Here is a 67,634-nt window from a genome sequence, read left to right as displayed (position 1 = left end):
GAAGGCCCTTGGGCTAAGGACATGCCAATCTACCAGCAGCTCCATGCACGCAAACCAATAAACAACTCAGAAGTGTTTTTCTCTTTTGGCAAGGAGGAGAAGCAACGTGAAACTGCTCAAAGCTTCTGTGCATGGAACGAGGAACCCACAGGGAGTAACTGCTCTCTGCTACTAATTCCAACTGTGGGTCGCTCCCCGAAGACCTGGCACAGCATAAAGAGCATCCCAGGCATTTCACAAAGACAGAGGCTCTTACGGGCACAAAGCTGCACAGATATTTTTTTTCCAAGTCCAGTTTGCTGGGTTAGGGATTCTGGAAATCTGTCCCTATGTTCTGTGAAAAAGCATTTGGCCTATAATGCCAACCTCAGAGATATGAGGGTTATAGCTGCAGAAACAGGTTGCTTTAAGGCACCTGAACCCTTGCCTGAGATTTGCAGTTTTGACTCAGGCTCCCTAATGATTAGACAGGCCAGGGCACAGCCAAGTTCTCCATCGCAGGGTCCTCTCCAGCTTGCACGCTGGGTGCGATGGATTCCTGAGCTCCATCCATGAGCAGTGGAGGTTGTACGCTGAAATGTCAGTCTCCTTGGGACTGAGATGTTGTCAGGTGGATACTTGCATCTCTGAAATGTCTCATGATGAGAAAATGAGATAGATGATAGAAAACAAATACCCAGAGTGTGGTTTACTTTCCTTACCAGCCCACCACAACCAAAGGAGCATCTCTGAGGATCTGGGAAACTTGAGTTTAGTTTGACATATAATTTAGAGACTCAGATTCACATCTTAGAGGCAGGCAAGGGATGTTTCCTGGTGGAAATACATGCAGTTAAGCAGGAGTTTCCAAGAAAACTTTCTTGGCTGTCTTAATTCTACTTAAGTCTTTTTGTAGGGATGGGTCTCTGAGTTCATCAAGCCGTGGACCAAATGGGTATTGTCATGACCATTTTGCTCAGATAAATGTGAGCCACATTTCCAAAGAAACCTAATGACCTTCAAGAAAAATTACATTCTTGTGGAAGTTTATTTGCCCAAAAGAAGTAGATCAAGGGCTGGGACTTTAACTGCTCAACGCGGTGATACAGTTCCAAGGCTATGTTAGATAGGTAGCACTAGGTTGCATCAGAAGCAATAATTCTCCATTAATAGACCCTGATGCAGTATGTTGTTTCTGAGTAATGGTCTTGGAACCCTGAAAAAAGGGCGTTTTTGCAAATAATGACTTCCCATGCAGATAGCTGAGAGGTGTGTGCCCGTGTTTTATGGGGAATTGCAGAGGTGCGATGCTCTGGGACTGTTAGCTCAGCAGCTTTAGCTCACTCTAAGTGCGCACACACACACACACACACACACATACATTAAAAGGAAGCCGCACTGTTGGTTTTGGGGCATTCCGGGTGAGGTGTTGTTCTTTTGAAGTCCTTGGGGTTTCTCCTAGGCTGGGTCCCTCTGCGCTTCTCACACTCGTGGAATGTGGCCTCAGATTGGTGTGACCAGTTAGGCCAGTAAACAGACCTTCCTACAAAATGAGTTTTTACTGAAATCTCCAAAGACCTGTTGCAAGCAGATTGACTCACATGGTTTCTCAGCTCTTAGTCATGAGCTTCTTCTCTGGACAGTTAATTAGTTTGTTCTTGTAGAGTGCTTTGAAGATGCAAAGCAGGCTGGGAGAGTGCAGCGTTATTAGCTCATTATCTGTAATCTTTTTTCTTTTTGACGGAGCAATAAAGTCTAGGTTCAGCCTAAGATGCTTAACAGCACTCAAAAAAATGAATTGTCCACACACCCAGTTCTGTCCTTATTTCAGTAGAGCTCTTGGCCAATGCAATTGTGTTGTGCTCAATACCACTTAATGCTAACACTCCTTAATACCAGCCAGGCAGAATAAAGTGGCTTAACATAAATACATATGTAACTGGCAGTCATTCTATGATTTACTCTTACCCTGACAGAACACCTGGAAAGTATATCAGTATAAACTGGAATTTGGACCATTGATTTCAGTTGGCTTCCTACTAGTTTGCACTTGGATGGGAAAGGGAAGAATGAGGGCAGAGCATTTTTTTTTGATTGCCACCATAATGTGGCTGTATTGAGAATCAAGTTCAGCATCTGAGAATCTGAAAGCTTTCTAAATGGATGTGGAATTTAATGTGGAAAGGTTATGTGTGAGATGAATTAGCATCCGTTTGTGCAAAGCAGGTCATGTGTGTCTGGTTGTGTTCAAAGAGAATAAGTAATATTAAAAATATTATTTTTGTGTCTGCACAAGAAATGCAGGCCAGACAGCAATCATGCCCCGTGGAGAACAGTGCATATAACAGCTTCATCTACATAGCTAGTCAGTAGTTGGGTATCTGCCAATTCGCCAGAGATATCTTGCCAGAGGCATCTTAAAAGGTGGTATGTGCAGAGATGTGGCCTGCTGCAAGGAATTTCACCTTCATAATTGGGTGCCTGAGGTCTCTTGGCCCTGTGGCCCCATTTCAATGGCCCTACATGCACACTCGGCAGCTTACTGAATGCGAGAGACCACTATTAAGTGTACCTATCGATGTGCTTTTGAGGGAATGGTGGCATCCAGGTTGACCTGCTTGTTCTGTAGACCTCCGGCCCAAGTCTCCAGCTTGAACTGAATGTGCTTCAGCTACATTACGGACTCTTAGACTCCGTGGAAGAAGTCCAGATCGAGCAATGACCCTCCCCGCTCTGCACATGTATGCACATGCGTGCATGTATGGGAGAAATCTTCCATTGAACAAAGGGCAAGAAAATACCCTGCTTTGATATCCCTGCTTTAGGAATAAGGAGCTTCATCTGTACCACCTCTGTGGGCTTCCCAGTCACCTGAGGAAGGAGCAATAGCCCATGTCTATAAGGGAACGTACGCAAAGAGTCTCGGTGTGCCTGAGGCTTGCCCTTGCTGCACATTTCCAAAGAAAACCTGAAAATGCCACCTATTTTAGCCTGGTTCAGCCACCTTGGCTTCAGGGTCTGCCATGCTGGCACTCCTGCGGTGACATAAGAGACGTGTCCTTCATGCAGCAGCAGTATGGCTTCATCCCGTCGTGTAGAGATGTTGCTTTTGAACACCTTGAACATTTTGACCACTTGCTGGCACTCCCAGGAAGGCTGTGCTCCCCTTTGGGAGGTTTATAGAAAATACCTGCAGCTTTGCTGGTGCTGGATCATGCTCACAAGCCCTCTCCTTAGTATGACCAAGGGGAACGCATCACATTGTCCATGCCCTTCCTCCTGTTCCTCCTAATAGGATGAAGATGAAAGTGATCCATCCCTTTGCCAAGTGCCAGCTGATGGGGAGACCAGAGCCCCACATGTCATTTCTGTGGGGTTGCACAGCTGAAAACAGAGGCACTTTGTGCTGGGACTTCGTCCTGCAACGCTGTGGTCTGTGGCAGGAGAAGAGTGGCAAGTGGTCACTTTAGATCAGAGTCATTGGGAAGGTGTAACCCCACACAACGGACTTGTCTCTCCACACCAAGCTCTATTTGACCCTTCCTAGGACAAAGACGAGCAGTTAGCTACTTGTCCATGAGTAATAGCGACTGCTCATCCCATTCCCTTCCTGCCTGCTGGAAACGTGCCAATCAATGTCAGTCTTCAGCACGCTCCGAGTGCTGGAGGAAAAAAACTCCATCAGAGCTCATTATTTCACTCATTTCCACACTGGCTAATTCAGCGCACGGCTTAATCTTCAGCTGCATCCTCCTCGGTCGCAGCTCCTGGGCGTGTAAATCAGCTCCCGAGGGATGCGAAGGGCTTAGGAAGGGCCATTCCGCGGGTGCCTCCGCGGCGGCCGGGCCTCCCGCTGCTCCGAGCGAGGTGGGGCTGTGACTCACCCTGCGCGCGGTGCCCGTGCGCAGGAGCTGCCGCTTTCCCACGGTGCCCGGGCCCTGTTGCTGCCGCGTCCCGGAGCGGGCGGCGAGCAGGTTCCCGGCGCTGGGCGTGGGGTTTGCTCCCTACGGAGGAGTCATTGCTCGGAGAGCATAAACACTCGCCTGTGCCATCGCCTCCCTCGCCCCTTCCCCCAAGCTCTTTAACCCTCTGCTTCCCCGTATTCCTGGAGAAAATCACTTCTATGCTGCTGCTGGGAGGAAAAAAAAAGGGAAAAATAAATCCCAAACCCTTCTGCATATTTGCATTTCCCATATTGCAGAGAGAAATGATATGATAACATCCATTTAGGAGGTAGACTGCCACATGGGCAATCCAGCGTCTCGCTGTGATCCTTCCCATGGGCCCTCCGTGCTATCAAAGCATCACATTGACCTCCCTGTGTCTCTGCTTCCCCTCCAGTGAAAGGAAGCATCAGTCCTTTTTTCTCATGGGTAGAATTTGCTATAGCAAAACCCAGGTCTCTGATTTTTTCCCTTTACATTTTTTGAGTGCGTTTTTTTCAGCCCTGCTGACATGAGACTGATTTTCCTGTTCTGCCAGGACAGATCTTTGTTGATTGAAGCAGGAGTTACTTGTACTGTGAGATTAAGAGGTTTCTTGGGGAAAGAAGAGAAAACATAAGAAAGAAAACAATAAGATGTGCAAACCATCTCTCCACTGCACCATTCCCAATCTGGGTCATCTATGTGACTGAAACTTTGCCTCAGGATTCAAAAGCAGTTAATACCTGAGCTGCAGTCTGTTAGGTGAGAACTTGCAGCACATTTGGAAGGCCTTTCATGAAGACAAGTAGCAGAGATAGGAGGGAGGAACTCCATGTTTCTGGGAAAGAATTTGGACTTTATATTGCCAGGAACTTCCAATAGTGTTATCACTTTCTGAAATTTCTACTTATTTTTTTTTTTCCTGTTGTCTTGTGCAGTCAGACATGCCTGTGCAACATCATGTGTATTGGTGCTGCTCCAGCTAGGAGTATTTTAACTTGCTTTCCTCCCCATTTTCAGAAACTCAGATGATTCCACAAGGCAGAAGGGCAAGGGAGAAACAGGCTCGTGTAGGTCTCCTGCAAGCTCCATGTGTTGGATGACAGCATTGCACTCTGGAGCCATTGCAGAACAAGACTTGCTCAGATCTGGCCATCTCTCATTTTTAGGATGCCTGAGATCTCATCCAAGACCTGCAACACTGGCCAATGTGTTAATCAGAATAGATCTGCTACTTAAAAATTATGGTCAGCAATTCTCCATTCTCAGTGCAACCCTGATGGACCCTGCAAAGCTCCTGCAATGCTTTTCCTCATGCTGGTTCCCCTCCTTGGCCCTGCCAGGGCTCGGATGCTCCTTGTGGCTGCTGGGCTGGGAGGCTGGAAGCATGAAGGGTTTTTTCCTCCCACAAAGCATGGAGAGCATGCGGATGAGCGGGAATGAGACAGTCATTATTCACTTGTCAAAACCCCTCTCGCCTGCTGTCCACACGAGACAACCAAATTCCAGAGAGCTGGTAAAGGCAGCTGGAAATGAAGTCATGCTGGGCTCGGTTAGATGGTTGGAGGCTGCCAAGTTTGGGCATCTGACAGTGTGGCCAAGCCCTGACAAACTGCACGTGGTGTCTCCTGAACCAGAGAGATGTTACTGGCAAGAGACTTCCAGGTGTCCTTGCTCCAGCCACCCTGATGGAGACAAAAAGGCTGTAAAGATTGTAGGGTGGTGATATTCTTCCTGTGGCTCCATAATAGAAAAGAGACCTCCTGGTGTTATCTGAGAGAAAGGCATTCCTGTGTTTGGGATGCTTCATGGGGTTCCTTCAAAAGGCTTTCATGTGACACATCAGAAGAAACAAAGGCATGCTTGGAAAACAGGAGGACAATGTTGGATAGGTAACAATTTCCCTGTTAGGAGAGATTAAATCTACTAGGACACAACTGTGGGATGAGAGTTATACAACAGAGGAGCATAAAGTCATGCACATTATGGGAAAAGGTAAATAGGGAATGAGTCACTGTGCCTTACACAAGCTTCATGCTGTCTTCCAAGCCAAGCCCCCGGCTCCAGTGGTGGAGATGCCCTGGGGTGTGGGTGCACAAGTGCTGTGGGGGGCATGGGATAAGCGCCTTGCGCATGCTCAAGCTCTTCTGTAGATGCTTGGGTTTGTGGGGCACAGATTCGGGGCATGGGCAGCCACGTGTCCTCCAGGAGTGTCATGTGGGGCTCTGGGACTCCTGAGGTGCTGGGTTGTGGGACTGGGACTCCACGGTGCTGCTGCTGCTCGGAGCCATCTCGGCAAGGAGCGGGAAACCAAGATAAAGGAAACGCATCTCGTGTCCCGGGATGGGCTGGTTGTGCTGCCGGGGTGCCCGCCTGGGGCTCAGCGTGTTTCAGGGATCCCTCGTGCACTGCAATGTGGTCTCTGTGCAGGGAAATAAGGTCAAACTGGAAGCTGTTCTTGGCTGTGGGGTCTGTCCCTCTCCTACATCTGGAGATGTCTGGGATCTATCCCTTGGGCCTGGACATAGACAGCAGGTCTGTGCTGAGGGCATCATAGGAAATAATAAAAGACTCAAGAGACACTGCAGAAGAGAGGGATGTGGTACTAGGGGCTGCTCCCCTGCTCTATTTTTTGTTCATTACAATTAAAGCTGGCTGCTAGGGTACAAAATTCATGGCAGGGTGAGGAAGCAGGTAGCATGACTGAACAAGCCTCAGGTCTTAGGAAAAAGAATCTGCCCAGGTGAGCAGAGCTAATGAGCACGTTTTAACTAGATGAACTGGGTGGTTCATAAGCAAAAATGTGACTTGCAGTGGGGAATCTTATCTCAGTAGACGGTTTCCTCAGGGGGTTCTGCACTACAGTGATCAGTGCATGACCTTGTGCTGTTCAGCAGTGTCATTAATGTCTTAAAAGGACAGATATAATCACTGCTGATAGTGCTTATGGGTTATGCATGCCTGTAGATGACAGGCAGTGGTATGGCCAAGGCAATGCAATAGAAATGTGTCGCTTGGTAAGGTAGTCCCTTTGGAATACTGTGAAATACAGAAATGACACCTAGGATCAAAGATTGCTGGTCAGATGTACAGGGCGTGAAGGAGGGACCTGGAAGGATTTCCTGATCCAGGGAAATCCCAATTCACTGGGATGTACAGGGTAGCAAAATTCATTCAGGATCTAGATCTAGACCTGTTTAACATTTCAAATATCAACTATAGGAATGACTAAGCAGATCTGGAGGTGGAGCCCGAAGGGTGAGGTTCTGCAGGTCCCACATGATGCCTTCTGGACCTTCCGGAGGGCAGGGCTCCCTCCCTGTGCAGCCCTAGCAGCACCTCCATGCCTGCTGCACAACAGCCTCGAACCAGACTAAGGCATGACCACCATCGCCCAAACAACTCCGGTTTTGAAGTGTTGCTGTATAAAGTCTATCCAAAACGCAGAAGTTTGGGTTTCCATGCTTTGCATTTGTGCTTAATCCTTTGATGTTTGCCCAGCCTTCAGAAATCTCAGCAGAAAGCAGAGGAGCTCCTGAAGAGGAGTTCTGAGTGATGTGGCATGGGGTGGTGCCTTCCCCTTTTCCTATACATGGATTTATAGGAGGTGCCAAGCTTGCCTGAAAGGCTGTGAATTTTCTTTTCATGAGATGGTTGTCAGTTGAAAGGCTCCTTTGTCAGCCTTGCATTGTGCATGAACACACCTCTCTGTCAAGCTCTACTCCCCTTGGCCAGGTTCTTCTTTGAAGAGGCGCCTTCTGAAGGAGATCAAGGGAATGCTCCTTCCTTACTCCTTTTGTAATTTCGCTGCCGCTGTTTTGTGTGTGCTATAGAGCTCCCACACTTTGGAAGTAAAAGTCTTCTCGGCATCCTGCACTTCATTTATCACCAAAAAACCACCGAGTTAGAGTTACTCTGGGTTGTGATGCAGAGACTAAATTTCTCGATGCTGTCAGCAGCAGTTTATTGGAGGAGCCTAGGAAGTCACCAGAGCAGATGATCTCCTAGATTTAGTCCTGATTAATGTGAAGGGTCTGTCCTCCAAACCTTAGATTTGTAGAGCTGCTGTCAACAACTGGATCAAAAAAAGCCTAAGTAGCTGCCACTGTGTCCTCACCTTCCGAAAGAGGAACTTAAAGGACATTTGTTAAGGCAGGGAAGTAAAAAGAGACAATTAAACTTTATAGGCAATGTGGACTGTGTTTAACATCCTACTGCAAGCATAACCCCAGCACATCCCATCAATTAAGAAATTCTTGAGGACCGAAAGGCAGAAAGGCTAAACAGCAGGAGAGGGAGGTTATTAGAAGGCATATTTCAAATAGCTGAAGACAAAAATAGGAAAGACTTCATCAAGTCTACCAGGTTATATGTAAGCCATACTAAATATGACAAAAAGGAGTTGGAACAACCAGCAAAAGTTATATGGATAAGCCATAAATAATAAAGTGTCTTCAAACATATCAGGGCTTGCCAGAGACTGGACTAATAAATATCAGAGTAGAAAGGTGCCCTCCGAAAGGACAAGACTGCTTTTGTGTTTGTGAAACATAAGGAGAAATGGAGAAGATTCCTACACCATTCCTGGGGAAACCTATACCACCACTTACCTAAGGACTGATGGCGATGTCTGTATGCAAACATTTGAGGGAATAAAGACCAGTAAAACAGATACTCATGCTAGACAAATTAAAAGAAACTCTGATAAATAATAATGAAGAATATTGCTAGTAGCTATTTGGATGAATATGATCTAGTCTGGAATCAGCAACACGTCTTCTGCAAAGAGAAGTCCTGTCCTGCAAACTGGGATTCATTACTGGCCTCACTGAGGATTGATAAAGTATACTCAGATTGCTAAAAAGCTGTTCACAAAGGAAGGCTACAGAGTCTGGTCAGGACTTCTGCTGAGGGTGAAGGCTGGAAGAAATGAATTGCAGCAGAAAGGGAAGGCAAATGGATGATAAACTGAAGACCATCAGCACAGAGAAATGATAAGTGATAAAAGTGATAAAAATACCATCTTTAGGTGTAACTGATGGGCTCGGAGACTATGACAACCACTTGTAGGGAAGTGTATGGTACACAATGCAAAGCCAATGACATCTCAATATATATTAATACATAGCAGTGGTGAGGAAAAAAGAGAAAAAAGGAAGGTGAAAGTTAGGAATTGTTAGAGAAGAAGAATGTAAAAGTGGACATTACATCCCTGTATGAACCCATGGCTTGCTTAGACTTTGCACTCTGTGTGCAGCATATGTATCCTTGTTCCAGAAAGGAAAAAGTATAGTTGAAAAAGGTTCAGAGAAGGTCAACGCACCTACAAACTAAGGGTCTAGTCTGTAAACCAGGACTTTTCAGCCCATTCTCAATATAAGACCTAGGGAGCTTCCAACACGACTCATATGGGCCAGGTTCAGAAAAAAGGTGGTGACTTTCCACCACCCACAACGAGCTGGAGATCCTAGAGCAGAGAAAAGAATGAAGCTCTTGACACTTAAAAGTTTCATAGTTTCAAGGGATGGCTGCAAAAGCTCAGGGGGAAGAAACCCATTGAGGATTGCCACTGAGGTGCATTGGTGAAGGAAACTGGATTTACGGCCTTGTTCCTCAGACTGGCATAAGATAGAGCAGTCCAGGGCTCAGAGTCGGTGCTGCATCGTAAGAGGATTTTACAAACCTTTCCAATAGATGTGACCTTCCGGCATGACAACAAAAATAAAACCATACCAAATGGGAAGCTTGAAGAAATTTCAGCAGTTTTTATTGATTTCAGCTTTTCCAATGAAGCAAATACATACAGTACAGCCAAAACAAAACTCTGATACATTATTCTCACATACCTATATCTTACAGAATACACTGTATAGCTATGGACTGGTAGGCAAAGTTGATCTCAAACTGGTGTGTGGTCAGAGAGGAATAAAACTGCCTCCTGCCTTCTACTCGTCCATGAGGCTTCTGAAATGCTGGGGTGGGTTGGATTTTACATAAACAAAACAAACAAAGCACTTATGAGAAAATAGACCAAAACACTCTGCTATGCCCAGGACAAACAAGTATGGTATTTATTTACATGATGCATGTCCTGTGCACAAATCATGCCCTAACTGCTATTAATTCCACTGCGGGCAGAGCTCACGGTGCTCCTAGCTATGGTGCTTCCCTCCTCGGTAGTTCTCCATCGCCGTGACTCAGAGCGTGTGCTATGTGCTGCAGTCTGCCCTCACCGCTCCACTGGGGCTATGCCCTATCCTGGCTCCCAAACAAGCAAGAGAGGGGAAGAGAGCGCATGGAAGAGGGTGCTACAGTTATAGACATGCCTTTAAGGAGCAATGTCTCCCTGGAAAGAGTAATGGAGGTGGGAATGGCATCCATTCACTGCAGCGCTGAACTCTGCCCCTGGTAAGAGTGGTGCTTGGAAAAGGAGATTCTGAAACTGCTTGTTACAAATAGCATTATGGACTCCCATATGGCTAATTTTCCTTCCTCTAACAATTTGACATCAGTGTCATGTCACTGAATTGGACAGAGTGGTTTAGATTTTAAAAAGGGAGGAAAACAGATTTAAGTGATCAGAAAATTTCCTGGGGAAAGAAGAGCTGCAAAATAGCCCTGGGATGACTGAGTGGTTACTATTTGTACAGCACACTGCTCTCTCTTCATTGAGGTATGAGAGCAGTACCATACAGCATCGTAAAAAACACAGGATGGAATCCTAATTTTAGGATGGAATCTGGTTCAACCTCCTGCTCCAACAAAGGAGTCAGATCAGGTTGCTCTGGGCTTTGTCTAGTCTAGTTCTGAAGATCTCCGAGGATGGAGGCAGATTTTATTTTTATTATTTTATTAGCTTTGGCAAAAGCAGTTTGCTGAACTTGATAGAATTTATGTGAATGATGCATCTGTTTCTTCATGTTTAATAACTACTAATGAAATCTCCAGTGCTTGTAAAAGATATAATTGTCATACCATTATCATATAGTTACAGCTCTTTGTGCCTTATATAGTGATACTAAACTAAATTACCAGTGAAAGCAGAACTGTTTTAAAATAAAGTAGCAGCCAATTAGAATGAATTTCCTCATTCCATTAGTTTATTTTGTTCAAATTTGAATTGCTTTCCAGATTAATTTTAAAGAAAAGAAAAAAAACTAGCTCCCAGGACTTCTGCTGAAAACGTGTAATTACAGGAACAAATCTGAATGCAAAATTGCATACAACACACTTTTACACCAAAACTGTGACCTCTTGCCTGTGGATATTGCAGCCATTTCGGATGTCCATAGTCTTGGGTCCTGCTGAAAAATAGTTTGAACTGTGTACCTAAGATGTACCCAAATCCTCAACAACTTACAGGTATGGCAAGGGCAAGCCCACGGGCCCAGGCTCCTTTGCTGCACTTAAATACTGCTGAAACTGTCCTACCGGCTTCGTCTGGTTCTAGCTCTCCACTTCAAAGGTGCTTTTTTCTCTTTCATTTGGCTGAGAGCTCTGCACAGAAAGCTCTCGACCGACTGTGGGTGAATGCAAGCAAATAGCTGCTGCTCATTAAAGTGCACAAAGACGAAGCCACTCTTTGTAGTCCAAGAGAAAAAACATCCAGCAAGTCATTTCCATCTGGTCCGCTCTGCGGACACATGCTGAAGAGGAGGCGAAATGCCATCACATTTCTTATGTCTAGAGCAAACCTGAGCTTTACAGACAGGTCCTCAGCTGGTACAACCACAGCACTTATAGGATGTGAATGGGGCTGTGCTGATTTCCAGCAACTCAGAAGCCTGACACCAACTTTTACCCCCTTTCCTCACAAAGAAACCCAAGATGCTTTTCCCTACCTAGACTCCATTCCGTAGTTTGTCCTTCCCAAGCACCTCCTGGATATTTCAGATTTGCCCAGCGGTGTCATGTTGCCTCTCATCGTTCAAAGGAGTCTTGCACACAGGACAGCGCATTTGGAAACGTAGCTGATCCCATCCCCGTGGCTCTATGTCCCCTCTTGGTCGGGGGCCTTTCATGGCACAGGGGAAGGTGAGTTGCCCTAACAGGAGCTCAGCAGCCCCTCTCACAGCTTTAGCAGGACAGAGTGATTCAGGTCATTGAAGATATTGAGAAATAAAACTTTATCAAATCTGACTTCACACGACTGTTTACATTCCTTTGCATTTTAATGCTAATTCTTTACATTGATTAGTAAAAACAAAACACAATTAAACATGCCACATCCCTCGCATTCAAGCCCTGTGTGGCGGTCAGTGATCCAGGGGAAAATTATAGCATTTGATGTCTCCAGCTCAGCTTCTCAAATGCTGCATTTATCTAGGTACAGTGTTATAAAGGAAAGAATTGGACATATTTCACAAGATTGAGTTGTTCTGGTGTTCAGAATGATTGTTCTGGTGCTCAGAAGGATTTGGGAGCCCAGTATATTCATGCTCTGCAGATGTGTTATAGTTGCCCCTAGCATATAGCTTCAGAGAATGGTTACTGAGATCCCGGAGAGAGTTTGTAGACATGAATTTGCTTCTTAAGAAAAAGAATTCATGTGACACAAAAGAAAACACTAATAACTATAAGAGCTCATTTGAGAACAATTCAAAAGCAGAAAAGAAGCCCATGTTCATAAATGTCAGGAATAATAAGCTTTTTTTTGAAGAAGAAGAGCACTGTGGTGTGTATCTGTTTATAAGAGCCATATGCAATGGGGTGAAGACTTAACATATCATTGGCAATTTTATATCTGTGGGTAAAACTAGGTTGTGACAAGTATTTAGTGTGGCAGTATTTGGCGCACGGATACGGTGGAATTAGTCAAAACTCTGCAAGGGGGTTAATTGCACATTTCACACTGACTTTCAGTGGAAGACAGGGGACTATGCTAGTAGGAAGATCCTACTCATCATGTGTGCACATGTATGTTGTGGGCATGCACACATACACAGCTACACATACATAGTTACACAGACACACTTTTTGCAAAAAAAATAATTATTGACATCAAGAAAGTATAACCTTAATAAAAGTCCCTTCTCCCCCCCTAAAAAGAAGAAAATGATTAAAAATATCAGTATCATCCAGATGATATCCGCATGTTTAGTTTGCTTTACAGTTGAGTTTAACTCAGAAACACTCTACGTCTTTAACATCCTAAATAATTCTGCAAGGGTTGTCATCCCGGAGATGAACCAAATCCAAATTCTGAATGGAGAAAAACAAGGAAAAAAGAAAAACCCAGATAATTTAGCATTCAATAAATCTTTTCTTTACACTCAAAACCAACTTTTAATCTTTTTCTCTGGTCTGTCCCCAATTTCTGTGCTACCCTGACCTTTCTTTCCCCTCTAGACTTCCACATCACAGATCAGGCTGATTCGAAGTGAAAACAGCCCAGCAAAGCAAGAAGTGAAATCCATTCCTGGGCATAGGAAAATTTGGCTTTTGCATCTATTTTTCTTGCATCAAGACCATATTTAGCTTCATCACAAAGAGCATGTTCAGGAGGGAACAAATAATTTATTTTGCATGATTTTGGTCCCCACCATACAGAAACCTGATATTTGAGAAATGCAAAACTACTTAAATTTTTTTGTCTTCACTGAGAATTATGAACCACAAGCACCTTATATGTTCAGGCCTCATCTCATACTGAATAATAATTCATAGTGGTGCCTTGAAAATTCTTCTCTTGATCTCTCTAACCTGGTTTCTCCATTGAGATTATTCAGATGGTAGCATATTGTTCCAAATTTTGACCTGAGGCTTTCCAAAATTTTTTAAATGATCATAAAATGCCTAAGGGTGATGGCAAGTGCCATAGTATGTGCTGGAATTAGTTGCATGTTACTACTCATACTTCTGGTTAACACCGCTCAAAATTCAAGAATGAAAATACTCTCAAAGACATTCCTTTGAAAAGCCCCATCTGAGAGGACTTGGCAAACCATGATTATTCTCTTTTTAGCTAGCAAAGAAAGCAAAAGCAGCACTAAAAGCAAGAAAAGTAATTCTGACTTTTCAAGAAACCAAATGCTTTGCAGTTTGGGCTAATAGGATTTTGATGAAAATGTCACAAACCCACATTAGGGCGTCTGTAAGCAAAGGGCTCATGTGGCTCCTGCACTGTTCTTTTGCCCAAGGACCTCCCTTTCCATGACAAGGGTCCCACTCTCACCTGCAGTGGGAACACATGTGCAAAGGCTCCTAGAATCTGGAAGAGAGGGTCCTGAAGGTCGTTCCAGCTAGAGATCCCATCATGTTCTTATCAAATCCTTGCTGAAAAAACAGATGCATATGAAATTCTGTGAATGCCTGGTGGTTTCAAAACCAATAGTCTAGTGTTATAAGGAAGAGCCTCCTGTTTCATGTGAAAAAAGTGTGTTTTCTTCTCTGTACAAAGAACCTGCTTAATCCTACCTTGGTGTGTCCTTGGCATGTGCATAGTCATCCTTATTGATGGACTTTATCTTCCTTGAATCGCTTTCCATTTGCTAAAACCTGGACTTCTCTAACTTTACTGGAGAAAGCCTTTACTGAATGTTATTTAATCTTATTCCCTGTGCCAGAAAAAATGGCAAAAGATACATGCATGATGCACATACCCTTGCAGACTTTCATATGCATTTTCTAATGTATACCCATGCATTGAACATCTCTGTAATATACAGGAGTGACTCAGGCACATCCAAATGAGTTGGCAGGTCTCCTAAGCAGAGTCTGACGCAAAGCTGCCCAAGTTCCTAGGGAGAAAGTCCCTAACCGTTAATATAGAAATATTTGGGTACTCTCTACCTTCCCATCCCCAGGGTATTCACTTTGTGGATGTTACTCCACTTTAATTTGGCTGTTTACTCTGTGCAGGTGCTGTTGATGTTGAGTTGGAAAAACCCAGCTTGTTCAAAGGAAGCCACCGAGAGCTGGAATCCTGGCTCAGTGCCCCATCTGGCTCTGCACCTCTTTCTGGTGCATGGAGGAAAACAAAACATAAATATTCCTCTTATTGCTTTAAAAGACTACCCTGACTATGAGGATGATGTGACCACAGAGTAGGATTATGAATACAGAAGAAAATGTGGGGAAAGAGAGGAGGAACATTGCCAGAGATCTGTTGGGACATGCATACCTACCCTACACAATGGACTGGGTGCAGGGATCTCCCAAGCTGGCATGAAAGAACCTGGTCTAGTCCCAGCACAGAGCTGTGCTTGCACACACCACAGCTCTAATCCCTGGAGCAAGGTGGCTGCATCACAGCAGAGCCCACCTGAGCTAGCACTAGCTCCAGGGGACCTCTCTGCATTGCACTGCCCAACCCAAACATGCCCTCATTTGCTTCGTCTCTAAAGACAGTCTGGGGACCTGCTGTTGTAACTCACTTTCTCTTCCTCTCATCCTACCCCTGTGCTGAGAGCACTGCTGGGTGTCCCAGTGCTCTGGGCTTCTCCTGGCCATATTTAGCTCTGAACTGTGACCGTTGCAAACTCACCATCTTGGGTGAGTCAAGATGAGGTTTGTGCCGCCAGCTGACAAGCAGAAGTATTTCCCTTACCTGTTTGAGCACGCTCTGCAGCTCCCTGTTTGACCAAAGATCCGTCAGGAGGAGGCGAGCAGCTTCAGCTGCTTTTGGACAGGAGCTGGGAAATGAGAGTAATCCCAGTGAATCACGGCAGGGCATGGAGCAGCAACCCACACATATCTGTATGTATTAGCAACAGCCCTTCAACGAGCCTGTCTTCTGCTGAGGGGCTAGATAGTCCTGATCGAGGTTTGTCAATAAAATCTTCATTGCTCACCCAATAGCATTATGTGACAATGACCACTGGGACCAAACTGGGACTAATAAAAAAGGATAGGAAGGTTTGAATGAAATAAGGAGATTAAGCTGAGCTGAAGGTCTGTTTCTGAAGTGCAAAATTTGGGAAACAGTGAAAGAGAAGGGAAAGGTGCCAATCCCTCTCTGAACTCTGTGTGGGTGAATCCTCAGAAGAGCAATACAGGCAAGGGCTCTGGTTAGGCTGGAAGAGATGGGAGCATTAGTAATAACAACAACAGTAATCATAACTCCTTACTCAGCACAAGTTAATAGATACTTGCTCACGTAACAGCTCCGAAACCATGATTCATATACAGTATCTTCTATAATTTTGGAACATTTCATACACCTAGATATAATACTCAGTGTTGGTTCTTATCACTGCTCCTGATCTGCTGGACCATGGCCTAACTGTGAGAGACTGGGATTTAGTGTGACAGCCCCAGTCTGTAAAATGTAAAAATTTTCTGTAAAATGGCAGACACACAGCTCCACTGAAAGAATTTTGAGACATTTCACTGACATACACAAAATTTGGTACAAAAGGCCTTCTAGCATAACAGAAATTACCAAATTTAACCTGGTCATAATCACCCAAAGGATTCTGCAGATAATACCGAAACATCACACATGAAGATCGCAATTCTATAATGGAATTGCAAATTAAATTATGTAACAGAAAAGAGATAACTTAAAGATCAAAGAAAATTACAATGAAACAAATCAGTGACAATGGGATTGTGAGAAGAACTGCAAATCCAACATTCTAAATTTATAGAAAAAGACTTGGTGAAAAACTTTCAGTGCAGCCAGGAATGTTATTGAGAAAAAAGTGATTTTTTTTTCAGAAAAATAATGTTGCTTGAAGATGACTAAAGGAATGTTTTTCAAATAGCTGGAAGAGGAAAGGTGAAAGAACATCACAATAAATTAGTAATAATAGTTTGATTTTCAGGTAATCAATACCTGAAAGGTATACCAAAGGAAGGTAATCAATATATTTGGCAATTTGGATTAAAAAGTTAATAAAGAGTGGACAAACATCACTATGGAGTCCATGTCATGAATGAGGATATAGGCAGGAGACTGAGAATGTTTTTTAATTGGGGTGCTCCAGGAAGGAGAAGAAACCACAGTCAGAAAAACAGCTTAACAGTTTATGCCTTTAACTCAGAATATGGCCACAGGAGGCAGCAATAAAAAAAGATAACCCCAACGATGAGAAATGCATGAGGAATTGCCAATTAAAAAGCTTATGGAAAAGGAAAAGATTCATAATCTACTTGTCTATAACCTGGAAGTTCATACTAAAATATGAATACAAAATTAATCAAGTGTTGGATGTAAACAAACTAATGATTTATAAATTCAAATGCAAAGAGGCCCCAATTAAAGACTGCAGGCAAAGAACTTTTTGATGGATTGCATAAAAATGCAGAAGCAGCATTTACTGGGGAGGTGTTACACAGACACATCAACCAACTGTAAGGCAATGCTTGAAGCAAAGGAAGAGGGTTCACGGTGGAACTGAGGCCAAGTGACAGGGAGAAGTGTGCAATGCACTGACAAGCTACAACACAGACTGGGATTCACCATGGTGATTTGGTTGCCATTGATTGCCCCTCTCTTCTTTATTTCTGCAGCTTTTTATACTGGGAAGAAGCAGGTTCATAGCATGGGATTCATCACACCAAGTGTCTGTACAGAAGACATGAGATCAAAGCTAGCCTAGACAACAGCCACTGGTAGAGATAGTCAGTTTAGGCTAAGCTCTTTCTAAATTGGAAGTTTGAACAAATTCCACCCTATAATGTCCTCTTCATAGTCTACACAGACAAGTGGACAAAGTTATCTGATTTGTGAATTAGCAGATCCAAACTGCTAGAGGAGAGATCGTCTTCACATTTGCCTTGTGGGGATAGTCTGAAATGATGATTGGAATAAGTACAGAGTAATCTTGGGTGTAAATCACTGGCATTTTTTTTTCATCAGAAAGGAGCAGGAAAAAAGTCCTAGGAGATGGAAACGGATCATGAAGTAATGGGAACAACTCAAGTTTTCGATGCAATAAGAACTGGGGAGTTTCTCAGAAAGAATTTGGACTAAGCTAGGAGGAACACACTGGAGACATTTTAGGAGTTTAGTAATTCCTCACACAGTTCAGTGAGTCATTAAAAACAAAGCTCATGACACAAAACAGCCAAGACAATTGAAGTGTGTACTATCCAAGTTGTGCAATACTTTGCTGAGGTAGCAAATTAGCTGATGTTTGGTCTGGGGGAACTGAAACAGGACCTTATGCAGAAGTTAACAACAGGCTTTGAATGAACACAGGCTTAGAAGAGGGCTTGTTAATTGGGCTTGTAGTAGAGTGGAAGCCTATAAAACTAACAAATTAACCAACAGTTATTGGTTGAGGTCCAAACTAAGGAAAGAGGAAACTTCTAAAGACTGAGAGTCTCTGTGTCACAATGGAACATGTGGCAAATTTAAGTGTTCATCAAAGGATGATAGAGAGGAGAGGTGAATGTCTATTCTGTTATTATTAGTATGTCTGGTCTTTACACAAGATACTTTATAGTGAACACAGTAGGAGAGATGAAAATCTAGGAAAGGGAACACATGGCCAAAGACTATAAGCTTCATTATAAGTCAAATACCAATTTGGCCAGAAACAAATGTATCACATGGCAAGAGTTGACAGTCTTTTGCATTGTCATGATTGGAGCATGGACAACTAGCAGGACAGAATTATTACCACCAAAAATCAAATCAAGTAATAGAGAAATACTGCATAAAACATTTTGGGACTACTCAGTTGTTGCTGTTCCTGGAGTATATATGTAGATATGCTTCACCACAGCTTTGTCTTTACCATGTTTTCGCCATGCTCCAATCAAAAGATGAACAAATCTGAACATTAAAACTATAAGCACAATCCCAATTACTTATGATGCATTAGGTTCTCATGATTGGAGCATATCAGCAGTGCTTGAATCTCACAGCTGACCTTCATGATAAGGACTGTGGGAAGCTATGGATCAGAAACCCAGGTGCTACAGTGTCAGGTCGCATACTTGACATCCCTTGTATTGAGAGCTATCATTTTTTAACACAGTATAAGAATGTTAGTCCCTCAGTTCCTTTCAGAATTTCATTGAACTCGATCAGAGAATTTCCTGTTTCCTTTACAAATCCCATCCTGGCTGGCTCGTGTCTGTTACCAAGGAATTAGTGCTGAGAATTTCTGTCTACTAGCAATATAGAAAATTTTCAACTCAGTTACAAGGATAAGGAAAGAAGAAAGTTTTACTCAGTCCCTAAAGCTCTCATTTGGTGCTCTGGAGGCTCTTGAATTAATTTGGTTTTGCACAGACTTCCTGGGCTCCAAAATGTCTGCATATGAATCTTTGTATGACTTCTGCTCCAAACTCACCCATTTCGGCACAGGCTTACTACATTATTTAGCATGTTGCTTGTCAAGTAAGACTTTCCCAGGTGGGGGTTGGACATGATGAGGTTCCTCAGAGTGTAACAGGCTGATGTCATGATCTCTCCATAGCTGTTGGTATTTGCAGACTGGAATGATAGGAGACGTGATACATCTGGAAGCACCTGGTGAGCTAAAAAGGTAGAATGTTCCAATCAACGTTTAAATAAAACCTAAAACCTAATGAACAATACTACTTGAGTAAGCATGATTTGATACAAGAATGCTCATTACCCTCTGAGAGAGACACTAATCATGTTGGACAGTAACAGTACAGTGGCCATGACTGATATGAAGGGCTATGTGTGGATCAGGGGTAATCGAATCCAACTCAGACTCCAAAACAGTCGCCCAGGTGGCAGCTGGGTGACTCCACAGATTTGTCATTTCATATGCATAAGTATACCATGTCCTTATGTGGACTTTGCAGTAGCATGCATTTTGTTAAGAAAGCGGATATCATCTGTAATGTCTGTATGGCCAGAACAAATAACATCCTTTTGTCCCATTTGGGTGCTCGACTGAATCCTGTCTTGGGGGTTTACAAGATGGGGTGGCAGATAATGGAAGACTAGAAACTAGACACTGTTTTGGAATACTCTATGTTGGAAATTACTTACACATGGTTTTGTGGAGAATAGGATGTCGGGACATGTTGCTCAGCAAAGAGGCCCCAGACCGGACAACTTCGGAGCTGTTGGACTGAAGGAGCCGTGCAATGCGAGGCAAACCTTTCTCTTTCATACCAATCAATTGGCTCATGGCATTTGACATCTAGGAGACAGAACAGAGATGTCTGATGACTTCTAAAACTGGAAGAACACAACGGGAACAATGTACAGAGTGAAATATGTCTACACTATAAAACAAGCATCCATATACTACCTTTTTCTGCTATCATAATCCCATCTACTTTGTCATTTACTCCTCCATAAGCTAAGCACATTGCAAACTCATTCTCTGTGATATGACTTGTACTTCTGTCCTCTTTCTGGAGGCCTGAAAGGGGGACAGTTTCTCACCCAACTGATTATTTCCATTAGCTGAAGAATTTTCACCTTCATGTCTATAATGTCCTTACTTAGATCCCTGCCATGCCATAAAAAAATAGACTGCTACAGAGCAGTAACAGCTAATGACACATTTAAGAAACAAGCTGAAGGCCAACAGTGCATATCTTGGATCACAGTTTCATGCTTGATAATGTAAATCTAGAGGATCCTTCGAATGTGCTGATGTAGCCAAATGCTTGTGAATTTTGAAGCACACTAAGTTGCCCACTTGTTGGTAGAGTTTACACTGATTTTCTCAGCTACTCCACCAGACAGGCTACTAGAGACAATCGAACCACCAGAGAGTGACAAACTTTCACCACCACCACCAAGAGGATGGAGGGAAAGAGCCAGGAGGAAACCCCCTTCCACTGGGCTGAGATCCAGTTTCCCTCCCACGCTCCAAGAGGCACATGTGCTGTGTTAAGGATTCACAACAGCAAGTTGAGATGTGTGAAGCTGAGGCTGTGAAGAGATTCAGACACCTCCTCAACAAGCTACAGGGTTAATAACATCCCTTGGCAAGCTTCTCACCAGTCTCTTGTTTCCTTAAGTGATAACAAACCATTGCAACTCCAGATCTGAGCTGGAATAAGAGCTTTGGAAGAAAAAGCCATTTCTACACATTCTGGCAAATTCCACTTATTCTCTTCAGAAGGCTAAAATTAGTTATTTTGACTCAGTCAATAATTTGTGTTTGTTTGCTTTCTTTCCAACTTAAAATGACATTTTTCTGCATTGATTGCTGAAATCCTTTTCATTCCTATGTAGTACACAGCTCTAGCTCCATTTCTCCAATCAGCTCTGCCTCACAGCATGACAGTCTCCCTCCCTCCTGTTGTCAGTGGCACCATTTACTTAAGTTGGAAAAAAAAAAAAGTATTTTTGCATGGAAAGACTTATAATAACAGCTCCCAGCAGGAGATTGGCACTGGCAGTTTAATGTCATCCTGGCAGCAAAGGCTCCTTCAGTGAGTCAGTCTATGTTTCTGGGTGGAACACGTTGCACACGTGACACACCTCTCCTATATACGAAATAATTATCTGTTTATCTACCTAGCCATCTTATTTAAATTAGAATTGATGAAGTTCGACACAAACAGGCAAGCTGAGGTTTGTCCACACGAGCACAGCCTGTGAGGACATGCCATAGTGATATTGGGCACTGCAAACAGAGATGCTGTTGAGACGTGGCACTTACAGTGCCCTAGCCCCGGCAATACCCACAGCCCGTGTCACCTCCATGCTGTCATACCAAGAGGATTGGAGCATCTGTGATGCTTATTTTATAAGTACCTCCCATGTAAGCACGATCTACAATCCACAGTACAATCCACCCCGTTATTAGAGCCACCTCCCACTATAAAAACATGGACAGGCAGCTGACTTATGTCCTTTCTCTCTTGTGGAAAATTTAAGGAGAATTGTCCACTTGTGTATTTCTGTGCATACATGCTGGAACCATAGGAGGACCAATATCAGCAGATGCTTGTGTTGTGACCAGCAGACCAGGAAATATGGAGGTTCTCCTGGAAAGGTATATAAATATGGGACAAATCCCTTGGCTCACTGATCCTATCTCCTCATGAGATGATATCTTAGGATTTTATATGTAAAGATCTAAGTTGGAGTATCTGATGTGGAAAGAATTGTGATAAGCACCCTAAAGCTCTATAAGAGCATTTTTGTTCTGACTGCCATAAGGTGCTGATATGTTTGGACATATGTGGCAGAGAAGAGAAAGGAGAGCTTACCAGCCCTCGGCTTGCAGTGAGGTTCTGCAGGGCCCCAGCACAAGCTTCCAAAGTGGCATCCTTCTTGCTGTGCTCCATCAGGGACAGATAGGTGCGGATGGCATCCGAGTGGTAGAGCCAGCTGGGTCCTTTAGGTTTAAAATCCTCCTCAGGAAGCGGGATGCCATACTCATCATTCTAGAGACAGATGAGAGACTGCATGTCAGATCCTGCTACTTGCTGGCAGCCTATGCCTGGGGCTGAATATCACATTTCCAAGCCCTCTGCAGCATCTCTTACCTCCATTTTGCCACTCCTGCTGTTGAAGCAGCCTGTGAGAGTTTTGTCCATATAAACACTCCGGGCCATGTGGTTGAGCTGAGTGTATTTGTTGGGAACTTCAGCATCCAGGCGATAGGAGAGATTGTGCAGGATGCAGATGCAATTCTCCACAGACTGAAGTCACCCCCAGAAGAAAGATGCAAGCATTGCATTAGACAGAAAGATGGGAGAATACCTGCTACAGCTGCAGAGAGGATACAGACCATGGCATAGTTATCTTTTTTTTGGTGTTCTACTGTATAAAGTCTTGACTCTGCTTAACGAAGCAGTGAATGTTCCATTAAAAGGTAATAGAGTAGTCATGAATTAGGGTCATAGAGTGTTGTGGCTGAACAATTAGCAAATGTGATATTGCTAGATATATGCTACATACCTGTAGCCAACACCAAAACATGCAGACATCCATTTACTTCCAGTGCCATTTACACACAGTGACCAGAGTCACGGTTTGGGGAGCGGGAAATGGTGCCAGCTTCTGGCTTCTTACTAAGTGTGATGCCAATTTGGCTTTTATAATCTTAAGTCCTGCTGGAGGAATGCATGTGTTATAGGGAAACCAAGAGATGTAGGTCAAGACGCCAGAAAGATCATGGGATGGGAGGGTAAGGTAGGGAAGCATAAAGAGGGCTCAGGAACCAAAATATTTTTCTATGGCTCTGTGTTTGGTGAAGGGAAATTGCAAAACCCACATCTATTTCAGGTCAACAACACAGAGTCTTTGCAGTCCTACAATAGATCACAATGGGATTTGGTAGGACAAGAGGAGCTCAGAGCCCTTTGCCTCTTGCATTTGACTCTCAAAGGGATTTTGAGATACTCTTGAGGTTGTAATTATTAACTGTGAGTCTGCCAGAACTGAACTCTAGCAGACAGTCTGGAAGAAGCATGTGGTACCTTATCATCGGGTCGGTTAGAAGCCACACAGTTCTGGGCATAAGTCATGACTGAATCAATCAGGCCAGGATAATTCCTCATCGTCTGGCGTCCCATATCTGCAGAACTCAGGTTTCTGAAGAAAGACATTGCAAAGCATATCAGGAGAGAAGGAGGAAAGAGGATTAGCTGAGTTCACTCATAAGTCTTTATCAGGCCTGCTTTGTCAATGCCTCTGGTTGAATTTAAAGGTTTTTATTTTTTTTTTCCAGAATTCAGTAAGCTGGTATATTGCTTTCATTCTGCAGGCCTTCTGTAAGTCTGCATGGCTCTCGTGATGCTGTTTTATATAGCTTTCATGTGGGAAGATGTCCTACTAAAGAGGGACGTTCTTCTATCATGAATAGTTTTCATGCCTTAGAGGCTATGCATGTGATGTTGCACAGGTTGATTGTCTCTTTGGAGGTGTTTCCAAAGAGCAGGCTGACTAAAGACCACCTGTAATTATTGCGAAAATCAGGAATGTGTAAATGTTTGTGACCATGGAGCTACACAGAGTTGACAGAAATTTGCATGGGAAGCACTGGCAGGTATGATGAACTGCAGCAAGAACTCTGACCAGAGGGATTGACCAAGGTGTACCATATTCCTGAGCACTCTGGTAGGTTGCTGCCAGGACCGGGGAGTTTTTCCAGTATAAGGAAATGCTTTATATATATATATATATTTCACACATATATATATATATATATATATTTCTTTCCTGTTCTAATGCCTTGTCACTTGCAAATGAAAAACAAGAGAGGTTGGCAATTGCTGTGAGATAGTCACTCCAGGCATCCCAGAACCGGATTTGATGTTCACTGTGATTTGCAGCCTCCTCATTAACACGAATTCATCTGCAATCCAGAAATGCTTGAGCAGCAATGGCTCGACCTCAGGGCAAACCCAAGGCTGTTCTCATCCCTGCGTTATGGTGTTGCAGTGTAATGAGTCACGGCTCTCCCAGCTCAGCCCTTGGAGCAGGAGCTCTGGATCCAACTGCCCTGCTTTCCTTCTCCTGCGTGCTCCTGACTTCTGCTTGAGCCCTGGGAGCTCCCTCACTGACCTGCAGTCTGATAGTAGTTAGGGATGGTGTCATATATTAGTGCCATAGATTGCCATAAACAAGTATCAGAAGACAGAGCCTGCCTTGAATTAAACTACCTTGAAAGCCTTTTTTGTGGGTTCTAACGTCATACTCCTTCCCTCATTTTAATGGAGTACCTTGTGGCACAGGCGAATTTAGATGATCTCATAAGTGGAGTTCATCTAAATCATATATATCGTGTCATATATCTCATATGTGCTACATATACCATTCACCCTGACATGCAATTGCACGAGAAAGACTCTCTTCCAAGCCAGGGAAAGGGCTGCATTCCCTCTTTTTCAGGCACGTTTCCCAGCCTCCAAAGTTGATCGTATCAAGTCTCAAAGGCCCCTACCGTATTCACCCATTTTGTTTCATAAGCAGATACAGCTCCTACCAGCTGCATGTCTGGTAAGGGTGCGGTCGGCTCTGCACTCCCTCGGGGAGAGCTTCAGTTGATGAAAGTACCTAATTATACTGCTTTTTTTTTTCCTACTTGTTCCCAGTGAGACAAGAAGCTTGCATCCAAGTGGAGGAGGATGGTAGGAGAAATAGCAAGTCAGAACGAAGTTCTTCTACAGAAAAGCTCTGGCTTTTCTGTTAAAAGATAACCTGCTCCAGGTTTGATATGCACCTCCCATTTTGTAGCTGATCCATCTGCTGAAACAAGCTGATAGATGGTAAATTGCACATGTCAATGAGTGCTAGGAAAGGTCCAGGGCAATGAGAATATTTTGTAGTTAAACAGTTATTAAAATCTATTCAAATCAGTGGGAAAATGCTTGTTTTCTCCACATAGAGAACTCTTTCTTTTAGCACCTAAAAATGGACTTTTTTTTTCCTAGCAACCAAACAAAATTGTATTTGGAAACCTTGGACTCTAAGAACAAAAAGTGCCAAGTTTCCTGGTCTAAGCTGAACACTGTTCAGTCAGTATTGCAACTCGCTACCGACAAAGCAACTTGTAATTTGTGAGTAGAGACTTTGCAAGGACAAATTTATTTTGAAGAAAAAAAAGACAGAAGATACTGTCCTGCTAAAAATATTTTACATTGAAGTTTTTCTACTCCCTCTATTCAGGAAAACTTTCTCAAGAGTATGTAAAAACTTTACTCACTGTAAAGCTATTAATGAAGCTATTGTAAGCGGATTTAGACATCTTCAGCTTATGTCAACTGCAAATCCCTGCTTGATGACTCACCTCAAACAGCCTGTAGCATTGAAGAATACTTCTGGGTCAATAATTTCTCTTGTTCTATTGCAGCCACCATCAGACCAGCCAGAGAAAGGGATGATAACACAGTCTGTTAAGACAGGGAGGGCCTCCTGTATCAACTCTTCTTTTAATTCATCGGTGGAAGAGAGGTTCCAGAGCAGTCCTATAAAGGAAATAGGAGACAAACTCTAGCAGAAAGGTCACAATGCAGTAGAAACTTTATGTAGAGCAGAGCAAATTTCAGGAACAAAATCCTTGTTCGCTCCATCCCTCTTTGAAATAATGAGGGCCAAAGGCTAAACTGTAGCCCTTCTCCATCCCAATAGGAGAAAGGCAAAAGGAACCTTTTTAACATGTGCAGGTGGGCATCTGAGTATTCTTCCTGTCCAAATTGGTATTTATTGCCATACATTTAGCAAGGGAAAGGCATCTCTTTAGAGATCTAATGAAGGTTCAAACCCAGGATCTCAAGCACTGCTGAGGATGACCTGAATCCTTCAAGGTCCTGATTCCTTCAAGGATTTTGAATCCTTCAAGAAAAGCTGGGACACCATCCATACAACCTGCCTGACCTTCTGAGGGTAACCAGTGCCTTGGGCCTTCCCTGAGAACAGCACAGGGGCCAAGGCTGCAGAAGGCATGAGAATGCCTGGGCTACCACACTCGTAGAGGGAAATCTGGGGCACATGCAGCCCCAATGGACACTTGTGGCATGGAAAGTCTCTGCAGAATATCAAAGGGCCAGTACCTCCACAGCCTTATACTTTGAGCTGTCACTTCATGCAGCAGGAGCATAAATCCTCCTGTTTGTTACATGGCCTCCGAGTCCTGAGCAACACAGACCACATACATGGTCCTTGCTGGTAGGTGAGCTCCTGGGGGGCTCAAGGCTGGTGTAGTGAATATCTGGGCTGACACCAGCCAAGGGGGCCTTGGCAATCTGCACTGCACCTGTCAATTGTTTCTGTATTTCTGTGTTCCCCGTCCTCCGGAGAAGGCTCACACACTCCCTTATCCCATTCTGCCGCCGTGTTTCCATCTTGTTGGTTGGATTCCTGAAGACCAAATTTCGGAGGGCTCCAGCTGCTGCTCGCTGAACGTTCTGGTTTGTGCTGCGGAGCAGTTCAACAAGCTTCGCGATTCCCCCCAGACGATAGACCTGTGCCATGAAAAAAAGAAATGTTACCATCAATGTGGTGTGCAGAGCATTGCTCAGAGAAAGAAATCTGTAACAGTCAGATATTCTTGGCAGTAAAAAATGGCTAGAGCTTGCAAAAAATGTGTTCATGGCATAGGTGGTGGGAACCCTGGTGCTGCCCTAGAGATTAAAAATCATCTTTTAATAATGGATTCATACGAGCCAAGGACCAAATCCTTCACTAATATAAAACTGTTTGCTTCCATAAACTCTCACTTACCTCCATCAGTTTATGTCAGGGGAAAATGAGGCCCTGTAAATATGCAAAAGACATCTATAGCAATATAATAATGCAACATGGTAATTTATTTACATCCTAAATTCACAGGTCGAACTAGAGGGGTAGCAGTGGCAGTGTAATGCCCTGGAGGTCAACTAGATGTAATGGGCGATATTCTAGTGCCAAAATGGGAAGTACGTCAGACTACATTGGAAAGGGAAGTGAATCCAGACCTAAAGGAAATAACACACATGCTGGGGAGGGTTTGTAAGCCATGTGAATTCCACCAGCTGAGGCTTTCCGAAATAATGAAGTTTCCTGCCATAGGAATCCTTCCTGCGCCAGGTCTACTGGAGACAGAAGCCCCAGTGGAGCTCCTACTTGCACAAACAAACCTATTGGCTGAAGATGTGCTGACAATAGATAATGAACGAGGGCCTTTTACAAAAGAAACAAAACAATCATGTGTTCAGATGACTCACTGTATACTTGCTCTAACACATCCTTTCCTTCTGCGAAGCCATGGGGCAGGCCAGCGCCTTCTCAACAGGAACCAAGGGAGAGGTCACACCACAGTTAGTGGCTGTAACACAGTCAGGGGTCCCTGCACTCAGTTCAGCAGCACTGGGGACAAAGTTATGCTCATGCACTGTGCCAGCCTGACTTCACCATTATGCCAGAAAATAAAAAGCCACATTTATACAGATGCCATCAGGAGAAATCTACATTTTCATGACTGCAAACAGGCTAGGATTGGGATAAACTTTTGTAAGAGAGTGCTGCTACAGCAGAGCCATTCTTTAAGCTGCCTCCTTTGCTGTGTATTGCCATAAAAATAGTAATTAGAGAGTAAAACAGAAGAAAGATAAGCTGTGTTATGAGGAGCACTTCTGTTTGATTAAGTATCTTTATACATGACCCCTGACTAACCCAATGGATTAGGTGGATGGCTTGAATGTCATTGAGCAAAGCACAGTGAAAAGATTGCAGCAGGATTTGGGGTAATTTTGTATGACTTGGACACTGCAGTGCTGATATAGCAGAAGATTCCTGTGAAACCAGGTGTAGCTGGTTCCAAGAGGAGAGGAGGCTCCATGCAGGAGAGGAGAGCATTCTCCTCTGGTGGCTTCTCCTGTCACCCAAATCCATCTGTGTCTGTGTTAAAATCCTGATCCCACTGCTATTAAGAGAAAGTAGCAACTAATAGTTTAAAAATCCACTTAATTAATTCCTATGTCGGACTAACAAAGTTTGAGAGTCTATAATCAAAATGAAGAGGAGCTATGGATGCTGGACACTGATGGATCCAGTGTCATCCAGGCAGTGTGCCCTCACATACAACGTGACTGAAGAACTAGGACGAAGTTAGCTCACCTCTTGCTTGGCAGACTCGTCCTGGAAGCAGGTGTGCTGGAGGTAGTAAGCACCCATAGCTTGGTATTTGTCATCGGAGGAGCACAGAAGTTGTATGGCTTTCTGGATGGTCATTGTACCGCCGTCTATTTCATCGCCACAGATTCTGAGATAAGAGAAACACAGTATTGATTTGGTGCTCAGCCACAGACAGAAGCACTACTTCAGTACTAGGAATTAGTAGGAAGGCTTCAAACACAAAATGAAAACATGATCACATCACCATAGAAACAAGGTGCACCCCTAGCACCCATATCTGTCTCAAAAAAGAATCCAGAGGAAGGTTATAAAGCTCTGGCTTGGAGCAGGGATGAAGGGCTTGGGAAAAATGCAAACATTTAAAGACTTGTCCCCTTGTTTAGCAAATCCATCTGTCATTAGCAGTATTGCTACCAAGCTAACATACAACAGAAAAAGGTAGAGATTTGGAGGCTGATGAAGGGGCTCTGAACCACAGAGCTTGTCTATTTTTGCAATTATATCAGTTAGTCTGGAAAAAGCTATTATTTCTTTTTAGCATCCTTGTCTCTTAGGCCTGCAGCTGGGGTCTCATCTCATGGAAGCATTAATTCATATGAACTAAACAGCATCACAAAATTCAGGACTGAGAAGACTCAAAAACAAATATCCCATATGATTATTAGTATTTAAGTAGTGATAGAAAACAAATAGGAAACACTTTGTTAAGAGTAGATGAAATCAAAAAATGTGGGAGACTCACTAGGACAATGATCTAACAGTTCTGCTGCCTGACTGGTATCATTCCTCATTCCGGGTTCAGCTGAGACTGATGAGTTTTGTAATATCTTTAAAGGAACCTATTACATTTGAAGCATTAAATAGTACAAGGAGGGACTGACTTATCATGCACAGCACATGCAGACTCATTTTGATTATGGCAAAGAACTATAAAAATAAAAGTCTAGAAAGGATCAGCAGCTTACTATAAACAGATATTTTGTCTTTAAGTATCCAAAGACTCTCACCTCAACACAGCACAGGCCAATGAAACATCCCCACCGATCTATAACAAATGTCATACAAAATATCGAAAGTCAACAATAATGGTGTGATGCTGGCAGACAGCAGCAGAGACTGTTGCAGTATTTACTCCCCTACCCTTACTGGTAAAGCTGCATCCAGTTTAACTTACTCATCTAAGAACCTGTGCAGTGAAAGAAGAGAAATTGGTGATTCCTGAGAACAATTTGCTTATATGTCTTAGACATCTTAAGATAAGAGGACCTTCCCTCTGGAGATACCTCTGTTGATATACAGGAACCTGAGACAGTGATCTTGAATGGGACATTAAGCTCTCAGTGACCAGGGTTAGATGAATATCATTCCATTTCCATTTCTACTGTAAGAATAAAATCATATCACTTCATCATACAGTTCTTCGTCATTTGAACTGTTATCAAAACTTAGCTCCAATAAACTTTCATCAAGCTTGAAATGAGGAAACAGAAAATTGGAAGGAAATGTTTAAACTAGAGTTTAAACTTGGGTTCGATTTAGTAGTTTTTAGGTTCACAGTGCTCTGATTTTCCCTTAGTCTTTCCATGCCCTCAGGCACACAACACTGCTGAAACACCCACAGGCTCACAGGAGTGGCACCAAAGCGATTTTGCCTTTGAGAATATGGACCTGGTCTGTCAGACTAGAGAAGGAGGGAGGGAGCATATCTAATCATGGTTATACTTCTTGATTTTTATTTTTTGTGTATTCCCAACATCAAGGAAAACCTCACCCACAAGCATTTGTTTATGAGAAAGATGTCCATCTAGTCCAGCTGCTCAAGGATGGCAATTTTCAACACATTCATTGCACAAGAGGGACAAACCCTATTTCAGCACTGAAAAACTCAGCAGTCAGGTCCAGTTCCTCACAGGCAAAGCAGAACCCATTTCCTCTGCTAGATCACTGACAGGAGAAATTCACAGAGAATGAGAGGTTCAGTCATGCCATTGGAGAAGTCAGAAGGAATGATTTCTCCTAGTCAAGAATATAATCACCCTGAAACAGCCCGTGCTAATAGGGAGATTGTTCATCAGCCAGGGAGGGATATTCCTAACCAGCTCAACACTATGTGAACAACAGCCCGCTCCAAGAGAAATTCTTGGGCTGTGGCCATCTCCAACCCGGGCCAAAGCGCCTGGTAGGGAGAACTCCAAAGGTTGTTGTTCTTCCACAATAAAGAAGCAATCAAAACAGGGAGAGACCTCAATTAGAAATGATTCAACGAGACAAATTAGATGATCAGATTCAGGTCTGGAAGGGAAACAAATACTTAAAAGGATCAGTATCACAGAAGGGCAAATTTTCTATCATTAGTTTGATACTAATGCCTTTGGTTCACTTTTCATTAGCAAATTGGTTTGTGCTAATCTGATTAAGGTTATGAGTCCCAGGAGCGGAGGAAACAGAAATTTCTAAGAAATTCCATTATTCATTAGCAAACTGAGAGTGAAGACACTCAAACCTATGACTGCATCTCTTTAGGGCACCCGAGAATTTCTAGGGCATCTGCAGGACATCCGATCAAATCAAACTTAAAGGCCATACTCCTTGCTGAGCAGCCACGTTTGCTACTGGAACTCTCCACCAAGACCTTGGTGCATTGGAGAGCCCAGCTGGAGCCTTCCCTCAGGATTTGCTTCATGCCTGAATACCAGGGAGATGGGCACAGATTGGCACCAAACCCAGGATTGCACATCCTCACCATGTGCAATCCTGCTCTGTGACCCTGTCAGGACAGCACCATGCACTGCTCCTCTGCAGGTCTTTTGGATGTAAATACACAGTGCAGACAAGCCCAGATCACACTGGACCAGTACTATAAAGCTGTCATTTTCAGAAGCAGTTTATCTCAAGTAAGGACAAAACAAAACGAAGATGCCGATCTTTGTACTTGGCTCTGCTTTCACTGTATGGCACAGCCTGAAAGAGGCTAAATTTTGATATTTATCTCCTTTGGTCCTAATCTTTTTTTTTTTTTTGATTTTTTTCAATATTTTCTCTGTGTTTGCAGCCTATTGTATATCCATGGAGCCTGAGCTCCTGACAAGGAGTGAATGGTTACAGGACACACAATTACTGCCTCTAAACTCCAGCAGCAGCTCACAGAGACTGCTGTAGCCTGTGCTGGGCTGGCCGGTGTTGCCATAGGCAGATATGGTCATATTTGAATGATATTTTTGCAACATCAAAAATCCAAAGGATTGTCCTAGTCTCTTGAGGGTCACTCACTTTCATGTGAACTCTAGAGACAGTTTAGTTTCTATCTCCCATCCACAGAGAATTACAGAATGAAATCCATCAACAAGGTCTAAAAATGTGGTCATGGGGTATTTTAGAAGACAAGGCATATTGCAGACGTCCATTAATGGCTCCTGATCAGTATCAGCAATACTCAAGTTGGAGAATGGCTGCAGACTCCCCAGCTCACCTCTTCGCCTTTACAAATGTGAATACTGAATCCTTTACAAAGGGTGAGACTGGTCTGACCCGACAGTAGTGTCTGCTACTCAGTCACCTGTGTTTGTTCTGAAGATGCTGACTTTATTAAGGGTAACTTGTTGACCTGCCTCACATTTCAGCCCTACTGGCCTGTGCATGCATCTCTGCAGCAAGAACCCAGGGCAATCTGGTCATATGCAGGCATCAAAAATAGAGGGACATGCACATAACTAGTTGATTACTGCACACACTGTTGCAGACCAACACTCAGCCTATATCACCAACCTAGACAGAGCCCAGATTGTGTGTGTGGTATCTGAAGGATGCAATGCAACACATTTGGAAGCAGAGTTAAAACAAAATTAGCTAGTGGAAGCAATAGTTTTCCTGTACCTTAACTTTCAGCTCGAGGGGAAGAAAGAGCCAGAGTTTTCCAGGACACATTATACAGCACATGCTTTATTGCTGGTTCTAGTTACCACTACCTGATGACCGAGGAAGGTGTAGAATTTTTTTTCTGACTATGCTGGATCGCAATATGTCACTTAGCTAGAGGCTGGCTAGGTCAAGATGGCACACAGTCATTGGAGCATGACAAAAGGAAAGCAAATACCATTAATCAGAGGAAGTGGTTAAGAGCAGGCAAATATGCCTAGTCTTCATCAGCTACTGAAACCACTTTTGCTCTTTCCTCCCAACATGAAAGGCTGCAGGTCTGCAAGAGGCCATGAGAGTACAAAGAAGGGAAGGATGCTGGGGAGAAGGGGATGGACACCAGAAATCCCCCTCTGGCTCTATTAGATAAGAATATCTACTCCAAAAATGCTGCATTCTGGAAAAATGTGGATGATGTGCATGGGGAACTGACTTTAGGAGTCACCAGAATAATGCACAAGCTTCTGAGCCCAGGCCAGAGGAGCTGACTTTGGAGATACTGTTGCAAATCTGACATAACATTGGCTCACAAAGACTTACCAGAAAGCCCCTGAGTAGCTACAGAGAAGTATGTCCAAAAGGAGCGTGACCAAGTCCCTCTCTGCTCCCAGAGGTAGTGTCTTAATGATGGGTGGTAGAAAGGAAGATACTTCGGGAGGACATTTCCAAAAGAAAACTAGTACCTTTGGAATAGCCTCCTGACCTGAGCAATTCAGATTGCATCACTAGAGCCAGCATTTTGGGGCAAATAAAACCCTATGAACTGCTTTAGTTTATGGCACAAGATTGCCACCAAAAAAATAAGCCAACAAGCATTCTGGTGTTAAACTATTTATCATCTAGCTGGAGGAAAGGTACTTTCCTCAGCTGACATTTGTTCTGTATAAGGAAGGCCTCTTCTGAGGAATGTTTGTCCAAGACAACTTTCTGTTTCTTAAAAGGAAATGCTGTAGACATGGAAAACCTGCTCAATTAAAGGGGGCAACCACAGAACCAAGAAGAGCTCTAGAATTAAATAACTTTGTGAACAAATACATTTCTGCTATAGAGACTGCTCAGTCTCTATATTTTGAGATATATATTTTGATACCCACACGCTAACATCACTACTTGAGAGTACCCAATATCTCCTTTTGCATCTCACACTCTCTGGGCAGAAGATCAGACATGTAGCATGAGGCATCTGAAGAGCTCTTGAACCACTACTGACTCCATCCAGAGTCACCGTGTTACAGAGCAGACTTGTATTAAAGACAGATCCACTGGATTTCAGATCCCACCATCATCACTCCTATAGCAATAGGAATTATCCCATCGTATTACTTCTGAAAGGTTGGAAATAGTCTAACACTACCATTGCTCACAGGTATGATTTGCCAAGCCAAACTGTGGACATCTTATCCACTTACACAAGAGATAGAATGCAAGAAATTTAAACACACAATAGCCCTAAATGGTTCTAAAAACAAAAACTCATACCTTAAGTACTACTAGAATAGAAAGAACAGAACCCCAAATGAGTTCTACCAGCCAGTTATTACCCAGCTAAGCTCTTCCTGAACACAGATGTTAATAATAGGATGCCTACAAGCAAACCTGTCCCTACCCAACGATCAGGCCACCCAAATAAAGACCAATATCTCCAAGTACAGAATTCTCCAAACGGAATCAGTCCTACGTGGCAGAGTGCAGAGTCCTAACTGTAAGAGCCCCCAAACCACACTCCAGACCAAGGCTAACAACAACTCTGCCACAACCTGCTTTCAAAGAAGGACTGGCCTTCCAAATCAGTAATTTTTTTCAAAAAGGACAACTCCTTAATAAGTTTCCAAAATTATAAGGATGACTGCTGCCAAGCTCGGCTCCTTTGAGTAAGGAGCAGAATCACTTGTACAAACTGCTCCCCAAAGTAATCCAGCTCTGCAGTTAGTTTCACTGGGAGCAGGGAGGGGTGACCCAGCCAGATCAGATTTACTCAGGGGACACAGCCCCTGTTGGGCCTACGACTTCAAGCCTGACGTTTCCCCATCAGAACCAGTTCGGCCAGATGAGCAATGCCCCCAGCCAGGAGAAGTGTATAAATGCAACCACTCCCTAACCAGAGGGCATTCGGTGCTGGAGAATATTCCTCTCACAACAGCAGTTCTCCTTCTCTGCAGAAAACCTAATTATTCTTCAAGTGACCTTTCCAAAGCAATGACCAAGGCTGAAATTGTGAGTTCTGCAATGTAGGATTTTCTTTGGAGAAAGTTTGCCCCCCTGGAATGAGCTGCTTCGAATCAATGTTTTCCCTGTGCAAAAAGCAGCAACTATCCCACATTCACTCATTCATCTGTCACTCCCTCCACACTTTTACACTCTTTAGTCAGAAATTCCGTGGGACAAGTTACTTCTAGTTTACACAGTGCCTCTGCCTTCCATTCCACAGGAGTTACAAAGATTCTGAGAGGAGCAAACTGACACCACCAGTGCTCCACGCTGGAGGTGATCAGGGCTGATTTTGCATGTGTTAAACTTAAGGAGACTGAGCACATGGAAAGCCAAGGTTTCAAGACAACATGAAAACAGGCAAATAATGTTTCTTGGCATACACACTGTGGGACTGACGTCCCCTATGCAGTTTGAAATGAGGGGGGTGGAGCAAAGAATTCACCAAAGCCATGGAGAAACCTGGAAATAAAAATTCCTTTTTTCATAACACAGGGAGGTTACCAAAGATCACCAGAAATGAACTCAGGAGCTTCCAAATTTTGTAGGACACCCTGCCATGCCTGTGGAGGGGTTGTAATAATCTCTGGACTGGCACAGAGCAATCCCTCTGTGACACTGGTTTGGCAAAGGTAGGGCAGAAGCCTCTGGGAACACCTGCAGAAGACATAGATCCTCTTTCTCTAGGTGAGTAAAACGTTATGGACTTGAGCTAAATGTCTTCTAGGACTGCTGTGAGCAGAAGGATCATGCTACAGATTTGGTGTCAGCGTAGACGACAGCTTCAAGGCAGCTTTAAATTAGCATTCCTGTAATGTCATCAAAACCTCACCTTTTCTTTTTTCTGAGAGCTGTGCACAGATATAGCACAGGGAATAACTGTTTTGCACTCTGTGGTGTGTATTACATGTCCCACTGTTGCAGGCAACATTTACAAGAAGTGATCTGCTGCTAAGTGAGACACAAATGACAATCCTCCATGCTTGCATGATTCCTAACCCTGATGGGGCTGGATGCTTTAGATAGGACAAAACGTACAAGTTCCATTCCTTCTTCTCTGCAGGCTTGGTAAATCCTTCCAACCAGGCTACTTGTTTTGTTTTGTTTGTTTGTTTTTCTCCAATTTCTGACTCATATTTCCCCGAATGTGAATCAGACCTCTCTGGGAATGAAACAAGGGGTGGATAGAAAGACAGAAGGGTAAACACTGCTGCTCAGCAAGTTCTCAGCTCTGGTCTTAGTCCTGAACCCAAGGAATTGATTCCTTCAAAGCCTGCTATTTTTTTTCAGCTTTCTACTAGGAATTTCTACCAAATCAGAGTGGAGTGGCAGCAGGAGAGACACCTAAACTGCAAGCTGGCCTTTCTTCCCTTCACTTTCCCACTTTCATCCTACAAAGGAGCCGTAAGATAATACCACTGGAGACTAGGGGATCATCTTGGCTAATGTTACAGAGACATTTGCACTGAGTCAGTCAGATTGGTCTCCATTCACAGTCAGCAAACAGAAATAAGCCCTTTAAGAGTGTGACTCATCTGACCTACTTGACGCTCTCCTGCAGCACAAGAATGAGTACTTTCTGCACCGGCGACGAACAGATTTCCAGAAAGCAGTTCAAACCACTAGCTCAGATGGACAAGCCTCCATATCAGATGTCTACATTTATTTAGATGAATCCCACTGTGTGAGACTTACTTGGAGCTGGACTGAGCCTGTCCGTAAACCACGTCCTGCTTGCTGCTCATCATGGGTTGGGCATAGACCACATCGGCTTTGTTGCTGGAGGGGCAGGAGAGGGCCCGCGCTGGCATTTTTTTACTTGTCCTGGTAGTTCCTTGCTGGGTGCTACAGCTGCTGTAGATGCTCTGGCGGTTCAAGGTTGCCTTGTGCTCTGCCCGGCCCCCCACCTGAGTCTTCCTCAGCGTGCCGCGGGGTGGCTCGCAGTAGAGGTCCGGCTCGCTGCGGCTGCTCTTGATGTTCTGCACGAAGCAGTAGTCGCTGCCGGCCCTGGCGGGGCTGCAGACAGCAGCCTTGCTGTAGTGCTTGCTGCCCCAGCCCTCCATCTGGCTGTACGAGCTGTAGCGTCTGTTCTCCGCATCCCGCTTCAGCGTCCCGTTGTACAGCTGACCAACAAGAAAACAAGAAAATTAGGAAAGGATTGAGCTGAAGATCAGCAGTGTCAAGCCCCACTCCATGCCCAATTGCTGTGTTTCTTAGCAGCTTTGTGGTCCAGCCTCCCAACCAGCCCCTTGCTGTACGAGCCTGGAAGGAAGAGCAGTGCCAGGCTCCTTGTACAGAGGCAGGGAATACCAGGCATCGCACACAAACCTGCCCTGCACTGAGATGACTAATTCTAGGCATCAACCTCATGAGGTGCTGAACTTCACCCTGCATATCTCATCCCTGCCACTGGCCAGAGAGGGTTTATGTGCAGTGCCTGGAGCAGACATTCACCTATCAGCCATATAAATGTAGAGGAGCTGTCATGTGAAATGCCATGGCACGTCTCTTGCCACCACAGGGAATGGTGCCCCTTTCTGCCCTTTCAGTACTGCCTGTCCTTATTTTTAATTTCCTTTATCTTCTTTTGTGCACCTTCCATGTGAATATTCCTTAGGAAGGGAGAAAAGGGAGGGAAAAGATGGTGAAAAGGCAGCCTTGAATCCCACTGTGCTAACAAATCAATGAGTACCTGCTTCTGCATTGCAAGGCATGTAGTAACACCATACATGATGTGATATTCTGAGAACAAGGGGGAAGATGCAGTAAGAAAGGACAGTCAATAAAACAGAGGAAAAAAGGAAGAAAGAAACAAAGAAAGTAAAAAAGAAATCAAATTGATCAAATGAAACAATGGCTTTATCTGTCCTGCTTTCTGTCCAGGGGACTCCACCACTTCACCAAAGACACTCTGGATTTCCCCAAGTACACCACAAATCAGGACTGGTCCAATATTCTTCTGCAATATTAAAGCTTCTGGATGTCAGTCCTGACATTTGGGGGCCTCCATGGATGTCTTCAGGTCAGAGATGTGTCACTAAGGTGTATACTCCAGAAAGGAAATATAATAACAATAAAAAAGATATTCTAATGCTGTTTACCTAAAGAGATCAAGTTCTTTCACCTTACTCTCCTGAGCACACTGGCTAGTAGATCCCCAAGACATTCAGCAAAGAGGCATAGGAAGAGCCAAATAAAGACAGTGACATGGAACTCATCCCCCTTAGGTTTATCTTGGGAAAGCTGATCCAGGAAAAGACTGTGGCCGAGGGGGTGTTTTCTCACCTAACTTTAGCCATATGGGCTACAGATGCCTCTTTCTACGCAAGCCACCCACAGGTCCCATGGGCTGGAAAAGTCAACCCTGGTACCCTATTATTTCCATGAAGGTTCAATGCACAAGCTTGTGCCTGGTGCAATGGACGTGCCCATGCCTGTGCCCCTCTGAACAAATCTGGATTTTCAAATGAAGAAACACCATGTGATGGAGACTGGTATTCGGTAACATTCTGTGATATAGAAATGATAGAAATCTTAATTACAGAATCAGGTCCTCTGCAGGATCTCCCTGTCTCCTGCTACTCTCTCTCATTTCATCTCATCCTTGAGCTCAGTCAGCATCATTTCTGTCTCTAACACTTTGCAGAATTGTCATTATGCTAATTAATTAAGCTAAATATTTCCATTAACAAACTGATCTTCAGGAATGCAGTGAATCCTCTCCGCTGTTTCCCAGAGAGTTGCACAGGTGAGTAACGGCTGAAAACTCTCAGAACAGGTTATATGTTAGGCATGTGTAAGAGGAAACCCTTTAGTCAGTATATTCTGATACTCAGATTACTCTGTCACTTGAGCCCAAATTCAAAGTAATTTTTATATTTTCATTCAGCAGGTTTGCATCTAAGTAAGTGAATTGCTGGAAGGGGAGAAAAGGAGGACAAATTCCCTTTGTGTTTACTCCAGTGAACACAGAAAAAACCTGTTAGTACTGCAGAACGGCAGATAACAGGTTTGGTGCATATTGCAGAGCTCCTGGGGATCTGGAAAACCAAATTTGCATGCGATAACCAAAGCAAGGACAAGGCATTTGGGCTCCCCTAGCAGTGGAGGCCCACAAAAATTTCCAGGATGGCCCTGCTGCTGAGGCCAGCAAAATCTACCATCTCAGAAAGAGCAAAATGAACTTTCACCAAAGCCATGATCTCCTCCACAGTGAATGACTGTCCTTCACAGGGTAAAATTATCCTCATGATCTCTACTACTTGCAGGCGGCATTTGGAGATCCCAAGGACCGTGAGGAGAGTGTGGAACAAGCCCATGGAAGGAGGGTCCTTTGGTGGCCCGTGACCAGCTGAGTGGGGCAGCCGGTCTCGGAGGGCTGCCTGGAGGTCAGCGCAGCAGTTTGCCAGATGTTAGCCCTGCCATTTTTCTTTATGAGTCAGTATAAGCTGGGATGATTGTGTAGGGTTGTCAGAAGCTTGGCAGAGATGTGGAGCCTCTGGGCATTTGCTGAAACCAATTCAGCAAGCTTACTATTTAGCTAAAGCTATTGTTTGCTTTCAGTGAACTCACATCAGAGCTCTGGCGACAGAACGGGCAAGGAAAGGCGTGAATGTGTCTGTGTTTATAGGTGGGAATTATCAGTTCTGCATTTCCTGCTGTGTTTTATAGGTTTTATAGTGGCATACAGCATTGTTCTCCTGCCTGCCAGCCCTGAGAAGGGTGAAGCAAAGCGACCGCCTGTTTGGAAAGACTCCTTTCTGCAACACAGGGAGCCCGGAGCTGCAAGTTAGTGCAGGTCCTAGCAGGGCGGGGAAGCCTTTTGCAAACTCATGGGAAAATAGTTCCCGTGTGATGTGAAGCTCATTACCAAAGTCAGTGCATGACTTTTATTGCTGATGCTACGAGATGCTTGGCTGAGCCAATTTTAATCTCTTTCAAGTGGCACGGACCTAATTGGTATCTTAGAATCCTTTTTTTGCAGCAAGAGCCTGATACAAAGCTTCTCCAAATCAATGAGGAGTCTCTTGTCAGCTTCAGTGGATTTCGAATCTGCCTGCCAAATTGTTTCTATGAATCCTCTTGCAAATGTAGTTGACCAGATTCCTTCTTGAGCTCAGCCTTGGGCATGTCTTAAGCACAACTTTGTCAAACTAACATTTGTGTCCCCATTTCAGGTATTTAGCCAGCCAGTTCTCCCTTTGGTATCCCTTTATCTGATGCAGCAATCAGTGAGATAGGATGTGCAGTAAGGAAGAACAAAGATATTCTGCCATCCAGAGAAGAGATGTCATCTCTGAAGATGAAGGCGATGTTATTAAGTAGTCTGTCTTACAAAGATCCACTTGACAACAATCTCCTAATCTTTGCTGATTCCATTGCATGTACGGAACAAGCTCATCTTACGCAGAATGGTGTTAGTAAAAGAAAACAATCAATCTCTCTCTTTCAAACCTTAGAAACCACCCAGATTTCCTAACGCCCTGAACTGCATCTCCCCACTCCTTGTGGATGTTTGCACAGGGAAGGCAGGCCAGGTCCACACCTCCTCTCTTTATATTTGTGGAGAAATTCTGGAATTCTGGACAAGGAATTCCCTCAAAGCAGGGTAAGTACAGAAAGCAGTGCTTCCTTCTGCACTCCAAGCTTGGAGATCATTTTAGAGGAGCTCAGGCTCTTCTCGCTGCAGGACTCCAGTGGCCCTGGGCATATTTGCAGGTCTCCCCTGCAATCAGACATCACCATGCACCAGCAGTCACCTGTGCTTGCGGGACACGGGAGGATGCTCACGTGCAAATACATCACGCAGGCGTCCTGAATTCTAGTCTGAACCTCTCCTCCCTCTGTGAAACAGGCTTATATGCTCTAGACCAATCCCTGGGAGCTGTTCATTCATATTAAAACAAGGAGAGGAGGCACAGAGAGGAAAGGCAGTGAAGATGAGTACTGATAGCATGCAGGTTCTCCTGTCAGACCCAAGGACTAGGTGTTTTCCTTCACTGGCAGCAATAAAGACCTGCCTCTAAATTCATAAGCATTTGGGGTTCACCAGTAATCAGCCTGAAATACAAGGCTATCTTAGAGTCATTAATTAGAACAAGCAGCACTCAAAAGAAAAAGGGGAAATAAATATCTTTAACTTTGTCTTTCAATTGGAAAAAAAATGCCCCAGAGAAAAAGAAACCATTGCAATATTTCAATCTTTGATAATGAGTCAATTTCTGGTGCTTTTCTACCATAAACCCTCTGTTCAACAGGAAAAGCCACTGTTCTCTTCCCAGTTTCCAGACAGAGAAACTGAAGTATGGAGCAGGTTGCTGATGACCCAGCATCCCAGAACCAGGAATCCCATTCTCGGCTCAGGACAGCCTTTCCGAGGCAGAGGCCCTCCCAGATAACTGGGTGTTTCTGACTTCTGCATCTGAGGACGCGATCAGTTCATTACTTAGCTCTAATTTTTTCCCTTGCAATTTGTTTCTAGAGCAGCAGACAGAGAGAAGTAAAGGACTCCGTATAAACACGTCAAGAGCAGGTTTCTCCCAGGCTGGAGGGCAAAGCTCAGGCAATGCAACATGACAGCGTCCCACCCTGAGTGATGGGTGGGGAAAACTCTTGATGCTACTTGCGAAACGCTTTAGCTACCGCCTGCTACACACTCCATTGCATGGAGAAAAAAATTGCAAAACCAGCACATACATTGTTTATCCTTTTCTGAAACACTCTTTCCCACCTTCCTGGGATGCTGCCTTTCTGAATGGTTTTTCACCTGATCCTTTAAGTAGCTGAGATTTAGTTGACGGTTCAGTTTGTTCTGTCAGGGAGGGTATTGTCCAAGACTCTGCTCCAAAGTGTAAAGACGCTTGTAAAACCTCACTGGGAGACCAGGGCTTGAACGAGCAGTGCTGTGCAACAACTGTAAATCCTTTTGTTCTTTAATGAGGCTACTTAATGCATTCCTTTTTATTATTGTTATTATTTCAGTGTGTCATTATAGTAAATCACAAATTTCATCCAGAAGTCCTCACAGGACAAATCTCCCACTAAAGTCTGCAGATTCTGCAGAGGCGACAGCAGGGAGGGGATTTCAGGGAGTATTCCTAACTGTTGGAATGTTGCTGGGCTGCAGGCAGGTATATCTGCTGGTGAGCTTCCCTAATGCAGGTAATACATTTTGGAGAAAAAGCCCTGCAATGTCCTCCCACAGAGAAAATTTGTTTAGGAGTCTAATTAGTTCTCTGCTGTATAGGGGTCACCAAAGTGCATATATTTCATTCGTGCCAAAATGAGAGCCCAGCTGTGATGACTGAAGAAAACAACGGTGAGCCCTAGTGACCCAGAAGCCAGCAGCTCCCACTGCTAATTGTGTCAGGATCCAGCTCAGTTACTGCCTCAATAGCAGCAGCATCAGACATGCCAAATATTCCTTGGCCTGGGAGCCGAGATGCTCCCGGAAACGTTATTTGCAATAGCAACGAGCCCACAGGCTGAGTAAGCTCCTTGGGGATGAAGATCCGTTCATGTGGTTGGAAGCAGAGTGCCCTGACGTCAGAGATGAACTTACTTTCCCAGGGATGCACACCCAGCACGGCAAAGAGCTGCTCTCCCCTCATTCAGGGCACTGCCTGGGGGAACAAGTTGTCACCTCCACCTAGACCATGCAGACTTTCTCTGCGTGGAAGCTGAGGCATGGAGGGGGCATCTTGTCCTATTACTGCACCTTCCAGACAGTGCCAAGGCACACATGGGACCTGGGAACCAATTCTCTAACAGGAATGGTGGCTGGATCTGCTAACTCACATAGCCAGAGTGAACGCACAACTTTTGCAGATGGGAAAATCAGCCTTAGAAGGTCTGTTCTGCTCCCTGCATGCTTCCTGACTCTCCTTGATGTTCTCTGCCTTGGGTTTTGTCTGCATGCTTACATGACTACGGATGGACCGTGGTGGTGGCTTTTATACTGGTGCCGAACAGATGTCAGTGCACTGAGCAGTGGGGCAGCTTGGAGCCAAGGGTGCAGCTCATGCTGAGACCTCTCCTCACACAACAACCCTGCTCTGGACACCCCGTTTTCAAGCTCCCTCGGGTTCATCTGCATGAGCTATAGTCAGCACTTTCACCTCAGGTATCGCTCAGCCTTCTAATCAGGGCATGGCATCAAATTCCTGATCGTCTCATGACTTTGGGAACTAGTGACCACTTAAAATCCCCACTGTGATAAACGGTGCCAAATGCTGTTAAAGGTCTTCCAGGCTCCACAGTATCTGCCTAGGCATGAAATTAGCCATGAAAGAAGACAACCCATAGAAGTTTGCTATCACTAATGCACCCATTACTGCCTCCTGCGAGGTCGCTATGCAAAAGGGACTGGGGACTTCATCCTTGAAGGGTGAGTCAAGCTCTACCATGTGAGCTGAAGAAAAGGTGCAGCCAAACCTGGGGGACCAACTCTGCTACCCTCAGAGGTGGGGAGGAGTGCCTGTTCCTTGAGTAAATACAGAGATTTCATTACTTAAACTGTTAATGAGTAGTTACTCACTGTAATGCCAGTTCCAATGATGCTACTAACCATGCAGTCCACAATAGAAGTAATCAGAAAGTCATTTTTAGTAATGAATAAATCAAAAGTTTTAGCCAGGAGAGTAAATAGATTGAAAAATTGTTGCCAACACATATATTAGCAAGCAAGCTCTTCCTTACAGATCAATCTTTCAAAGTCAGGAATAACAGTTTCTCGGTGAAGGTGAAGGATGAAGCTAAAAAGATGTTATTCAGAATCATAATCTAAGGCAATGCAAATGCACCTTCACACATAAGAAGTGTGTATATGTTGTAAGTGCTTTGTAGCAACTATTTCTTTTTGCAGAACCAGGATATAAATTGCCTATTATATTTTTTAGCTCCAGAAATATTAAGAGTAAACAATGTCATTGAATACTACATTGGATAATTTCCCTTAAATGTCTGTATTTTACCATATATTTTGAATGGCCATTGGGGCTTTTCAGAAAAAATCATAGTATAAGGAAAGAACTTTATCCTCAAAGAGAGTCTTTTTTTTTTTTTTGTCTTCCTGTCCATGTCTTACAAAACAAGGGTTACCAATGCATTTTTTAAATGTCTAGAACCTGCATGAATTTCAATTAACCCTGTAAACAAAATTTAAAGATAACTGAACCTGAAACCTGGTAGTGGTGTGTTTTTGTAAACCTTTAATGGTTTTCTAGAAAAAGCAAAATAGAGGAGGTTTCTCAGTGCAGCTGGGGAGCATGATGTCTATTCAGCTTTTTAAACAGATTTGGGGTTGATGTTCTATGTTCCAGGGTGCCAATGGCACTTGGGACTCATTGCCCCTAACTGCAGCCCTCCAGCTCTTAGGTGTCTGCTCTAATCTAATTATCAGTGGAAGGAGATTGGCATCCAGAGGGGCTGATTCATCCTGACCTGACAGATCTCCAAGATAAGGGAGATGAATCACCCCCTGGTACTTCTCTCTTTGTTGGCTATGGGAGGAGTCTAGACAACTTGTTAAGACTAAGTGGCAGATTTATAGATAGACAAAGTTAGGCAAGATGAATTTTGCTGTAAATTAGCAATGAGTCCCAGTCCCTTTTCCAAAGTAGCCCAGGTCCAAAGACCCTTACCAAAATAAGAGAGTTTGGTTTGCAGAAAGACCTTCCCTGATCAGTAAAAGCAGAAGAACCCTTCAGAGCCATGGACTGCACAAGTCAGTGGTGAGCCAGAACTGACAGAACTGGCATGTGCACTGCCCTCTATGTCTAGGAGAGGTCCTGATCTTCATAATCATCTTGTGAGCCATTCCCCAAAACATCAACCTCGGTGCTGGACTGAAATCTCCAGCAGTGAGTTGGCATTTCTACATATCCCACATTTGTTGCAGTAGTTAGGAAAAACACCAGGAGTTAACAAAATGAGAAAACACCACAGACAACATCAGAAAACTGGGATTTACCTTCCTCACTGTTTAAGTAAAATAGCTAGAATGTTAAGTAAAATATCCAGGAATTATTCTAACAGAATGGCTTTGCTTAGACAAAGCATAACAACTACTTTCAGGTGACATAATATAAAAGTGACAATAAACAATCAAATCAATTAAACAAACAAACAAAAAACCCAACCCGCCACAGTTCTTCTACTCATGAAGCACTTGTCCGTAACAGAAATGTTCGTGTGACATCCAACATGGAATTGGTGGATGTGGCAACATCCACCTAAGAGTGGCTGGTGGACAGCAAAATATGGGGAAGCTTCCCTGCATTCCTGCCCTTCCCAGGCTCTTCTGCAGGGCTCTATCACTGCCTTAGAGATGGTGACCTTAGAGATGGTGACCCACTATGGTCACTCTTGTGGTCTTACTCCAGGCAAAAAGACCCCTGCCTGGGAACTTAACCAGCTCAACGAAACACAGTGCAACAAGCTGACAGACAGGCTGCAGGCCAAAACTGCAAAGCCATGCCAGTGCTTCCAGCCCTTCCTACTGAAAATGCTGGAAGCAGGAAGCTAACACAGCAATGCAAACCTAGCAAGTGACATTATGACTGCCTTGAAGCTACACTATGGCCATTAACAAAGACGACAGACAAATCTTTCTGCAGCTGAGGAATGCTGATGCTATGAACAGGGAGAGCTGTTGGCAGCTTACAGCAAAAGCATCACTCTGTGCTTGAAGCCAGCATAAGCACCTTTTCTGGTTCAACCCTTTGATAATTAAAAGAACTGCTTTACAGGTCCTAAAGATAGTCAGTCCAGAGTGGTTGAAAGGAGCCTTTTCTTCTTCCCATATTAAAATCTCAGATCTGTGAGTTCTTCTTTCTACATTACAGCTGATGGAGACCAAGGAAGAACATTATACAGGACAAAGGTGGAGGGAGAACATAAATTGCTTCAGCAGACATTGGAGTGGTTTGAAGAACGTGATTCTCAATTCATTGAGAGTCTGTCATCAAGGACAAGACCAGGACCTCTGTGGGATGCATAAGCTCGGACTGTGCAGAGAAGCATGGTCTTACTGTTTTTTTGTTTTGTTTTGTTTTGTTTTTCCCTGACAATCTATAATGTGTTCTTTAGAAATCGCCACGGGAGAAGTGGAACACATCTTTTCCAAGTTCAGAGAACACCGTAAGAGTCTGCATTGGCATTTAGATTTGGAACAGCCACACAATTATGAGGCAAACCCCCTGATCAGCCCCACTGAACCACATCAGTGTTGTAGACATAGCAGTTTTGGTGCATGTGAACAGATTCTTTTCAGAGGAAACAAAACTGGAAACTGTTCCAAGTAAGCCATGGACATGCAACCTTTGGACATGCAACCTTTAACTAAGACATAAGAACCTGAACCTGTAACCAGCTTCAAATTGTTTGGGTTGTGGGAATATTTAGCCTAGTAGACCAAACTATATCTCATCCACGGTAAAATCTCCAACACCATACTGAGTAGATACAGAATCTTCAGTGCTTGTTGCTGTGATCTCCTGATCCTCTCCTATTGCACTGAATTACTTGCTAAAATAGTCACAGCTATGGATAATCTCTCTGTCATTCACGTTTCCACAGTGCCATTAACTTACTACACGACCTCTGCAGTGGGAGGGTGCTTTATGTACATGCTGCCTCAAGAGTAGGCCACAGTTCCCAGACAAAAGAATCTCTTACCGGATATCCCCAGTTGCTGTTTCCTGTTTGGGTTTTGGCATAATAGCTGCCCCGGGATGTCCCATAGCTGTAACCATCAGCTAGACTATCGTACATGGAACCTGTAAATAAAAAACACCGTCAGAAGGAGAAAGAAGTGCAGCAAGTACCCCTGTAGAGATTAAAGCTCTTCTTCTCCTGTGAGTCTAATTGTTTCTACCTGTTACTGAAGAATAATGGAGTTGGAAAGTTTAACAGGAACACAGAAAAGAAAGTCAGTGAGTCAGGCTTGGCCAGTCAGCAACTCATAGATGTTTATTCCAGAAGGGCTCTTAGATACTCTGGCTCAGACTGAATGACAGCCTAAGCTCTTCAGCACAAAAGACCAAGTGCCATAAAAGCTAAAAGAGAAGAGAGCAGACAACACCGAAGGCATGGCCAGTATCTTTGGTTTTTGCTATATGAGAAGAATGAGATGAACCTAGAACTCATTTTTTATATTCTGAGTGGGAGGTAAATAGAATTTACCCTTTCTCTAAAGGCAAAAACCACCTCAAGTTTCTTGGCAGTGCAGCCAGAGAAAAACTGCCTTTGTGGTCTAAAGACTAATAATCTTGTCAACACAAGTTTTATAAGCAAGCTTTGTTAAATTCAATAAATTGTAAATAACAAACCTGATCAGTAAGTGATGATCAAGTCTATTTAATGCCTGGGGATCTAAATACATCAGACATTTAAAAGCAAATATCACTGGCTTAAATTTCCATGTCTAGTCTCTAAAAGATCCTTCTGCATATTTATATTCCTGTTTCTGAAAAGTATCCAGCTCGATCATTATTTACAGGGAGCTGGGGAGATGTGTGGCATTACACGTCAGGTGTATCTTGCAAAGGTGGATATTTCTTGGAGCAGGAGGAATCCAGCTGCCACCACTATTTCTCAGTGCTTTATTCAGAGTATCTGAAACTAACAAACCCAATCGTATCAAAACTTCTTATGGGTGACTTTTTCCAGCAGATCTTGGGAGTGCCACCTTTGGAACATCCTGAAAGTATTTTACTCAGGGCTGTATTCAACATTATGAGCAAAAATGAAGAGGTTCCTTCTTTTTCCAGGCTGGAAATCCATTAACACTCTTCAGATGATCCAAAGGGATTCGAGATCATTTAAGTTTCATCTTTAAAACTTCTCAGTGGTTGTGGGATTCCCCATCCCGTTATGAGGAAGTGCAAACCATACACCCCAATTAACTTCCAGGGGAACCTCTGAGTGTCTAACAACCTACAAAATCAGGAGTTACCTGTCCCCAGTTATGCACCAAAACTGGTGGGTAATGTCAGAAATATTCTAATCTCTTTGACTGTTTGATAAGACTCATCTCTTAGATAAACTGGATAAGCTCTACCACAAAGGCCCTGAAGCCACTTAGGTCTTCTACAGCCACTGAACCTTGCAATATATCTAATTTATTGCCTTGCCTTAGGCATCCGGAACCTGTTATGTTGATTTGGTGCGTGGCTAAAATTCTTGCATTTTCTCAGGAAGATCATTGCCTTAGATAAAGTATAAATAATAAGATTTGCTTTCTATTGTCAACAGGAGAGGAGCAACACTGTGCAGAAGACAGCATCTGAGGAATGTCACTGAACCCAAAATAAGCAGCAGCAGAAAACCATAGGAGCTCATTTTCCATAAACTCTATACACTTAGTGAGCATTGTTTCAAGATCCCTATGAAAATATCTCCAATCCTTGTTGATTCATATGTGTTAAGCTGTGTAAGACTTGCTTCTGGTAACACAAATGGCCCTAGACCTCAGAATGGAGGTACTATCCAGCTGCATCCTTCACCTAGCGCTTCCCCACCCCGGGATTTCCCCATAACGACCTTTGGGACAGGCCAGGACACCAGTGCTGGGCTTGAGGAAAAGCAAGGCAGGGTTGAAATGATATCTTCAACACAGATATTTCACCAGATGACAGAATTACCCAATAAAACTAGCTCTGAGTGCAAAGATAAAAGAATATTATGGTATTTATTTCCTGGGAAATATTTGTTATCGGTCTCTTGTTCCACGTGAATATTGAATAACTGCAGTTTGAAGCATCTGTGAGCATTTTCCTGACAATGTGAGTTTAGCAGTTCCCCTTAATATACAAGTTTCTCAACACGACTCACAGACTAATCTGACCAATTTTCCTTCTCCTTCTTCCCTCTCGCATCAGTTATGACCTGTCCCTACCAGGCTCGAAAGACTTCTGCATTGAGCCAAAAGACACAAAATAATAATAATAATTTTTAAAAAGGCCCTCTTAGAATCACTTCTGATTCTTTCATACAAATGCACCATTACATGTCCAAGCCCCAGAAATTAGGCAGTTCATGCAATATTATGTTCTTCAGTTGCTGAACAGTTGCCATCCCTGCTAAGAATTTACATAGGCTCCCATGTCCAAGGCATTCTGAAGCCACCCTGATGGCTGCAGAAGGTGCTTCTGCCACCACAAAACTGTGACTTACTGTTTGGAGAGCTCAGTCTGAGAGCCAGGAAGAACCTGTGGATCTGCTGATGGAGGTGGCTAATGAAAAAGTCAGTTTTGTGTTGACCTGTGACTCTACACTTCTCTGCCTGACTTATCTTGAAAGGCAGCTTCAAACTGTGCAATTCACTCTAGAGGAGAGGAAGGATATTCCTGTTTGCAGCCAGCTCAAGGGTAAAGAGCACACAAGCAGGACACAGATATTGAGAACCTGGGGAAAGAAAACAGACTGTCCTCCTCAAAAAAACATTTTGCAGGGGGTGGAAATGCTCTCTGGAGGAGATGCCTCCTTGCTGCTGATTCCCAGCTCTTACATGTGGGAGTCCTATCTGCTGGTGTCCAGCAGCTGAGCAGCTCTTTAGCAGGTCTCTAAAGTGCCCACCTGCAAATGGCTAAACCCAGAGCAGATTTAAAACATCATGTTTTTAGCAATAAGAGATGGAACAGGTGGCAGAGGAAACACTGATGTAGATTGCTCAGTTGAAGCACAGCCTCCCAACTATCATGATTGTGGGCAGAAAATACCCCTAAGGGCTGACCAAGCTTTAGCTGGACTGTTGTAGAAACCTTCTCTTTTATACCCAAATGGTTATCAGCCCATGGCATTTCCTTCAAAACTTGGGTAAGTGTAAATCAGTGAGACAGTTCATGGAGCAAAGACTGCCTGCAACTGGTAAGGATTGCTGGATCTTGCCCAAAGTTACTGTAAGCACCACTACATGCTGGCCTTGCCCTCCTCTTTGTCCCCTTAGGTATTATTGATCATTGCAGAGCAGACTGAACCTTTGGTCTAACCCAATTTGCTTGCAACTTTTGATGAGTTATTTAGCTCCATCAAAGCCAGCTTTAACAAGTGAAAAGGCTCACGGGGAGCAGGAGAACTGTGTGAGCAGAGCCATTTCTCAAGCACAACAGTAAAAGATGTCAGCTGGACACATAAGCTAATAGGCAGTTTATGGCAATGGATGCAGATTAATAAATATTAATCTGTGGCAGGGAAAGGCAAGACGAGAACCAGTCAGTGGTAGTGCAGGCTAGACAAGCTGAATAATAAACTATGCATGACTTTAAAACAATGAGGATGATTAAACATAGGAAAGAAGTGGTAAGAGGAGAAGGCCTGTGGGAAGCATGAAGCAAAGCCTGGATGCCTCCAAGGAGAGAAGTGTTAGTCAAATCCCAGCAGCTGAGTTTCATTCAGGAATGAGAGAAGTGCAGTTTTGGGTTCTCAACTATGAGCTAAAGGGTTTCTGCTACTGTAAACAATTCTCTGAACCGAGGTTTGTGGAAGAGTGGACAGCTTTCACTGAATCATTTCATACAGAGGGAATGTTACAGAAGTCTTCAAACCACTCACTCTCCTCAAAGTCCCCTAGTGCCTCACTTCAAAGGATTTATTTGGGATTTCACTCCTCTCAACAGCAGCCAGCAGAATAAACCTCTAAATCACAACTCAACTGGGAGACAGACAGACACAACACTCCTAAGCTCAGGCTTCCTAAGATCTTTTCTTCCTGGTACATCTTGCTAGCCAGTGATGAGACACTGTCAAAAGTTTTCTTTAGCCAGAGGACTTTGTATACACTGTTAGCTGGTAGGTGTTTTCTTTCAGCTTGGCCTGGCTTTTTCTCCTGCCATGCCAGAGAAATTCATTTTCTCTTGAAACCTGTGTGTTACTCCCAGATCAGATGGAGCTCTCCAGTTAGCTGTTCACGTGGTGAGAAGTGATGTCCCTGAGGCAGTTCCCACAGACCTGAAACCCAAGCACTCTACAGCCACCCTTGGAAACGCTCATAGGTGCCGTGCTGAGAAAAGGCCCCTGTGACGAGGTAGGATTGGGTTCCTTGCACTTGGTTTCCACTCCTTGCCCTGGCCCAGTGCACATCAGTTCAGTCAGAAGGATCACCCTGCCCTGCAGAGTATCCATGCTCTGTGGTTTGGACATACACTGGGACATACCAGATCCTGGGCTTAGACATTGGCTTTCAGTGCCTTGATTTCCTGGATTGCAATTAACCGATTAATACTACCGATGAATTAACTGATTAATACTATGCAGACATCAATAGCAGGACGCTGGAAGGATGACTCTTGCCCTCTAAAGAAACTCCAGATATGGGACATGTAAACTCCATTCCTGCTACATGTCAGTAGGGTATACGTCTATATGTCTGTGCTTCCTATGCTACCTACATAGGTAAATATGCTCCAGAAGCTGGGCAAAGCTCTGCTGTGCGCTCCAGTGCCTGTCCAAACTGCATAAGAAAACACAGTGAGAGCTGAACGTGGAGCAGTATCTAACCAGGCACACGTGGGAAGCTTTCCGAATCCAGAAGGAACAAGATGCAGGGACATTCCTCAAGGGGCTTTGCAAATTCCCCAGCGTGTGCTGCTTTTGAGGAGCATCTCTGAGAAATCACGTAGGGATGGATGTAGCTAATATTGGAGGACCCTTCAAAGAGGCAGCTGGAGAGCTGTCACAATCCCTTGTAACCCCTTAGGAACAGGACTGTGTGCTGAGCCCACCTCCGGAACAAGGGCAGTAACGAACAAAACAAGGCAGCACTCTGCTCCTTGAAAGTCCAGTCTGATCCTCGCATGATGCCAGCCCAGGGGAAAAGTTGGAGAAGAAACAGGGACTTCTTGCTCTTTTTGGGAGTCCATCCAGCACCCAACGGTGCCACGGGTCAAATCGAGCTGCCCATGGCATATGTGTGCGAGCAGGGAGGCAGCCACCCGGGATGGCAGTGCCGGTCGGGCTCCTGCTGTGGGACGGGGACAGTCTCTGCCCTGTGTCTGGAGGCAGCAGCTGGGAGCTCAATGGGCTCAGCTTCCCTGGGACATAGAAACCAGAGCTCCACATTTCTGAGCAATTCCCTGATATTCCCCGAAGTCTGGGGGAGGCATTTAAAGTGACCTTGCTTAGCAAAGAGGAGCACCTGGGGAATTTGCTCTTCCTGACTTCCTCCCCAGGAGGTTTAACCTGGACACTTCTCCACAGTGACTCTTCCCTTTACCAACCAGGCATCTGCCTGCCTGTTTCTCCTTGAAATAAAGTTCTGGTAGAAAGGGAGACCAGCACTGACTCAATTCTCAATTAGATCTTCTCTTATCATCCTGGTTTGGATTTTATTTGCATTCTCTGCTGCCTTCCCTTTTGGTGGCGGGAAGAAAAGCTGCCTTCACCCACTTGTTCTCCATCTACTTCTTGGAGTCTGTGTCCACAAACAAGTGAAATCAAAGGAGCCAGTTATCTGCACGCACCGATGCCTGTCACGGGTCATGGCACGCTGGCCTTCCCTCACAAAGTTGTTCTATTCCCTCAGCCACAGCCACTGCACTATATACAACTAGGAGGGCACCCATGGTCCACGGGGATACCATCCTGATTCCCTCACCTAGCTGCGTATTGCCACCTGCTTCTCTCATCAAATCAGCTCAAAATATTTGGACGTGACGCCTCAGCAGCCCTGGATTCTACCTATTCCCCCTAGTGATCCAGCCCTGAGACGTGGCCAGCAGGACATTGTAGAGTTAGGACCACAGTCACCAAAATTGGTGGCCTGTCTCACACAGCCTTCCAGCAAACACCCCTCAATACCCTGCTCACTCGGGATGCAGCCGGATGGCTCAGCCCCAACTGCTCTCCTTCCTTCAAATGCCCAGACTTTCTTCTTCCCAGTGAACTCAGCTCTGCTGGGATTTATTTCCAAAGCAATTTTCTCCAGATGCAAGAAAGACGGTGAAGCAAATCACCTGCCAAGTCCTGTCCCAAAAAAGCATTCCAGTAGGAAATCTGAAAACTCCAGGACTCAGCTGACTGCTTGCTTTCTATGGCACAAATCCATTGCACAGGGGTGGACCAGAGTGGTCCCTCACACCCAAACCTTACCTGTCTGCAAAACAGACGGGTCTGTCCAGCACCCTCTGAAACACAACAAGAGGCCACAGCAAGAAAAAAGACCTTTCTACACCTTTCTAATTCTTTTTGCTGATCATGCCGTGGTGTCCCTGAGACTCAGCCGTCCCCATGCTTCTCTGTAAAGCCACCTGGAAGTGGGGGGACACCTGGGGACCCTCAAAGGGGAGCCCTGCGTTGAGCTCCGGTTTGTGTCCTGCGCACAGGCAGAGCTACCTGTCCTCCCTCTGCAGCAGTATTGAAGTGACAGCTGAGCCACAGCTCTCGGCCAGCTCCGAGTTCCGCGGCATGAAGAAGAGCTGCCACAGGAGGGGAGGAATCCAGCCAAGGAGCTGACCTGCAGGGGCATTCCTGGAGAAAGGATTCACAAAGGCTAGGAAGCTTCTCCGGCTTTAGAGTTAATAGCACCGCGCTGAAACATCCAAGTGCCTCAGGGATGCAGATCAGTTTGTCTCCACTGCACTCCTGGCTCATCTACGTTCACTTTTCTCTCGTATCCACACCAGCAAAGGCTTCATTGCCTCCAACACCACATCTCATCTTTACTCTTCTATCCAGGGCAATAGACCTTGGCATTCCCGGCCAAGGTAACCCAGCAGGTAACAAGAGAACACGAACTGGTCTGTCCCCCATGAGCAAAACCCCCAACAAGCCCGTAGCCTGGAGCAGGATGACCCCTTAGCACCCGCTCCATGCCCATGGGGGACCCCTTGCTGCCCGCCGCGCTGTGGGATTTTACCTCGGTTGGAGTGGCCCATGCTCGATGACACGGACGATTTCTGCTTCTGCCGTTTCACCGTCATCATCACTTGTTCTTGGACCCTCTGTTTTCCTGTGCCCTTAGTTTTCAGCTTGTGATCCGAGGGCAAGGCCAGCGTGGAACTGGCCTGGTCTTGGAAACATTCATATGCCAGTGCTGTTTTCAGCGGAGAGTGAAGCATGGCTGCGAACGGACCTCAGGGCTGGGGAGGGGAAAGAGGGGCTCTGCGCTTCACCTGCCCGCACGCGACACGAGGCCACAGCGACACGACTCGCTCTGTGCCTAATCTCCCAAACCCCTCCTTGCCATACGTCCCCCGGCCGAGGATGTCGCAGGGCTCCTGCTCGCGGCTCCGCTCCGCGGCGTGTGAGCCGGCACACCCTCCGCCAGACTGGATATACAGCCCTGCCCGTCCACACCCACGCGCTCCCCGCGCGCTCGCGGCCCTGCTGCCGCTGCGGGGCACGCGGCTCCCCGCGCCCCGGCTCTGCCTCCTGCCCTCCTGGGACCACCCTTGGCCGTGGGGGGCTCGTGGCCCTGGGCTCGGGGGGGAACGGTGCTCTTGGCAGGCTGCAGGAGATCCCACACTGCCTGCTCGTCTCATACTTTATTACTTCCCTTGGTCTAAACTGGATTGAAATGGGGTTTCGGTGCCAAGAAGCTGGGGAGGTCCTTGGTAGTAAGGGGCAACTTATACTCACATGGGCACAAACACTCCCCTGTGCCTGTGGGTCCGGGCTCTATCCCTGGCCCTGCTGGGATGTTCCCAGGCCAGTCAGCTCCAGCCCTATATTTGGGAAAAGGTTCCTCTGCCTGCACCAACCAGGCAGTGCATGGGACTGCATGTGCAAGCCTTAATCTTGGTCCTGGAGCTATCCCCCAGGGCCTGCTGACCATGGGATGCTGCTGCGTTCATGGTGGCATCACCCGTTGCCTCTGCAGGACCAGCCCTATGCCCAGGCTCTCTGTAGAGAAAATATCGGACATAACACCCCGAGCTTTGAATTGGAGGGAAGAGGTTTTGAGGGAAGAGGTTTCTCCCTGCCAAGCCGCACTGCTGTGAACCAGACACCTCAGTGCTGGTGTGACCAGTTCCAGGTAACAGCAAATGCTGAGAAAGCTTTTGCCAAGCCACAGGAGGCCGATACACCAGGAGACCAGGAGAGAAGGCACCCAGGAAAGAGGCTTCCTGGTGTCCCAGTACTGGGTCTCAGGGATGTCTGCAGGAGCAGAGGGCCCAGACAAGGGCCAGGAGCTGCTCTCTTGGATGAGGGGCCAGGGCTTGGGGTCTGGCTACAGACCTGGTGTTTTCAGCTCCGGGACACGATGTCACTCCTTGAAAGCAGCAGGAAGACATGGAAAAAAAGTAACTGTTTCCACTCATCAGGTTTCATGTTTTCTTCATGGTTTGTGAACCCGTGTGTCTGCATTTTGGTTTTTAGAGAAAGAAGAGCAGTAGTGGAAAACCCAGGCATGATACTGAGGAGCATGAGAGCTATTCACCTTCATCTTCTGATGGCTCCAGAATGTTCCTCCAGCAAACTCCAGCACTAGAAACCCAACATTTATTGATGAGACTCGGGACTAGAACAATTAAGGACTAATTACCTTCAGTCCCCCTTTCCCAGGTTTCCTGATGCCTCATTCAAAGGATGTGGCACCTTCACTGTCTTCAGTTACCCTCCAGGCTCAGTCCATTTAGACAATGAGCAGAAGAGGCCAGCCAGGAAGAGGGGCAAGCACTACTGAAGTTTGGGTTGCCAATGCCTAGTGACTTGGAGGATTATTTTCTGATGCTCCTGTGCTCATCTGCACCCAGTGGGGATAAGTCTGCATGCTTCCCAGTCAGGGTGAGGAACAGCAGAGCGATATCTGGGTGTTGTTTTCCTGTGTCCTACTTGTTTCTCCTGAAAGCTTGTTATCGATGCCAAGCGATGTTTTCGCAAATCAATGACAGGCTGTCAGCATCAGATGGCTTCTGAACAACAAAGTGCCCAGGTCTTGCAAACCTGTAATGTCATTTGCCCCACGGCAAGGAACAGCCCTCACCCTGTCCCTGCGCGGGAGAGCCAAGTGTTTATCACATCCAGTCATTTACTGGCGGATAATACAAATGCTACGCTCTGGCATCTGCCCTGTTTCATAACACCCAAAATGCTGAGCTGGGCTGCATTTGGGGACAGGGCGCTTAAAAAGTCTTTCAAGAAACAACAGTTTCTTTAGGGGTGAGTTTGCACCATCTAGCCCAAGGGAAGAAAGCTCCCGGTTTTCGGAAACATATCCCAAACCTGCTTCTAAAAGCTCCTTAGACAGGAGCACCTCTGCAAAGGGCTGTTTCTGCTGTGAACCGCGGTGCCACGATGCTCCCTGAGCAGAGCACAGCATCAGAGCAGCGCATGGCAGCCAGAGCCCTGCACCTCCAAGCGCCTTAAGCAAATTCCCTGTCTGCTCTTCTGTCTGGAGCTTGCAGGCGCTGGGACAGCAGAGGGAAAAGCCTGCAAGGAAAACAAGAACCGTGTGGAATTTTGAGCACGACTGGCAAAAGACTGGAGAGCAAAAAAGGCACCTGGCAACCCGAGGGGGACAGGGGCCTTCGTTGCGGTCTGACGGCTGCGTGTGCACACACCAACCACCGCATGGTGATGCCATGAATCACCCCTCCGCACCCCACAGGCTCACAGGGACACACCTTGTGCATCTGGCCTCTTCAAAGCATTTTTGTACGAGTTCCTGGGATTCTTGCCAACTCACTGATTGCAATCAAAGGGCTCGCTGGCCCAATACTGCTCCCAGAGTGGTGTAGGGTTTTCTGTTCAAACATGTCAGACACTCCTGAATTGAAAGTGTCTACAGATCGCAGCAGAATCTGCCAGGAGAAGATGGCTGGCCCCCAACACTGGTGACAGGGAGCCCTGCTGCCATATTTTAGCATCTAGGTTTGCTTCTTCCTAAGGATGGACGGCCACCAAGAGAGATGGATGTAAGGGGATTGGGGATTTCTTGCATTTCTCAGGAAAATGCCATTCTCCAAGGGGTGACTCAACCTTGCCCCACCACAGCTGAGACTTCCCAGAGTCTGGCAAGGTTTCTGCAGGAGGAGACCTGCTCTTCAGACGTGCACAGCCTTAGTTTCGCTCAGCCTCTCTTGAAAGGCTCTCCTCCTTCTTTCAAACAAGAAAGTGCCACAGGACAGATGGAGGGCTCAGGTGCAAAAGGGGAATTGGGATCCAGGCAAAAACGATCACAGAGTGACCAACTTCAGGAAAGCCAGGCAGAAGCCTGCTGAGGCAAGTGGACAAGGTATTGGCTTGGCAAGGTACCAAGCAAAACGTGTGGCACTGAGATGGGTTTTAAGGGTGGTGCAGCAGTAGGACAAGATGGCAACAGCACCTGTAAGATTTCAAGTAAACCTCTGACAAAGTAGGTAGACTCCACTGAGAATCCCATGGCAGATGGGAGTTTGTAGGGGGCAGGGAAAGGTCTTTCATGAAGAAAAGAAGGAAAATCCGGATTGCTCCATGAAAGAGAAGGACTGTTTAATGCTGTACTAGAGCTCGCACAGAGCAACTGTGAGGCTAAATGACCCAAGATGTGAGCCTTGTGTAATGGAGATAAAGTGCCTGGAAATTAAGTTAATGCATCATACAGGTGTGTCATAATAGAAACATTGAATAACTTAATTTGGAAGGGACTGACCCTCTGTCCAAAGTAGAGAAGCTTAGACCCAGCTGCTGGGGAACTTTTCCAGGTGATGTCTTATCACCAAGATTGTAGGTCCCACAGTCTCTGTTCCCATTTTTGACTACCTTCACAGTGAACTTTTTTTTTCCTAGTATCAAAGGAAAATTTCCCATGATCCAGCTTGTTCCCATCACCTATCATCCTGTCACCAGGCACCTCAGAAGAATTTGGCTCTGTCTTCTTGCACACTCCCATTAGGTAGCTGCAGACAGCAGTAAGATTACCCATCAGAGTCACATGGCAAGTCTGAATCATGAGAAGAAACACCATGGCAGCTCTGCAAAGTTTGTTTTTCAAGCAGAGACTAGTGTTGTCCAGGCTTACTGAGAGCTAAAGAAGGGACATCTGTTCAGCAGGTCCTTTGGTGAACAAGCTCCAGCAGTGGTCGTGCAACTGCCAGGGAACAGCAGCCATAAAGGAGGTGCCCTGGGAGGTGAGGATAGTGATGGAGAACTAAGAATCTCTCAGTTCCCCTCTAGACGAGAGGAATCAGGTTGGCCAATCCTCCACATTTCCCTCTTGTTCCCATCTCACCTGAGACCACCTACAAAACACAGTGAGGGACTCCTGAGCCTTCCCTACCTCTGCTAGGGCAACCTCCAGCTCAGAGTGAGTTCAGACCAGATGCTGCCAATAACCTCTTCACCCGTGTCTAGAAAGGACATGCACAGGGGGACACACTTCACAGCAAGACTTACCATGCGGAGCACTGCTGGCCAAGCCCGTCCGGCAGTCTAAGGGCAAAGCTTGAAACGATGCTTGAGTGAGTTTGGAGCAACTTATTCCTTGGCAGACCGAGTCCCAGGAGACAACCGCATGAAGAGCAGCTCCTGAGAGTGTGGCACAGGATCTCTGGGGCTGGCATCCTCCTAATAACATCCCCGGTGCATTTCAGCAGTAAGTTGTTATTTCTGACCTGAGGGGAAGACACGTGAGGGGACAGACAGATCTCTGGAAATGCAGTGAGTGAATCTTCTTGCTGATGGCACTCACCTTTGATGTTGTCTTCTGGGTTTGAGGGGAACCCGTCCAAAAACCCCGGTCTGCTGCCAAGAGGATGTTTGAGACGAGTGTGGAGAGGTTGACCTCCGTGTCTGTGCCATGCTACTGTCCCACCATATCCTTGTGCACCTAGGGACAAGATCTCGTGGCTGCTTGGCAGCCCCACAGCAAGGTTGTGTATCCATTGCATGCTGCTGCTGAATGCAAATCCCACTTGACCAGGCCCAGAGAGACCTGAGCATGGACCCAAGGGTGCTTAGCAGTATAGACCCTCTCCATAGGTGCATCTCCATTCTCCACTCTCGATTTTGAAGACTACCTGAGGACTGAACAGTAGCCATCTTGTTGTTACATAATTAATGCATTGCAGATCTCCTCCCCTTCATACCATGCCATGCCCAGGAATTCCAAAAAGATCTGGGGGGTAGTGACTGAGGTTGACATTGGAGGAAGCACACTCAGATGAGGAGAAGAGCCCATACAGCCTTAGGACCAGCCCCAGGGATAAGCTAAAAGTTTGTTTTGGGATCCATGGGGTGCATGAACATTACCTGGTTGGCATCCTGCAAATTCAGCCAAGTCAGACACTGTCAGATATATCTGCTGTTTCCAAGAGTGGTTAGAAGGATGGTTGGGGTGTCGAGCACTGTCTCCAGAGGTGATATTCTGCTCATGGACACAGATACAACAGCTCAAGGGCCTTCTCAGGAACAGCTTTGCTAAGGAGATGCATGTGTCCACCACACTTAAACAGGCCTGTGTAAGAGGCATTGGTCCCTGCTGCAGATGTAGCTGATCATCAGGCAGATGTTTCTCCAGCCACAACAGTTGCTAAAAGATACTCAGTTGTAGAAACAGTTGATGCATCCTAATCCCAAGCCACATGTCCTGTCTCTGTTCATGTTGCCTATTGTCTCCAAACAGCTGTCCCACAACAGCTCCCTGTCTCTCCCAACCTGCCATTAGATACAACCAAACTTTTTCTTCACTAGCATATTGCTCTGGGCTTATTTCTTCCACCAGGACAGCAGTGTGGGTGGTGATGAGGACTACAAGAAGATGGCCCTTCCCCAGCGCCCAAGGTGCACCGCACATGCGACAGGGTTAGTTTTCTGAGCTTATTTCTGAGCAACAGGAAACCTTGCTGCATGGGGCAGCAGATTCCACTGATCCTGCCCTTCCACTACCAGCTGGAAAGTGACAGATACACATGTGTGTGAGCTAAGTAGCTATCCAGACTCCTTGCCTCCCTGCTCCTGTAATAATCTGGATCAGCTGAGAAATACCCAGGGAAGGGAGATCTTGTTCCGACTATGGAAGGAACAGGTGCAACAAGGTCACATTTAGAAAAGGAGCAAGCATGTAAACGATGCTAGGATGCATTTAATTCCACAGTGTTGGGAAATGCTCTGGTGTTCCTGGCGGGGGAAGGGAACCCCACAGACCAGATTATGTAATGATTTAGCAATATAGCCTATGGTGACCCAACTTGTTAAAACACACACTGACTGGGGGAGTGGGAAAGGGGAGGGGAACACACAGCAATTCCCAGGATGCAGACAGGGGACGTGCTGTGAGACTGGGAGAGAAAGAAGGGTGCAAGCACTGGGTGACCTACCAGCTGCACTGCAGAAGAGTTAGGTCAAATGCCAGCCACTTCGACAGTGGACATATGCCCACACCATATCTGGCAGCTCCATTGCTCCATAACCAAATGCTCTGCAGGAAGGTACAGAGGCTCTTCCCTCTAGAGAAACATTTTAGTTTAGATCTTGGGATGGAGATTAGTTTGTTCTTATATGCTGCACCATGGAGTCCTGATAGAGTTTGACTCCAGTTTATGCATGAAGCTATCATTAGACACTTGTATCTGGAGAATCTTTTTCCTTTTGTCTGGTTGGAATTACATTTGTTGTTGCTTCTGCATGGATTCACTCGTCCCATTCCAGTGCCTTTTGGAGAAGGACCTGGCTGCCTCTTTGTGACCCCAGTTCAGCCTCCCCTCCTCTGGGTGAACAAACCCAGCTTCTTCAGCCTCTCCATTTGTCCTGTCCCCTTGGCCTGGCCACCTTTCCTTAGCAAGGGGAAAACTTTTTTTTTTTTTTTTAAAGGAAAGATGATTATCTAGCTTTTTCCTGTGAACTTATAGAGCTTAAGTGCACGACAGGGATCTGCCCATTGATCGTTGTACAATCAAGTTGGCCAAATAAAATCAGTTTTAATTACAAAATCCTTCCTAATATCTAGGTGATGGGAAACATCCTTGTGAAGGGGTGGGGTCTATAATATCTCTATGCTCTTTCTGTAAAACTCAGGGCTAACAATGTGCAACATAAACTTGCCAAGACTGCAGAGTAGATATAGCACTGCTGGGACACCAGGGAGCAATTGCTTTTTTTTTCTTTAAAGATACAATAGCTGCTGAGGTTGAAATATACATATAATTTCATTAAAATGAAATCATTAAGGATAGCTCTGCTGCTTAAGAATGACCAAAAAAAAAAAAAAAAAAACTTACCTTGCTTCTGTAGATCAAAGTGCCTCGTCTTCCTCTTGTAGTAAAAACAGTCTGCCATTTTATACAAATGTTTGATCTAGAAAACCAAAAAGGATGTTTCAGTCATTATTAAGCAGCAGCTGCCCTGAATAATTTTTAACCTCCAATTTAAGTTCATTTAATAAAAAGAAAAAAAAATTAACAGGGCCTTCCGTGACAAGATTTGTCTTAACAAAAATTTTCCATATGGCTCTACTCCAACTTCTGAGACCTCATCCCCTAGAAACCTCCTGCAAATCTTCTGCCACTTCCAGATATCTGACTGGGAGAAGCCTCATTGCTGCAGTCCAGCTGAAGCTTTCAGAGAAGGGAACCTTTCCTGGGAAGGGAATTTACGTATTCCCAGCATAGTACACAACACCTGAGGTGATTACACCATCTGCGGGAAGGAAAAGAGCACAGAGTTGTTATCAGGACTCTCTTCTGGGGCTTTGGGCAGTACCAGAGGTGCTGCCTCAAACGCTAGAACACACAAGGGTTGGCCAAGGGGACTCACATCCATGACTGTCCCTAGGGTGTCCCCTGTCCAGTGACACTGTCCGATGGTGCCGTTACAGATAGTAGAAGAAGGGCAGAGACTAAACCCAGGTCCATGGGCAGGGGCAATGGACAGGATCCTGTAAACCCAGGTTTGGGGCAGCCCTGTCTAGAGCAGGCTACATCAATAGTGCACTGCACTCTTTTGGACCCAAGGAGTGGCCTCTAACATCAAAATTACATAGAAAGAGGCTTTTTTCTGCCTCCTGTTTTGAGTGCTGGAAATAATTTGGGTCTGGTGCTGGGGTTTTTATAGCATGAAGCAGGGGAGGTGTAGGACACTTCAGGGAACAGCATGAGGATGCAGAGCCTGTTGGAATAGTTTTGGAGGGCTGTGTAGGTTAGGAGGAGCCACACTTGGTGCAGTCTTGTCCATCCTGCTTTTTAGGAGTGCTCCTGGAGTGGACGCAAAATGCACCTGGGCTCTGTCCTGTGGAGAGGAGGGTGGAGTAATTTAAAACGAAGCAGAAGGAGGAACAAACAATGAAGATGCCCAGACAGCCGGGTCAGTGCTTGAGCAACCCCCAGTCCCCTCTCCTTGGTGATGCAGATGTGTCCAGACATGCAGATCACTGCTTCTCCATGCTGAGACAGGAGCACACAGGGACATGGAAACACTAACAGAAGATCCACGCTTCAGAGAGAAGCGTGTTATCCAGATTTATCTAAGACCTTTGTGAGCTATCTCAGCCACCCAAAAAACCAACCATCCCCTCAAGAGCTGCTGGAGTAGCTTCTGCAGCATCAACACGTCTTCCCCCAGTACATGGTGATTTTTATGCAGTAAACACTAGTGTCCTAAAAGTGCAGCATTGTCCCAGCATTTCACAGCTGATGTCCCTCTTGGCTTCTCCCAAGATCTGAGCCACCATGGCTGCTATGGACAGTTAATGGCAAGGATGGCTTCCAAAATCTTCCTATTAAACAGGCTGAAAAGGAGTCTCAAGAGGGTGGAAGAAAAATGTTGCTGGTGACTTGGGGCGAGCAGTATGTGTTCCACTACACATGGAGCCTGCAGCATTAGAAGTGTTTAAGGACAAGCAAAACAGTCATCTCTTCTGAGCAAGGGATGGTTGCACTGTCCTGCATTGGAGCTGGGCAAGAATCAGGGGGATTTTCAAGGTTCCTCCTAGCTCTGCATCTTTCCAATACTTCTCTTTCCTGCGTATCAAGGTTTCTTCTTGCCAGAGACACCAGCACTCAGGACAGTGGTGCCTCATGGCAGAAACAGTGGGGCAAGCACTTACAAGATCCTCTGGGCATCCGCAGCACCAGCAGCTTGGAAGAGACGAGCCAGGCTCTCAGGGCACATGGTCCACACAGACATGCTGTCCTCATCCACTGCTGCACGGGGTCCCTGCTAATGCACCGTGTGCTCGTCAAAGAAGGGTTTCTGGGGTGGCTGGAGGCTGCTGTTTGCCTGACCAAGCAAAGGCCGTCGTGCACCTGAGTCATGGCCAAGTTCTCCTGGCCTTCTGGAGGTAACTGTGCAGTCAGCATGCATTTCTGTGGGGTGTGCCATGGCTATGCTTCCTGCTGCCCAGAGGTTCCAGGGTGATTGGTGCACGGTTTGCATGTTTAATTGTTTTAAAGATAATACACTTTCCTTTCTGGGACAGTTTTTTCAGAGGTTGGGAAGGAGAGATAGAGGAGCATCTCATCATCCCTATGCAGGCACGTGCACGAGCACTCTCCTGTAGCCTTGCCTCCCTCTGGACCTCCTTAAGCTGCGATTTGCCTTGCCAGACAAGTTTTCAAAAGCGAGCTATCAGCTCCTTGCCTCCAAACACGTGTCCCTGTAGCAGACACAGTTGATCCTGTGCTAAAATTGAGCAACTCAGCTCTCCTCTTGCATTACCAAGGCTTTCAAGCATCATTTGATAAGCACTATGACTGCAGCTCCTCAGGCATTGCTACACCTTTTGGCGTGCTTTGCCCTGCCAAAGCTGTGTTTCAAGCTACCTATAAATTAGGCTTCACTGTTGGCTTTCATCTGCTTGCCATGCAACGGGCAAGAACAAAGGCCACCATGTGCCACACCAAGCAGGAGAGCCAAGGCCGGGTGTAGGCACAGGCAATGCAAGCAGCAGTCTGCTGGAGGAGGCAAAACAACGAGCGCCTAGTGCCAAACTTGCATCAGAGATGTGGAAAACCAGAGTGACTGCTGCTGGGAAGGTGCTGGGCTAGGGAGGGCAGGGGACAGAGGGCAGCGAAATCTCTTTTGGCCTGCACAGCTGCCAAGGCCTAAGGTAGTTCCACCAGCAAAAGCAACAGCGCAGAGACACGATGGAGGAGGAAGGAAGGCGGGAGGGAAAGGCAGAAGGAAGGAGCTGTAGGAGCAGAAAATGAAGAGCTTCACATATTGACACCTCTAGAAGCTCTGGCTGTTCAGAAAAACACCTAGAGGAAGCAGCATTGCCCAGATCAGAGGTTTGGACCACAGTAGCTTTGCTTGCACAGGGGTGAGCAAGACAGAGGAAGGGTCATTGCAGGGTAATAGAGCCTCAGTAGGTCAGTGCCTGTGGGTCTGTCATGTAAATCTGCATCTGCCAGAGAAGGTTGTACAAGTTGAAGGCAAGGAGGAGCCAACAGCACCAAGAAGGCTGAGGGAAACAAGCAGCTGCCAGCACAGGCACATTATGGTTTGCTAACCCAGCTGCTTTAACTCCAGTTTGATTATGGCATGGTCCTTTTTACTTGAGCTTGTCTGGTCTGACCCCTGGGATGACCACACAGCTCACGTTCTTGCAGTGGTGAGGAGGAGACTCTCCTGGGAGCCCCAGGCCTCAGCTTCCAGAATTGCTCCCGTGTCCGGCGGATCCCTGGGATCCCATCACTGCACCTGCACTCACAGAAGCAACAGAAGCCTTAGGATCTGCCTGGGATGTGAAAGCACTGGTCAAACCTTCAGTGGGGCCACTAGCTCCACAGCTAATAGATAGGAGAAAGGGGTGAGCAGAGAGAAAACAGTGAAGTTGGAGGCCTTAAAAGTCCCTTCTTATAGCAAGAATACCAGCTGCACAAATGTTTAAATGGTTTCTTTATCTTTGTGCAAACATCCATCTCCTTGTGGCCTAACAGGATCATTTCGGGGAATCAAGATGACTCCCAAGTCTACTTTTAAATCAGCCAGGCACACACACAGCATCATCTTTTACTCAATTGGTGTTGCCTATTGTGTCTTGGTTTTAAATAAAACTGCTTGGATAACACTGAGATCCATCAGATACAGCAGTGCTTGGTTTAATCACACGCTTATGGCCCAGTCCACAGTGTGTTCCCTTTGCCCAGCTGCAGCAGTGAACAGCTAGAGGAGATCCTCACTGCAGCACTGCTGTGGTTCCTCTTCTCCCATACCAGCAGGAACAGAAGCAAGATTAAAATGAAAAATTATGGTCCTGTCAGCACAGTCATTTAGCACTGCAGTGCCTCAACTCCTAACAGGTACTTCTGGGTTAAAGCACAACTTCAGCAGTTGGTACATCTCAAGTTGCTGCATCACAGGATGCTGCATTAGATGATCCTACTGTGAATCAAAAATCATGGTGCCCGGCAAGCTGCAGCTTCATGCCAACTGTCTAAATCACAGCGACTTTCAGCTGACACAGGGTAGTCTGAGAGTCCCTTCAGAAGTGCTGATTTACTGCTGAGATACGCTCTGACTGCAGAGCATTTAGAAATACTCTGGACTTGCCCAGATCTATTTCTCTGCATTGGCAGTTGCAGAACAGCTTCATCCAGGCCTTTCAGAGCGTTTGAGGGTGATGGAAAACCAGGCAATGCAACCGTCTGGTGCCTGCACCCTTCCAACGTACCAACAAACTGCCTATGCTAAAGCAGAAAAGAGATTACAACTTAACAGGTACTGACAGGACAGACAAGGGACCTCCGGAACACAGGAAACATAGTGTAGGCAACCATACACCCATGACATCCCAAACCTGGAAGGGAGCAGCAGGGTGGGAAGAACAGAGCATCCTCCTCCTTTGGGAACATCAAAAATGCTTTCCTGCCACCAGTAGTCTGCACAAGAGCGACAGCAGGTGCCAGCACCTTCTGCTTCCTGAGCAATTTTATCATTGCAAAAAGGAAGGAGGAATTTTATCATTGCAAAAAGGAAAGAGGAAACAGCTCCCTGCATCAGAAGGACACGTGTCCTACTCATCCTCCATGCCATGCTGTATCCAGTTTTCCCCTGAAACACTTGGTAAGGGAAGAGATCCAATTCGTTTTACTTCCCTTGAACAAATCAAGCGAAGCTGACCCTGCGGAGCAGCTCCTCCTTACCCTGCATCCAGCCAGCTGCACGCACCCGTCTACCTCATCCTTACCCTACTCCCAGCATCACTGTGGCAAAGCAAAGCAAAGCAAAACCCACTGCGCTGACAGCGCTGCTGCTCCCCTGCAGAGCCTCCAAAAGGCACCAGGAGGGGACAGGCCACCCTGCTGTGTTCACGCACACAAACAGCTCCAGAATGATGCGCCTGCAGCACAGAGCCTCCTTCTTTGGGGTTAGGTATGTCAGGAATGACCTGCCCCAGTCCTGCCTCACTCTGCTACACAGGACAAAGGCACCAAGACAATGTGCAGCACAGAAGTGCTTCCAAAGTGAAATGTCCCTCTGTTTCAAAGAAATTAGTCCATGCCAACATTACTTTGCACACTGATCTGGCTGGAACAACACGGAAGCACAGCCCCTCTCCTGGCCCACCACTTACACTACCCCAGTGTTGGTGCCTGCAGGGTTTGGCTATGCAGGGTGGCTTGTGTTGGAACGCACGTTGTGCTTCCAGGCCCCTCCATCTCCCAAGAGCCTGGCAGGGAGGGAACACGCCAGGAACCAGGAGCGGGTCCTGCAGCTGCGCCCTCCCTGGCGTGCCGGAACCACCCCGCGGTGCAGCCTGCAGGACACTGTGCTGTCCCCACTGCTGTCCCCACCGTCACGGCCATCTCCTGGTCGGCAGCTACTGACCAGCTGCGCTGACTCCAGCTCGGGAGACGAGGGGAGAACAGAGTTGAGAGCAGGCTTGAGGATGCTCAGACCAAAGCTGCACGAGACCGAGAAGGGCACTGTGCTCAAAGGTCTGAGGAGGAGGCTCTCAGGGCACCCTGCTCCAATCTCATCATGCAGGAAGGAAGCATTCAGGCCTTTAGCAAGAAATAAGACAGGCAAGTGGCTGCTCCTAAATGACTAGGTCTCATGGAGGGGGGATGCCAGGGCTCTGAAGCCTCCTCTGGAGTAGGAATTGCAGGTCCTCACATGCAGGAAAAGTCCTCTCTGCAATGTCTCCTGGGACACCTGCGGGGCTCTGCAGTCCCACAGCACCACCCCCTGGAGATGGAGGCACAGGACTGAAGAGCACTGCACAGTTCAAGGAGGAGCAGGATGGAGGTTTTGCCAAAGCCTGCCTCTTCCCACCGAGCAGAAGGAATCTGCATCCTCTCCTGCAACAGCAACATGTCTTGACTAGGAAAAGGATGCAGAAGTCCCTGGTAGTTTCTCTGTGGCATGTGATGACCCATCACCATTGTGCCCTTGTCAGGAGGATGGATTGTGAAATCCCTGTAGCTGGAAAGGGGGTTATCATTCCTAAAGACGCTATCATTCCAAAGAAACTGGAGAATAAAAGAATGCTTGGGTCTATAAAGCAACAGGATATACACCAAGTATACCTTGGAAGCCTCCTGTATGAGGACCTGCTTTCTGCCCTAACAGGATCTTGTCACACACTCGTGGGCTAGGAGGGAATTTTGCTCTCACACTGTTGAAACCTGCTGTAGTGTTCATCCCAAGCTGACACTGCTGCTCACCCTCAGCAGCAATATGGACATCAAAATTAGCCAAGGCCACCTCTACCTGCAAGGAGAAAGAGGCCAAGCTCTGGCAGAGGCACTGGCCTAGCATGTTCATGAACATGGCCTGTGTCCCCTCACCTTTGGATGGAAATCAGCACAAGAGCTCTCCTCTCCTCCCAGCTTGGGAGCGTTACTCTCCTGGGTGTCCATAAGCCAATCTGAGACAAGTTCCACTCATTTGGCAGTGCAGCTCCCTCATCAGATGGGAATTTGGGGTAATGACTCTGAGGGAGTGAGGCAAGTGGAGCAGATAAGTGCTGCATAAGCAGGCTGAAGCAATGTCACATGCCAGCGCTCCTGCTGAGCCCTTGGTGACATAAACCTGTGGGCTGGGATACCAAAATGACATCATTTAATTGTTATAAATAGTTCCTACAAGAAAGAACTGACAAATTTATCCCAGATCCCCTGTTATCATCTTGAGAAGCTCAGACAAACGTAGAAAAGAGCAATAGCAGAGAAGGAAAAGTGACGCAGAATAGGTTACAGACAATCATTTCTCTAAATACCACAAAATTGTGTGTGCAATCAGCCATCCCCAGGATGCCAGGAGCAGTTTGCCAGCCCACAAGAACTTTG

The 67,634-nt window shown here is 45.6% G+C and overlaps 1 protein-coding gene across 1 annotated transcript; it reads right to left on the bottom strand.

The window, feature by feature from the left end:
• Nucleotides 1-14,029: 14,029 nt before the first annotated feature.
• PKP1 (plakophilin 1) lies at nucleotides 14,030-53,543 on the bottom strand. The gene is made up of 13 exons (XM_088534541.1): nucleotides 53,342-53,543; nucleotides 46,165-46,265; nucleotides 36,184-36,611; nucleotides 28,348-28,492; nucleotides 26,507-26,714; nucleotides 25,541-25,718; nucleotides 23,229-23,343; nucleotides 22,293-22,448; nucleotides 22,014-22,190; nucleotides 19,828-19,981; nucleotides 19,154-19,340; nucleotides 15,454-15,538; nucleotides 14,030-14,180 (listed from the first exon to the last, which is right to left on the bottom strand). Exons 1-13 carry the CDS (start codon nucleotides 53,541-53,543, stop codon nucleotides 14,109-14,111), a joined length of 2,208 nt encoding a protein of 735 aa, XP_088390667.1. The 3' UTR covers nucleotides 14,030-14,108.
• Between the last annotated feature and the right edge of the window lie 14,091 nt (nucleotides 53,544-67,634).

Source organism: Tinamus guttatus, unplaced genomic scaffold (genome assembly GCF_059628265.1).
Source record: "Tinamus guttatus ecotype Peru unplaced genomic scaffold, ASM5962826v1 Tinamus_guttatus_pri_ptg000563l, whole genome shotgun sequence".
In the NCBI taxonomy this organism is placed as follows: domain Eukaryota; kingdom Metazoa; phylum Chordata; class Aves; order Tinamiformes; family Tinamidae; genus Tinamus; species Tinamus guttatus.
This window is presented reverse-complemented; position numbering and strand designations above follow the sequence as displayed.

Bases quoted from the DNA above. Each gene is read 5' to 3' on its own strand.
- PKP1 (XM_088534541.1), bottom strand. From the start codon at position 53,543: ATGCTTCACTCTCCGCTGAAAACAGCACTGGCATATGAATGTTTCCAA. The intron at 25,719-26,506 runs GTGCAGTGCAGA...TTTCCTTTATAG, and splicing joins AATACAGAAACAATTGACAG to GACTGCTCTGGAACCTCTCT. The intron at 19,341-19,827 runs GTAAGTAATTTC...CTACCTTTTTAG, and splicing joins TATTCTCCACAAAACCATGT to CTCACCAGGTGCTTCCAGAT.